The sequence below is a fragment of the Trichomycterus rosablanca genome, chromosome 7 (assembly GCF_030014385.1).
Source record: "Trichomycterus rosablanca isolate fTriRos1 chromosome 7, fTriRos1.hap1, whole genome shotgun sequence".
Classification (NCBI taxonomy): Eukaryota; Metazoa; Chordata; class Actinopteri; order Siluriformes; family Trichomycteridae; genus Trichomycterus; species Trichomycterus rosablanca.
Window position 1 is genome coordinate 2,603,670 of NC_085994.1, and position 71,444 is coordinate 2,675,113.

The 71,444-nt window shown below is 43.0% G+C and overlaps 3 protein-coding genes across 4 annotated transcripts in view; 2 read left to right on the forward strand and 1 right to left on the reverse strand.

The window, feature by feature from the left end:
• Positions 1 to 1,918: 1,918 nt before the first annotated feature.
• On the reverse strand, positions 1,919 to 23,065 carry alkal1 (ALK and LTK ligand 1). 2 transcript variants are annotated; one of them, XM_062998247.1, is made up of 6 exons: positions 22,983 to 23,065; positions 20,657 to 20,875; positions 14,697 to 14,750; positions 13,236 to 13,316; positions 6,252 to 6,325; positions 1,919 to 2,084 (listed from the first exon to the last, which is right to left on the reverse strand). In XM_062998247.1, the coding sequence occupies exons 2-5, from the start codon at positions 20,862 to 20,864 to the stop codon at positions 6,261 to 6,263; spliced, it is 408 nt and encodes a 135-aa protein (XP_062854317.1). In that variant the 5' UTR covers positions 20,865 to 20,875; positions 22,983 to 23,065; the 3' UTR covers positions 1,919 to 2,084; positions 6,252 to 6,260. The 2 variants fall into 2 exon arrangements, with proteins under 2 accessions (XP_062854317.1, XP_062854316.1); XM_062998246.1 differs by having other exon boundaries at positions 13,236 to 13,319.
• A 1,355-nt stretch (positions 23,066 to 24,420) lies between these two features.
• Positions 24,421 to 44,621, forward strand: zgc:153738 (uncharacterized protein LOC558115 homolog). The gene is made up of 19 exons (XM_062998849.1): positions 24,421 to 24,568; positions 25,881 to 26,208; positions 27,361 to 27,480; positions 27,550 to 27,741; positions 29,899 to 29,970; positions 30,159 to 30,364; positions 31,560 to 31,644; positions 32,129 to 32,236; positions 32,496 to 32,571; positions 34,309 to 34,415; positions 35,825 to 35,911; positions 36,979 to 37,040; positions 37,704 to 37,786; positions 38,595 to 38,702; positions 40,085 to 40,284; positions 41,572 to 41,658; positions 41,756 to 41,933; positions 42,955 to 43,193; positions 44,161 to 44,621. The coding sequence occupies exons 1-19, from the start codon at positions 24,558 to 24,560 to the stop codon at positions 44,278 to 44,280; spliced, it is 2,469 nt and encodes an 822-aa protein (XP_062854919.1). The 5' UTR covers positions 24,421 to 24,557; the 3' UTR covers positions 44,281 to 44,621.
• Positions 44,622 to 51,019: 6,398 nt separating this feature from the next.
• The window catches only part of obscna (obscurin, cytoskeletal calmodulin and titin-interacting RhoGEF a), a 91,751-nt gene continuing 71,326 nt past the window's right edge, over positions 51,020 to 71,444 (forward strand). The window contains exons 1-23 of the mRNA XM_062998720.1: positions 51,020 to 51,026; positions 51,938 to 52,204; positions 52,313 to 52,474; positions 52,958 to 53,062; positions 53,835 to 54,101; positions 55,260 to 55,529; positions 55,611 to 55,877; positions 56,017 to 56,280; positions 57,601 to 57,867; positions 57,954 to 58,223; positions 58,305 to 58,571; positions 60,395 to 60,661; positions 61,949 to 62,221; positions 62,308 to 62,571; positions 62,656 to 62,922; positions 63,013 to 63,279; positions 66,652 to 66,918; positions 66,997 to 67,263; positions 68,137 to 68,403; positions 68,478 to 68,744; positions 70,548 to 70,814; positions 70,921 to 71,184; positions 71,268 to 71,444. The exon at positions 71,268 to 71,444 is cut by the window's right edge and continues 90 nt beyond it. Coding sequence (XP_062854790.1) covers positions 51,020 to 51,026; positions 51,938 to 52,204; positions 52,313 to 52,474; positions 52,958 to 53,062; positions 53,835 to 54,101; positions 55,260 to 55,529; positions 55,611 to 55,877; positions 56,017 to 56,280; positions 57,601 to 57,867; positions 57,954 to 58,223; positions 58,305 to 58,571; positions 60,395 to 60,661; positions 61,949 to 62,221; positions 62,308 to 62,571; positions 62,656 to 62,922; positions 63,013 to 63,279; positions 66,652 to 66,918; positions 66,997 to 67,263; positions 68,137 to 68,403; positions 68,478 to 68,744; positions 70,548 to 70,814; positions 70,921 to 71,184; positions 71,268 to 71,444 — 5,527 coding nt within the window. The remainder of the gene's footprint in view (positions 51,027 to 51,937; positions 52,205 to 52,312; positions 52,475 to 52,957; positions 53,063 to 53,834; positions 54,102 to 55,259; positions 55,530 to 55,610; positions 55,878 to 56,016; positions 56,281 to 57,600; positions 57,868 to 57,953; positions 58,224 to 58,304; positions 58,572 to 60,394; positions 60,662 to 61,948; positions 62,222 to 62,307; positions 62,572 to 62,655; positions 62,923 to 63,012; positions 63,280 to 66,651; positions 66,919 to 66,996; positions 67,264 to 68,136; positions 68,404 to 68,477; positions 68,745 to 70,547; positions 70,815 to 70,920; positions 71,185 to 71,267) is intronic.

A 71,444-nucleotide genomic window follows, 5' to 3' on the forward strand; every position in this document is an offset into this window, starting at 1 on the left:
TTAGAATTGATGCAGAGGGCCGCTCAGGTGGCGCAGCGGTAAAAACACGCTGGAACCAGAGCTGGGATCTCGAATACATCGTATCGAATCTCGGCTCTGCCTGCCAGCTGAGGCTGAGCGGCCACATGAACAACGATCGGCCTGTTGTTCAGATATGGGCGGGACTAAGCCGGATGGGGTTTCTCTCTCATGACTGGTGCAATTACGACCTCTGCTGGCTGATTGATGGCGCCTGCACAGAGATGAGAAAAGAGTGCTGTCAGGGTGTGTCTCTCCATACACAACGCTGAGCTGCACTGCACTCGTCAAAGTGTAGGTGATAAGATGCATACGGCTGCTGCCCACGTGTTGGAGGGGGCATGGGTTAGCTTTGTTCTCCTCAGTCAAAGCGGGGATCGGCATTGGTGGAGAGGAAGCGTGATGCAATCGGGAAATTGGATGCACTAAAAGGGAGAAAATGCATAAAGAAGAAAAAGAAAAAGAAAAAAAGAATTGACGCAGAGTTTGGTGGAGATTTTCCATTAAAGTTCTGACATGTTTTTAGATGATTAAAAACCAAAGCGCGCTTATTAAAACCCTGCTGGATTCTGAAGAGGGTGTCTGGTTTGTTTATTTCATAACACTGATGGATTAATGGTTGAGGATGTGAGAGATCTCCAAGCCGGGACAAGATAGATACATTTGTTTAGTTTTTATTATTTAATTGTTTCATTTTTATTGTTTATAAATAATATTTTTTTATTCAAGGTGTAGACTTGAGAGTTGACAGATGTAGAATTTTATATTGAAATTATAACTTATTTGTTAAATACAGATAAAGTTGCACTTTAAATGTTTGTATGGTGCTGTTAAACGAGCCAAAAATGCTGCTAAATGTTCTGTGTGTAAAAGTGAAAATAAAAACAGCAGTTTTGCATAAGTGTGATGTTGTAGGTTCTGTATTTATTCCTTTAGAATATTTGTTTCACAGTCTGAGCGTTGTTATTTAGATAGCTACTTTACCCATGGTGCATTGAGACGTGTATTATTACTGCTTAGTTGTTTGAGAATAGAAAAGACATAAAAAAGTGGTATCGAGCCAGCCCTACTTTTCATGCACTGTGGTGTGCTCAGTGTTCAGTCTATGTGAGTGTTGCATGACTCCATGTGTCCTTCTGGGTTTCTAAAGCTGCAGATGGTGGATTGGCTGCTCTAGTGATTGAGTACACTTGGGTGTGGCTTTATTAATCTTTTTATTAACAGTTGGCCGTGGTTCTTATCTTATCCTACAGTTTGAAACCTGTTTCTTTTTTTCTATTGTAGTCCTTTGTAATACTCAAAGCTGTTCTACTATAAGTTCTACTACAGATTCTACTACAGGTTCTATTACAGGTTCTACTACAAGTTGTGCTACAGGTTTTGCTACAGGTTCTATTACAGGTTGTGCTACAGGTTGTGCTACAGGTTCTACTACAGGTTGTGCTACAGGTTCTGGTGGGTTCCCATGTGAAGAAAATCTCCTTACTTTTAAAAGCAGACAAATCAACAATAGGAAACTGAATTTCTGCTCCTCTGTTCTTTACCGTCACAAACACGCTCGTTACATACATGTGCTCGTATGTTTTTTTTATTGTTATTTTTTTAAACATCAGTGCAATTTTTCCATCATCATCAACATTTCTGGAATGATTAAAATAATTTTTAATTGCCAGGTTGAACAAAATGGAACAGCATCAGAAGCAGCTCAATATTCTGCGACGTCCACGTTCATAAAACAATCCAGACGGAAAAACTCAAGACAACGATGCTCGCAAAGACACATACATGTAAACATTTAAATATATTATCTCATTATCAGGTCTGAATATTTACAAATCACTGAAATAAATAAAAAGCAGCAGCGTTAAAGCCGGTCGACAAAACAATATCGATCCGTAAAGCATTTTAATATAAACACAAATAAACAATATAAAAAAAAAACATAAACGTTTCAGTATTTTATCTGAACATCATTTCATTGCTGGAGCGAATGAAAAAACCTAAAGACCGCCGGGACTGGAAGGCACTTCCTTTGAGAACGGAGCTCCGTCTTCTGTAGATCTCACCTGTTACACAAGAAAATAAGAAAATAAGAATCATTATCTGTACTGTTCAGGGTCGCTAAGCAGCGCCTTGTATTTGCTACATGCTAATCCCGTGATCTCGGCAAAGTGAACTTCAGTTGGTTAAATGCCTTAATTTGGAACGGCCTGCAGTGTCATCATGTAGACTTTAATCGTTCCTTCGCTTTCTAAAGTCATTTTTTGGCTAGACATGTTATTTGTCAACATCTACCTCAGAATAACTAACCTAGCTAACATTTACCTACATCAGGATTACTAACATACATAACATTTACCTCAGGATAACTAACCTAGATTTTATTTACCTCAGGATACCTAACATAGCTAACATTTACCTCAGGATAACTAACATACATAACATTTACCTCAGGATAACTAACATACATAACATTTACCTCAGGATAACTAATACATAACATTTACCTCAGGATAACTAACATACATAACATTTACCTCAGGATAACTAACATAGCTAACATTTACCTCAGGATAACTAACATACATAACATTTACCTCAGGATAACTAATCTACATAACATTTACCTCAGGATAACTAACCTACATAACATTTACCTCAGGATAACTAACATACATAACATTTACCTCAGGATAACTAACATACATAACATTTACCTCAGGATAACTAACATAGCTAACATTTACCTCAGGATAACTAACCTACATAACATTTACCTCAGGATAACTAACCTACATAACATTTACCTCAGGATAACTAACATACATAACATTTACCTCAGGATAACTAACATACATAACATTTATCTCAGGATAACTAACCTACATAACATTTACCTCAGGATAACCAACCTACATAACATTTACCTCAGGATAACTAACATACATAACATTTACCTCAGGATAACTAACATACATAACATTTACCTCAGGATAACTAACCTACATAACATTTACCTCAGGATAACTAACCTACATAACATTTACCTCAGGATAACCAACCTACATAACATTTACCTCAGGATAACTAACATACATAACATTTACCTCAGGATAACTAACCTACATAACATTTACCTCAGGATAACCAACCTACATAACATTTACCTCAGGATAACTAACATACATAACATTTACCTCAGGATAACTAACATAGCTAACATTTACCTCAGGATAACTAACATACATAACATTTACCTCAGGATAACTAACCTACATAACATTTACCTCAGGATAACTAATCTACATAACATTTACCTCAGGATAACTAACCTACAAAACATTTACCTCAGGATAACCAACCTACATAACATTTACCTCAGGATAACTAACATACATAACATTTACCTCAGGATAACTAACATAGCTAACATTTACCTCAGGATAACTAACATACATAACATTTATCTCAAGATAACTAACCTACATAACATTTACCTCAGGATAACTAACCTACATAACATTTCCCTGGTTAAATAAAAAAAAAAATTATTTAATAAATAAAAATAAAATGTATCTCAGGACAACTAATCTAAAATAACTCATCTAACTAACATTCATTCAAGATAACTATTCTAACTAATGTTTACTTCAGGATAACTAACATAGCTAACATTTACCTCAGGATAACTAACCAATCTAACATTTACCTCAGGATAACTAACCAATCTAACATTTACCTCAGGATAACTAACCAATCTAACATTTACCTCAGGATAACTAACCAATCTAACATTTACCTCAGGATAACTAACCAAGCTAACATTTACCTCAGGATAACTAACCTACATAACATTTCCTCAGGATAACTAACCTAGCTAACATTTACCTCAGGATAACTAACCAAGCTAACGTTTCTCATTCCGCACACAAAATCCTACACAGTTCACTTGAAGTAGTAGCCTCGCCATTAGTGAAAATCACATTTTGCACACTTTTTAGTATATATGATGTTTTTGGAACACAACTACTCACACTAGTGACCTTTTTAGAACAATAGTCGCTCTTCTGGAAAGGCCTCCCACAAGACTGTGAAGTATGTCTGTGGGAATTTGTGCCCATTCAGTGAAAAGATAACAGCATTTTAATTGGCTGGGCACTGATGTTTAGGTTCATTCCAAAGCTGTTCAGGGCTCTGTGCAGGCAACTGAAAACAGAAAAGGACCTTCCCTAAACTATTGCTGCAAAGTTTTAATGTGGCTCTGCAACACATGGATTCAAAAATTAAAAGGGGTGTCCGAATACTTTTGTCCCTGTAGTGTAGCTCACAGGAGTGACCACTCAGTCACTTCATTTCTTTTACTTTTAAAAGGAGGCGTGAAAAGAACGAGAAGCGGTTTAAACCATCGATAATTCACTGACCGCTCACATCTAGCACGGCCAACTGAGCACTTTATATGTAGAAGGTTCAGGAACAGAGAGGAATGTGAGGAACAGAGAGGAACGTGAGGAACAGAGAGGAACGTGAGGAACAGAGAGGAACGTGAGGAACAGAGAGGAACGTGAGGAACAGAGAGGAACGTGAGGAACGACGTGAACTTCACGTGAATCTGTTCTCACGTTCAGCCATTCTGACGCTCGGGTCACCGCAAAGATGGAAACAATTTCTAGACTGAAGTGATGTTCTGGGTTTCTGCTCAGGTCTCGTAAACAGGTTCCCATTTCCACCAGGATCTTCCAAACTAGACTTTAAACAGACTGGTAATCAGGAGGTTGCCAGTTCAAGCCCCAATTTGCCACCGTTGGGCCCCTGAGCAAGGCTCTTAAGCCTCAATTTGTTGAATTGTTGCTAAAGGTCAAAATGAGTCCCTCAATTTGGGACAGTAAGGAAAATGCAAAAAAGGGCAGCGGTAGCTTAGTAGTTAAGCTACTAAACTAGTAATCGGAAGGTTGCCAGTTTAAGCCCCAATATGCCATCGTTGGGCCCCTGAGCAAGGCTCTCAAGCCTCAATTTGTTGAATTGTCACTAAAGGTCAAAATGTGTTTCTGGTCCCACAACAATGAAGTTTGGAAAATGCAAAAAAAGCAGCGGTAGCTTAGTGGTTTAACTACTGGACTAGTATTCAGAAGGTTGCCGGTTCAAGCCCCAATCTGCCATCGTTGGGCCCCTGAGCAAGACTCTCGATCCTCATTTGCTTGAATTGTATTTAGTCATACCAAAGTACACTTTGGAACAAAGTTAGGGCAGTGGTCAGGGAAACTGGACTAGTAATCAGGAGGTTGCTGGTTCAAGCCCCAATTTGCCACCAGTGGGCCCCTGAGCAAGACTCCTAAGTCTCAATTTCTTGAATTGTCACTAAAGGTCAAAATGTTTCTGGTCCAACAACAATTAGTAAGTAAGTCCCTTAATTTGGGACAGTATGGAAAATGCAAAAAAGGGCAGCGGTAGCTTAGTGGTTAAGCTACTGGAATAGTAATCACAAGGTTGCCGGTTCAAGCCCCAATTTGCCGCCGTCAGGCCCCTGAGCAAGGCTCTAAATTCTCATTTACCCACAAGAATGAGTGAATTGGTACAGTATGAAAAATGCAAAAACAAAGAAAAAAGGCCAGTGGTGGGCCAGTGTTTAAGGTAATGGACTTAAGGTAAAGGTAAAGTCCCACCACCAGCAATAATCTGCGGTGGTGGGGCAGTTATTAATTACAATAAGTCGCTTTGAACAAAAGTTTTTGTTCAATACCATCAATTTGTGTTTCTGGACCCACAACAATGAGTAAGTGAGCAAGTGAAAATACAACATCAAATCAGGAAAAGTTGGGACAGTAATGGAAATGCAAAAAATGCAGGGTTTCAAAGGGCATGATAGATAGCTCAGCAATTAAGATATTGGACTAAGTGTACCAAGTGGTTTCTATGGCTGAGCACATAGCGGGCTATTGCTAGCCCTGTCAGAAACATCTCTTGATGTAAGATTATAAACAATTTAGGTCTTTTACCATCTACCATACGTAATATTGTCAAAAGATACAGGATCTGCCGAATGTGCACGACTTCAAGCCCTGAGACAGCACTGCATGAGAAACTGTCGTGCTACTGTGGTATGTATAGCCACCTAGCTCAGGAGTAGTTCAGAAAACTGTTGTCACTTAACACAGCCCACCACTGCATCAAGAAATGCAACCTGAAGCTCTAATATGTGAAGGGAAGTCATAAATCTATACATCAATGTTACTTACATGTGGTTTCTATGGCTGAGCACACAGCGGGCTCATGGCTAGCCTCGTCAGCAACCTCGCACATCTTTTATAGTCTGAAAAGAAAAAGAAGTTTCAGTCATTTATTTTGCTTGCATTAGAACCAAGTACCAGCTAATTCTAATTACAGGATGGTTTCCCCTCAGGCACAGCCAACTGAGCCTGTTTGGACACTTGGCAAGGTTGATAGCACCAACTTGTATTCAGACTCCAGAGCCTGAGATCTCAGCTCACGCATTATTAGATCAATGCACCACCCGAGTGCCCCCAAACAATGACTTGACTTTTAATATATAAGTAAATATACACAAATTCATAATGTGATGCCTGATTGGACAGACTGAAGGAAAAAAAAGGGGGAGGAGGGTAAAAGCACCCTATTGTTGGACTTATGAGCAGTGAAAACAGGTTCTCTAAAATAAGTCTGAAAATGTGATGCCACAACAAACGCTATATACCTCAATACATTCACTATATGGCCAAGAGTATGTGGACATCTGACCATCTAATGATACATGGGCCCATGAACTGTATAAAGTAGCAGGAGGTGCATTTTCCCCCGAATTTTTTACTAATCTAATCCCAAAGTATAGCCACCAAGCTATGGAGTAATTCAGAAAACTGTTGTCACTTAAAACAGTCCGCCGCTGCATCAAGAAATGCAACCTAAAGCTCTAATATGGGAAGACAAAGTCATACATCAATGTTACTTACACATAAGACAGAATTAATTAGCAGAATGATGGCAGAATAAATGCTATATACCTCAATACATTCACAATGTGGCCAAAAGTATGTGGACACCTGACCATCTAATAATACATGGGCGTATGGAGTTCATAAAGTAGCAGGAGATCATTTTAATGCATTTTCCTACCAATTTTGATCTATCCAATTACCAATAACCGGTTCCTCTTAATGTTTTAATGTTTTCCCTTAAAATAATTAGTTTAAATTTTTCCACTGTCATTCTTATCTTTTCATCTTAGCTTTTTAGGGTTCTTTACTTGAAATGATGTGAAATTCCTTTAAAACAACAATCACTGTAAATCACTGACTCTCAGATTCCCTGGTGTAGATCCTCAACTCACAATAATGAGTGTAGAAAACTCTGTGTAAGATTGAACAAAGTACTGAATGCAGAGGTGTCGATAACAGTGACGTGATTTTGCAGCAGTAAAGATGACCAGGCCACTATCAGTGTTATTGGCCGGTCAGGCGTTTGTGTCCAGTGGGGGGTCAAAACAGCCTAGCCATTAGGAGGTGCACCTAACAGTGTGCTCTTAGTGCCGGTCCCAAGTACGGCTATAATGAAGGGCATTATAAACCGATCAGCCATAACGTTAAAACCACCTCCTTGTTTCTACACACACTGTCCATGTTATCAGCTCCACTTACCATATAGAAGCACTTTGTGGTTCTACAATTACTGACTGTAGTCCATCTGTTTCTCTACATACCTGTTTAGCCTGCTTTCACCCTGTTCTTCAATGGTCAGGACCCCCACAGGACCACCACAGAGCAGGTGCTGCTCCAGCAGTGCTGCTGTGTCTGATCCACTCATACCAGCACAACACACACTAACACACCACCACCACTCAAGTGTGGGGGTCCTGACCATTGAAGAACAGCATGAAAGGGGGCTAACAAAGCATGTAGAGAAACAGATGGACTACAGTCAGTAATTGTAGAACTACAAAGTGCTTCTATATGGTAAGTGGAGCTGATAAAATGGAAACAAGGAGGTGGTTTTAATGTTATGGTTGATCGGTGTATATATATAAATAAAAGTTTATCCCCATTTTATCTCAAATTATTAGACTTAGTAGCAATAAAACCTGCAGTTATTAAGTTACAGTTAAATGTGCAGCGAAATTTTAAAGGTACAAACATCAGATGGTGGATCGTCTTTCTCATAACATCTGGTCATTAAAGCAAATGAGATGTTTGGGAAATCTCCAACATTTCCAGCTGCCTTAAAGGAATTTCACAAGAGTCCAGATCTTTCTGACCTTAAGTTCAAGATCTCTAATAGATACAAGACATGCAATAATTAACATAGTACATGGATGTAGCAGTTCTGGGATTTTAATGCTTTTAATATGGAATTGTTTCTCTTTCTGGTAGCTGAACGATTTGAACACAGGAACAATGAAAATATAAAAAATGTGCTGGGTCAACAATAAAATGCTCTTGTTATTGACAGCAGGTACAGTGTTGTTGGGTTTAAATGCCTCAGTGGTTAAAAACACACACGCTGGAACCAGAGCTGGAGTCTCAGCTCTGCCTGCTGGCTGGGCTGAGCGGCCACATGAACAACGATTGGCCTGTTGTTCATATAGGGGTGGGATTAAGACGGATAGGGTCTCTCTCTCATAACTAATGCAATTACGACCTCTGCTGGCTGACTGATGGCACCTGCACGGAGATGGGAAAAGAGAGCTGTCAGGGTGTGTCTCTCAGTACACAGTGCTGATCTGCATTGCACTCGTCAAAGTGTAGGTGACAAAATGCATACGGCTGCTGCCCACGTGTCGGGGGGGAATTGGACGCGCTAAAAGGGAGAAAAAGGGGGAGAAAAAATGCATAAACAAAATATATAAATGCCTCACCTGCCTCACATAATTCCATTAGTAATCAGTGGCTACATGTTATCTGGAACCCTAATAAAAGGTGTAATCTTTTTAGGACAGACATGCTGTAGGTTTTCTTTCTGATCTCCTGATCTGTTCCCGGTTCACCCTGTTTTTCATTTTAATTTTAAATGAATTATTTTCCTCGGCTATTTCATAAACTAAATACCTTCATCTGTTTGATTATCTTGGCTTCTGGACAGGTAGGATAGGAAACTCCCTGAGATGGGTGGAGAGGGAGTCTGGGAGTTGCTGCACAATGCCATGTCGAGATGGTTTTAGCAGAAATATGATTATTGATGCCGTCTGGCATTTTCATAAACAAAGCAGAGGTCGTGGAGGTCGCTAAATTACCTAATAATTCCTCCTACTGCATTCCACCTCACTGAGCCACACTCGGTACACGGTTCACCCGAAAAATCAGCAAACCACGATGGGCAAAGAAAAATCCTTTCTAATAAACGGCACGTTGATTCTCAGAGACCACGCGGTAGAATACAGTACAGTTTCATAGCCATGATGCCAAAGATAGCAGTACACTGGGGCGGAACGTAATATCTGTTATTATTTTTACATTACTGTATGATTTGTTAAAACAGATGCAAAAAATTACAAGTATTTATTGAAGTATTAGATTTTATTAGATGTATTTTTTCAATTTTTCCCCAATTTATCTCAGCCTCTGCTGGGGATCCCAATCGTGTCCAAGACTTGACATATTAATAAACTTAATTAATATATGTAACTTTCACTTATTTACAGTAATGAGCTGGAATAAGAAACTGTTTATGGCATTTAGCAGATGCTTTTTATCCAAAGCGACCTACAACCAACCGAGGGTTAAGGGCCTTCTCAGGGGTCAACTGTTAACCTACGTCTAACAGTAAACATGGACATCTACACCGATCAGCCATAACATTAAAACCACCTCCTTGTTTCTACACTCACTGTCCATTTTATCAGCTCCACTTACCATATAGAAGCACTTTGTAGTTCTACAATTACTGACTGTAGTACATCTGTTTCTCAACATGCTTTGTTAGCCTCTTTTCATGCTGTTCTTCAATGGTCAGGACCCCCACAGGACCACCACAGAGCAGGTATTATTTAGGTGGTGGATCATTCTCAGCACTGCAGTGACACTGACATGGTGGTGGTGTGTTGGTGTGTGTTGTGCTGGTATGAGTGGATCAGACACAGCAGCGCTGCTGGAGTTTTTAACACCTTACTGTCACTACTAGACTGAGAATAGTCCACCAGCCAAAAGCGCCCCCTGGGCAGCATCCTGTGACCACTGATGAAGGTCTAGAAGATGACCGACTCAAACAGCAGCAATAGATGAGCGATCGTCTCTGACTTTACATCTACAAGGTGGACCAACTAGGTAGGAGTGTCTAATAGAGTGGACAGTGAGTGGACATGGTATTAAAAACTCCAGCAGCGCTGCTGTGTGCAACACCACCACCATGTCAATGTCACTGCAGTGCTGAGAATCATCACCACCTAAATAATACCTGGAGTGAAATTGAAGAACAGGGTGAAAGCAGGTTAAACAGTATGTAGAGAAACAGATGGTCTACATTTACATTTTCAGCATTTAGCAGACGCTTTTATCCAAAGCGATTTACACAATGAGTGGAACCCGATGAGCAATTGAGGGTTAAGGGCCTTGCTCAGGGACCCAAAAGTGGAAACCTGGTGGTGGCAGGACTACAGTCAGTAATTGTAAAACTACAAAGTGCGTCTTTATGGTAAGTGGAGCTGATAAAATGGACAGTGAGTGTACAAGGAGGTGGTTTTAATGTTGTGGCTGATCGGTGTATAATGAACCATCAAAACATGTCTGTGTTCATGTCAACAAGGCTTTAGATTTTATAGATAGAGCTTGAGAGCGAATGTATAGGACCACGGCATCACATATAAGCATCAATGCCTCTACTAGTTAACACCTTCTGTAAAATATCAATCTCTTCTACCCTCCTGTCCAACAAAAGCAGTGTGTTAGGGCGGGTGAACACATCTCAGACGTGCTCTTTCTCAACACTGGTGCTCCTCAAGGTTGTGTGCTTTCTCCCCTGCTTTTCTCATGATACACCAATGACAACACTTTTAGTGACTCAGTTGGGCTCATTAAGTTTGCTGATGACACCACCCTGGTGGGTCTCATTTCTAAAGATGCTGGAAAGACAACCACGCTTTCAGAACCACTTTCTCCCATGAAATTCCTGGGTACCATCATTCAACAATACCTTAAATGGGACAAGAACATTAACACCACCAACAAGAAGGTCGCAGTGAATCCAGCTCTTGGGCTGTATGAGGCAGCAGAAGAAACGTAAGCAGCCACAGAAGCTGTTTGTCCTATTTTCTATTTGACACAACAACAACAGACTCAACCGTTAGAACCTCCATCTCTGTCTGGTCCAGCGCTGCAACTTCTCACTACAAGTGTTGCTTCAGCGTGTCGTGAGATTCGCTTTCTCACATCTAAATTCTTCCAGATGAAAGATGAGAGCTGGAAACACCACAGCTGATTTCAGCACCAGAGTCACGCTCTGTTCCGATGATTCCAGTTAAGAGCCCTGAACTGCTGCACCCAACACCACCTGAAAAGCTTTCAGATGATGAGAAGTGGCAATACCGCTTCTGTTCCAGCTGTGGAAGCTGTGTTTCCTATGTATTGTGGCGCACCGTGCACTTTTCCCGGAGTGGACTCACGATTTTAGCGCTTGTTATGGTGCTTAAAGTTCAATCTGATTTGCAAAGCGCCTCCAATGAGACGAACTATTTGATATGTTGTAGTGAAAACGAATCAGACAGAATGAAAAATGCCTAACATACCATAATGTACTAAAACAATTTATTTATACACCGACCACCTTCCTAATATTGTGTTGGTCCCCCTTTTGCCGCCCCATACGCAACAAACTGTGATGCTCTGTGTATTCTGACACCTTTCTATCAGAACCAGCATGAACTTCTTCAGCTCGTCTGTTGGATCGGACCACACGGGCCAGCCTTCGCTCCCCACGTGCATCGATGAGTCTTGGCCGCCCATGACCCTGTCGCCGGTTTACCACTGTTCCTTCCTTGGACCACTTTTGATAGATACTATCCACTGCAGTTTTGGAGATGCTCTGACCCAGTCGTCTAGCCATCACAATTTGGCCCTCGTCAAACTTGCTTACACACACTTCTAACATCAACTTTGAGGATAAAATGTTCACTTGCTGCCTAATATATCCCCCCCACTAACAGGTGCCGTGATGAAGAGATAATCAGTGTTATTTACTTCACCTGTCAGTGCTCATAATGTTATACCTGGTCGGTGTATATTCTTAATTATTATTGGTCATAAGTGCTCTGTACTGCAGAAATTACCAACCTGTGGTCCAAGCTAAGCTTTTTTCTTCCCATTTAAACCTCTTATAAGGAAGAGGTCCTTTTGGACCACAGGTTGATTGTTTTAGCAGTAGAGAGAACTTATGACCAGTGATCATTAGGAGAAGCTGATTCTCAGCATTTGTCAGAACCACAAGCTGTAAAAGTAAAACCACTGCACAGTGGGGAAAAATCTGGCTACACCGGACACATGTGGACACTTCCATGGTTATTTCAGACAAATGGACAAGAGCAATGCATTAACACACCCTAGACAGGATGTCAATTCATCACAGAGCACCGGCCGTGAAGACCCTCCTGCCCTCAGGCACAGCCCATCATGTCTGTATGTACATGACCGACTGGCCGATAGCACAGCTGGGGATTGGAACCCTGGATCCCAGCGGTAATGGGCTAGTGTAATGTATCACTGTGCCACCTAAACGCTGTAAGCATAACATAGATGCTAATGCCTCCATGTTTGTGCATACTTTGTATGGTCACACGGTTCGGTTGTGGCAGTGGTAGCTCAGTGGTTACGGTACTAGACCAACAGTCAGAAGGTTGCCAGTTCTAGCCAAGTTGATACTGTTAGGACCCTGAGGAAGGTCCTTAACCCTCAATTGCTTTTACACTGTTGGACTTTATATTATTGAAGAATTATTTTTAGCAGAAAACTCCCTGGACAGATAGCTCCAATTAACCTGCATGTCTTTGGACTTTGGGAGGAAATCGGAGCACCCGGAGGACACCCACACAGACAAGGGGAGAACATGCAAACTCCACACAAAAAGGTCCCGGACTGCTTCAACTGGGAATCAAACCCAGAACCTTCTTCCTGTGAGGCGACAGCGCTACCCACCGAGCCACTGCACCACAGGAAGCCTCATGTGATGGGAAACAAACAACATGAATTAACCAGGGTATGGAGAAAAAACAAACATATACGTACACGCTGGCTGGGCGCAGTCCTTGGTGTTGTGGTAAATCCTGTGGAAATGTGTCCTGCACTCAGACGAGAACTTGACTGGTCCTGCTTAAAAGAAAAGACATTTTTCAGTCAAGACTACGACTCCGAGTTCATTTTTTTATTCCAGATGAAGAGCATTTAAACGGAGATGTGTAAGGTCAGTTCTGCATGCCTGACTACATCATCATACAGTTTAGTGAATTCAAGTCCATGTCGAGATGACAGCTGTGATGTCAGCGGCTTTCAGAGAAACCGAGTCACCCAGCTTCAGTGGTGCAAAGACCCAAAAGAGTAGATTAGCACATGCTACTGCTTCACACGGGGGTTTAATAAAGCACGTCAGGCTCTGTGCATTAGCTGGATAATGGATTTTTACACCCGTTACTGCAGCCACCTCAGAGCTCAGAGCTGAGAACGAATAAACAGCTTAAAAATAACACCTGGTGCACAATGCAAGAGCTCTACAGTCCTCACTGATTTTATATGTACAGTAGATAAAGGGGACTGAGCTGTTGCTGCTCCTGGACACTTCCACCTTAAAGTAACATCAATCAGATTCATACAGGCACAAAACCGATCATCTGATTGGTTGGCATCCTAAAACAGTGCTTCACATAATGGCCAAAAGTATGTGGACACTTGATCGTGACACATTTTCAAGGGGCAACCAATCAACCTTCTGCATTTTTCAGGTAGCAACCAATCAAATTTATGCATTTTCAAAAAGCAACCAATCACACTTATGCATTTTTAAGATGCAAACAATCAAACTTCTGCATTTTTCAGGTAGCAACCAATCAATCTTCTGTCTATTCATTGGCCAACCAATCAAACTTCTGCATTTTCAAAAAGCAGCCAATCAAACTTCTGCATTTTCAAAAAGCAGCCAATCAAACCTCTGCATTTTCCAGGGGCAACCAATCAACCTTCTGGATTTTCAGGGAGCAACCAATCAGCCTTATGCATTTTTCAAGTAGCAATTAATAAAACTTCTGCTTTGTCAAGGGCAATCAATCAAACTTCTTGATTATCAAGGAGCAACCAATCAAACTTTTGCATTTTTCAGGTAGCAACCATTCCGCCTTCTGCATTTTTGGGGGCAACCAATCAGCCTTACGCATTGTCAGGGGCAACCAATTACATTTCTGCATTTTCAGGGGGCAGTCAATTGAATATATGCATTTTCAAGAAGCAACTAATCAAACTTTTGCATTTTCAGGTAGCAACCAATCAGAACTAGAAAACCCAGGACACTCACATGAACATGGGGAGCACATACCAAACTCTTCACAGACAGTAACCACTAATAAAAAACAATAGTACGAACGCTCGCTCCTACTATGCCAGCTGTGCCACAACGCTGCCCACGTTAGAGATTATAAATAAAAACTAGACTTAATAGTGTACTAGTTTATAAATGTTAAAATAATCTGAGCTCTTTACCTGTGAAATGCTTTATGAACTTGTCCTTTATGCTGACGTCTCTCAGGACGATCTCTGAAAGAAAAAACAAACACTGTAAAAACTCTTCACAATTTTAAACCAACATTCTGATCTGAGAATCATTTCCTGTAAAGCAAAACGTTTATTCTGTTCGTGCCATGCAGCTTAGCATGATCGTTAATGCACACCAGGACTCTCCGTATGAATGTGCTAAAGTTTCATGCAAGAGTGACAAGGGTCACCAGAAAGCACAGAAGAATCGGCCAGATCGCCAAACTGGTATTGCGCAACAGGACAAAACTGAGGCAGGAAGCAGTGGTTTGGTTCCCACAACTGTCTGGTTCTCATATATGATAAGTTCTCATATATGTATTACAAGGCCCACGATGGCACTGTATGAGCGGCATCCCCACCCCACCAACATGCACAGCCTGTGCCCATCGTGACTCCGGAAAAGGGCTGCCATGCTGTGCCTGAAGCTGCTTGATTGTCCATGGCGGTTTCATTGTTATGCTGCAGCACTGGATAAGTTCCCAGAAAGAGATAAAGTTGTGCTGGCCTCATATGCCAGCAGATGGACTGGACTGAGCCCAGCATCACACTTTTAATAGAAAAGTAGGTTGCCAACAGAGGAGCTGGCAAATCGGTGAGGAATAAACCTTGATTAATAGAAACACTTCCACCTGGAGCGAATAAACGCTTAACAGGGAGCCAGTGGTTAAGGTACTGGACTAGTAATCAGAAAGTCGCTGGTTCTGGCACCACCACTGTCAGGTTGCTGCTGTTGGGCCCTTGAACAAGGCCCTTAATCCTCAATTGCTCCAACTGTATACTGTAATGTAAGTCGCTTCAGATTAAGGCGTCTGCTAAATGCCGAAAATGTAAATGCAGTGACCGTCACTTAAGAGAAACCAACATGTCAGTCATCTGTGCCTCCATGCCCGCTTTGCCAGCCAACCGAGCTCCACAGCAGGTGAGCTTGTTACACCAAACCTGTCAAAGTATGTTTTATTGTCCTTGCTTTGTGCAAAAGGGCATAGTCATGCAGACACAGTGAAGAACCTTCCACAAAATGTCGCCACATTGATTTTATAAAATTCATAACTTTTATAAACTGTGAAGCTAAAACATCCGAACGATTAGGGAGGGGTGTCCATACACTTTTGAGCAAACAGTGTGTATTTGTGTATCACTCAATATTTTACACTCCTACTTGTCATGAGGTCGAAATGAATAACACAGCAGAAACACGCCATCAGACGTTTGATTTATGGTTCTTCTGCTGAAGACAGAATGTTCTGCATGCACAAAGTTCTTCATTCTGCAGCACGTTTCATACACACATGCTGCTACGCTGACAGAAGCGAACGTTTCGGGATGACCTGTTAGGGTGTGCAGGTGCCTGTTTCATAAACAGATGTAAACCCAGCCCCCCTTTAAATCTGCACATGGCTGGGGCACCTCCCTAATCCCTCACGGTGTCAAGTTAATGCTCGGTGGTCCAGTACAAAGCTGCCCTAACTTATTACACGTTAGCAATACTAAAGCTGCTTTGCACTAAAGCTAGTTTAGCTACAACCATGCTAACAGGTGCCAATCTTCATACAGAGTGCTGTCAGGTCTGCATATTTCTGCCACGCTCGAGCAGCTTGGTAACCTGTAATGGAAACGTTAAGGAGCAACAACTGTTCAGCTGTGAAGCCACACAAGCTTTTAAACTGAACCTTAAAGCTACGGCTAGACACACATACATACTGAGAAGTGTCTTAACAGTGTGGAGAACAACGCAAATATTAATTGGGATCGTTTGTAGGATAGAACATTGACTGTACAGGAGAAAAGCTGCTAAACTTTGTGCTCTCACCCATGAGAATGCATAACCCTGGACCTGCAAGGTTAGGAGATTTAGGACCCAGTTGCAGGATACCAACTCACTCTACACTCACTGTCCATTTTATCAGCTCCACTTACCATATAGAAGCACTTTGTAGTTCTACAATTACTGACTGTAGTCTGTCTATTTCTCTTCATCATGCTGTTCTTCAATGGTCAGGACCCCCACAGGACCACCACAGAGCAGGTATTATTTAGGTGGTGGATCATTCTCAGCACTGCAGTGACACGGACATGGTGGTGGTGTGTTAGTGTGTGTTGTGCTGGTATGAGTGGATCAGACACAGCAGCACTGCTGGAGTTTTTAAATACCGTGTCCACTCACTGTCCACTCTATTAGACACTCCTACCTATTTGGTCCACCTTGTAGATGTAAAGTCAGAGACGATCGCTCATCTATTGCTGCTGTTTGAGTCGCTCATCTTCTAGACTTTTATCAGTGATCACAGGATGCTGCCCACGGGGCGCCGTTGGCTGGATATTTTTGGTTGGTGGACGATTCTCAGTCCAGCAGTGACAGTGAGGTGTTTAAAAAACTCCATCAGCGCTGCTGTGTCTGATCCACTCATACCAGCACAACACACACTAACACACCACCACCATGTCAGTGTCACTGCAGTGCTGAGAATCATCCACCACCTAAATAATACCTGCTCTGTGGTGGTCCTGTGGGGGTCCTGACTATTGAAGAACAGCATGAAAGGGGGTAACAAAGCATGCAGAGAAACAGATGGACTACAGTCAGTAATTGTAGAACTACAAAGTGCTTCTATATGGTAAGTGGAGCTGATAAAATGGACAGTGAGTGTAGAAACAAGGAGGTGGTTTTAATGTTATGGCTGATCGGTGTATATACGACAAATAAAGGGATTCTATCTATTCTTCTACCGTGGGACAGTTTTTTGACTGAATGGGCACAAATGCCACAAAAGACACATTCCAAAAAGTTCAACAAGCACATGGTCAGGTGTCCACTTACTTTGTGGAATACGATGTATTATAGTTCCTGGCCTGCTTGATTTTTGTTTTGAGGACAAATAATGCAGCTTTTTTTTATTATAAAGTCTTTTCTGCTATAAAAAAGGCCAGATGTGACGGTTCCCCTCTAAACACTCATGTTTTTGAACGGTATGCTTGAGCATATGGTTGCGTTTATGTTTTAAATGGTGAGTAATCAGAGCCGGCACACTGTCCTAACACTCGGCACTTCCTGTTATAATCAGATTATCGCTCACAGTGTTGTAATGCCGATCAGCGTCAGTCAGATGCTCAAATCCGTACAGATGCTAATTATAGCTTTCTGCAGACGGAGCCATAATTCACCCTCTATTACCAATTAATCTGAGCAGCCGCTTAATTCACGGCGTATTTCATCAACACAAAGTGCATTAACGCACGCCTGCGTAACTCAGTTCAGCTCTGACAGTAACGAGGAAATAGTGGCCCATTAGCTACATTATGTACTACATTACCTACAGATCGGGCGACGTTATGAACGACTCCATACGTGTTTTCCTCCACCTGAACCTTACATAAGAGGATGGGTGTGTATAGTTTTGGCCTGACCGGAACATGAATCCAGAACATGACGACCTGGCTGGATTATGAAACGTCTCCTCACGTGTGTTTTCCTTTGTTCTTTATTAATTTGACTCAAAAATACCAAAAGCAGATGTTGGCGGGAGCAGTTTTTCTTCTGCAACATGTTTAGGGTTTTAGAGAGCTCTTTATTTACACGTTTTATTTATTACTTGCATAAAAGACTAGAATCTGGGCTTGGTTAATTCCCCCAAACTGACAAATATGCGATAAGAAATGTCATTTAATGTTTTGGTGGACTAATTTGATTGTATTTTATAAAAATCGAAGCATTTGTTGCCTGCAACATTTACATTTTCGGCATTTAGCAGACATTTTTATCCAAAGCGACTTACAGTTATGACTGAACACAATTTTTGAGCAATTGAGGGTTAAGGGCCTTGCTCAGGGGCCCAACAGTGGAAACTTGGCGGTGGTGGGGCTTGAACCGGCAACCTTCTGATTACTGGTCCAGTACCTTAACCACTGAGCTATCACTGCAACACACTCAAAAAAGTTGGGATGGGGCAAAATAATATTAAAAAGTTCATAACACTGTTTTTAGATATACTGTATATACATTTTGTTTATGCTTTTTTCTCTCCTCTTTTTCTCCCTTTTTAGCACGTCAAATCTCATGATTGCGTCACGCTTCCTCTCCACCAATGCCGATCCCCGCTCTGAGGTTCCGGTTCCAGGGTGTGTTTTTACCGCTGTGCCACCTGAGCCGCCCAAGTTCCACAGCTTGTGCCACTTTGTGGTAAACTTAATGGGAGAATCTTTCATCTTTAATCCGTTAAAAAAACACATTTTCCATCTAATGTACATAATATTGTGAAAAGAATTCTCGACAGAGATTAGTGCTGTCTAAGCAGTGCAAGGCCAGGAAACACTGCTGTATGTGTGTGACGGCATTGCATGAGAAACCATCCATCACCAGCTATCGTGACAAACATGAGCTTAAAAGTACTTTAGAAAACCGTCGTCACTCAGCGCAGGCAGCCACAGCATCAAGAAATGCAACCTGAAACTATGTTATGCATAAAGAAAGCCGTACATCAATCTGATGCAGAAACGCAGCAGAGTTTGCCAAGCTAGGTCAGAGCTAATCTCAGATGGACCAAAAAATAGCGAAAACATGTTCTGTGGTCAGATGACTTCACGGTTTATCTTCTTTTTGAGAAAAACAGGTGCTGAGTTCTCCGTGCCAAAGACTAATAATGTTATCAGCAAAAAGTGCAGAAGACGTCTATCATGGTACGGGGTGCATCTCTTCTGGAATGTCTTGGATTGTGGTATAGTATTTTTGTTGAAACTTTAAGGGTTTGGACTCATGCTACTGAACTTAAGCATGGTGTTCAACTAGCTTAACTGGCTAACCAATATATTTGATTGTTTTGTTGACAGAGTACCAGCCAAGCTGATGTTGGACAATGTTATTTCATTAATGAATGTTGTTCTCATAGTGTTTTATGGCTAAATGAAGTTGCACATTAATGTATGGACATGCCAGTAAGTCCTTTAAGACATTTACATTTGAAACCAACTGGAAAAGCCAAAATGCATCACAAACCATTAAAACCAGAAACCCAAGAACCAGACGTGATCTTCTAACCTGTACTGAACTCTGGAGAAAGTCTTTCACAAGTCTAACTGTAAGTTACACCGATCAGCCATAACATTAAAACCACCTCCTTGTTTCTACACTCACTGTCAATTTAATCAGCTCCACTTACCATATAGAAGCACTTTGTAGTTCTACAATTACTGACTGTAGTCCATCTGTTTCTCTGCATGCTTCCCCACAGGACCACCACAGGACCACCACAGAGCAGGTATTATTTACATGGTGGGTCATCCTCAGCACTGCAGTGACACTGACATGGTGGTGGTGTGTTAGTGTGTGTTGTGCTGGTTTGAGTGGATCAGACACAGCAGCGCTGATGGGAGTTTTTAAACACCTTACTGTCACTGCTGGACTGAGAATAGTCCACCAACCAAAAATATCCAGCCAACAGCGTCCCGTGGGCAGCGTCCTGTGACCACTGATGAAGGTCTAGAAGATGACCGACTCAAACAGCAGCAATAGATGAGCGATCGTCTCTGACTTCACATCTACAAGGTGGACCAACTAGGTAGGAGTGTCTAATAGAGTGGACAGTGAGTGGACACGGTATTTAAAAACTCCAGCAGTGCTGCTGTGTCTGATCCACTCATACCAGCACAACACACACTAACACACCACCACCATGTCAGTGTCACTGCAGTGCTGAGAATCATCCACCACCTAAATAATACCTGCTCTGTGGTGGTCCTGTGGGGGTCCTGACCATTGAAGAACAGGAGGACACAAAGTGCTTCTATATGGTAAGTGGAGCTGATAAAATGGACAGTAGAGTGTAGAAGCAAGGAGGTGGTTTTAATGTTATGGCTGATCAGTGTATATCATCATCATCATCATCGTCCTCATCATCATCTCATGAGCTTACCTACAGGCCTGCTGTGATCCAGCCTGGCTAAATGGATGGATTTTTCTTGTGAGTTGATCCTTTCTCTCTCCTCGATGATACGCACTAGAAGGTCCAGCAAATTTCGCTTGCCCTTGTTCGTCCCTTCTCTGCTGTCCAAGCACCGGCTGGAGGTGACGAGCAAAAGAATTACACCCAACAGTATGTGCCATCTCTTCTCAGCCTGCATGGCTTTTCAGCCTGATAAACACACACACACACACAAAAGCAGCCAGTCAGAACACATCTGGATCAGAAAGTTCGACATCCCATAGCGTTACACCTCACCGTATTCCCACATCGCGCTGAGTATTAATCATTGTATTAAGGAACTAGACATCTGACATCGAGGTCACTAGACGTGCCACGACCCAAATCCATCAAACAAGCTAAAGCTTATACACTTGTTGAGCAATGCTGGCAGCAATTTAACCCACACAGTCATTATTTATTCCTTCTTAAATATTTTTTTGTATTATTTGTATACTGATATAGGTGTATGCACAAAGTTTGGAAACCCCAACAAAATTCCATATACAGTAGACCCTTGAGTTACGAACGGTTTACCATACGAACAAATTTCGGATTACGTGACGTCACAAACAGGTTGACTCCGAGCATCTCTCTCTCTCTCTCTTTCTCTCTCCCTCTCTCTCTCTCTCTCTCTCTCTCTCTCTATATATATATATATATACAGGTGTATATATATATATATATATATATATATATATATATATATATATATATATATATATATATATACAGTATATATATATACAGTGAGCAAACATTCGGACAGCGGACAGTGTTTTTTCGGTGTTGTCTTTATATTTTGTAAAATTCAATATTAAAATGGCCCCAAATAAGGTGCAGAGTAAGCGCAGTGGTGAGAAAATGAACAAATCTATTACTGTTCGTTGTTGTATAATTACTCCTGCCAGTAGGTGTCACTGTGTATCAGACAGAGGGGACAGTGAGTGAGAGAGAAGAAGGAATTCGGCTCAGTAAAGTATTCTTTCTTTCGTGCAATTACACCTACAAAATACAACACTACTGAAATAAAGAAGGAAATAATAGAGAAATATGAGAGTTATTGTTGTTTCTGGTAGATACATTTTATATAAAAAGAAGGAAATGTATTATGGTGTATGGTACAGCACACGTACTGTACTGAAATGAAATGTGTGTTTTATGTACAGTACAGTACTACTGTGTATTGTTGTTTATTATTGTTTATTACAGTATTATCTATTCTATAATTTAAGATAGAGAATATACTTGTATTTATAACAAAAAAGACCATTTAAGACATTAGAAAGATTAGGTAAGGGGGGGGGGGGGTTTGGGAGGTCTGGCACGGATTAATTCTGTTTACATTATTTCTTATGGGAAAAATAGGTTTAACTAACAAACATTTTGACTTAAGAACAGCCCTTCAGAACCAATTACATTCGTAACTCAAGGGTCTACTGTACAGGGAAGAGATGTAAATATTTAAGCAAAATATGAACTTTAGCACATGGCACATTTAGTGCTGACATAATATAATCCCAGATAATCACATAACTTTAGTTAAATAGGTTTTTGCGGCATTTAGTAATTAGGCAAAATCCAAAAGAAAAACAACCTTTAATCATGTTAATGAACTCGTAACAGCACTGAATTAACACCTAGTTTGTTCAATTAAGCACTTTTGAATAAACAGATATGCATCACAGGATGTACTTTTACCTTTTAGTGTTTTTAACCTACATCTTTATCCAAATGTAGATAAAGTTTATTTAAAACTCCTATTTATAAACTAAATTTTACTGAACATAATCAAGATAATTACTCCAATATTTCATTATTGATTCATGCCTATACAGTATTTTAATCAATATTCCAACAGTGCTACTGATTGTGCTGCGTTAAAAAGCAATATAATGATATGAATAAACCTAATAACTCATCTAAATATTACGCAAAGTAGTTGCGGAACTTTTAATATAGTGTAATATAAGTAATATAAAGTGTTCAGTATATGCCTTTAATCATCGATTTAACAAGATTTAATTTGTTAAACATAATTGACAATAAAACCTGTCAACAAAATTCAGTTCATATCGACAGTTTTTCTGTAAATCCGAATTGGCGCAAATCAGCGGTTTAGGTGCTGAAACAAAACTGCGCACAATAATTCCACTAAAACAATCCATCACTGTATCTGCTGCTCATCTAAATCTAAATAAAAAAGCTGTAATCTAAAGATAAAAGAAGTTTATCATTGTAACTTTTAAACTCAGAGGATGAGAAAGTGCGCACTTACCCGGTGCGTCTGTGTCGGTGGTGCGGGATTATTTCTGTCTGTGCGTGAACGAATTCGCTGCTCGTTTCTTCCTCCTCACCACGCGTCGTGTTTTATACGTCAAAGTGTCGAGCTTCCCCAAAGTAACACAATCCATCACAGTCCGGGTGGGTGGCACAAGACGCAGACATCCTTCCAGACCCGGTGACTTTTTCCTCCTCTTGCTTCAACTCGGTGACCCTTCACACTCCACCTCGACTGTGTACACTCCAGAAGTGACCACTATAATCCAAATGTGTCAATCACACTCAGGAGGTCATCATATACTCTCCAGAAGTGACCACTGTACTCCAAAGATGACAATCACACTCTAGAGATGACCAGTATACTATAGATGTTATCATATACACACCGGAAGTGAACACTATACTCCAAATGTGACAGTCACACTCCGGAGATGACCAATATACTATAGATGTCACCATATACCCTCCAGAAGTGACCACTCTAATCCAAATGTGTCAATCACACTTTAGAGGTGACCAATATACTATAGACTTTTACCGTACTTAACAGAAGATAATCACACTTTGGAATTGACCATATACATTCAGAGGTGAACACTATGTTACAGAGTTAGAACCTTGGTGGGCAGCACTGTCGTCTCATGGCAAGAGGGTCCTGGGTTCAAAGACAGGTTAATTGGAGATACTAAAAACTGACCTAGTGTAAATGTGTGTGTTTGCCCGGTGATGGACTGTTGGTGACCTGTCCAGGGGTGTTGTATACCTTTTCCCCAGTGAATCAGACCCACTGCCACACTGAGTAGGTTGAAACGGTGATAAAACAGACAATAAATGAATGAACAATCCAAAATTTACCACAACTTCAACCCACTGGCTAGAATTTATATTCAATATATAAAAGAATAATATCTAATAAGAGTAAATGGTTAGCTGTAGTTAAACAGTTAGCCTACTAGCAAAAGTTAGACTACTTTTGTAGGTATTTTGTATGTAGCTATTGTTGCTATTTTTTTAATAACGCAAATTAATAAAAATGATTAAATTACCAACCTAGGGTATTCAAGAAAATATAAATAGATGAATTATAAAACTAATGTCTAACAAACCAGGACAGGAGTACGTCAACAAAAATACTACTGGCTTGGTCTGTATTCAAACACTTCATTCATTTGTTTTTACTTATCTAAATACTATTTATTAATGTAAAAGTGCTTAAAGTAGGATGAAGTCCACCATTAAAAGTTTAAATGTGGGTGTATTTGTGGGAAAATCGTCAAATGTACGATATTTTATTACATAGCGAATAACAGCTCGATCTGCGCATGCGTTTAAAACTGACAGCTGAGCTGTTTCAGACTGCGCATGCGTGGTCCGAGTGCACCGTTGACATGGATACAAAGTTGACTCCTGGTTGAGTGGAAGTTTTCAGGGCGCTTATTGTGTGTTTGTATTTAAAATAAAATAAAAACCAAAACTAAATTTAAATACATAAACTTTTACATGTTTTAGTTTTAATGGACCAGTTTTAATGACACACCTGTGCATGAACCAGTTTTAACCAGTCTGCGCCATGTCTCACAGGTTAGTACTATGTTTATTTATTTTTATATTTAATATATATTATAATATTTTATATGCATTAAATATTGTATTAGTATATTGTATTAAATACTTGTTCTGCAGTGGCATATAGTAAAAATGATTAAAACATTAGTTCCAGGCTGCTTCACATTGATATTTATTATTTATTTTGTGACCTTCAATGTTCTACAATCTATCTGTCAAGAACGAATTAAAAGTACATTTTAGTTGTAAAAGTGCCAATATTTAAACCTATTTTAGTACATTGTATTAAATAAATCAACAAATAGTTTATTAAATGTAAATGAATGTATTTGTAAGTTTGTTTATTAGGATTTTAACGTCATGTTTTACACTTTGGTTACATTCATGACAGGAACGGTAGTTACTCATCACACAAGATTCATCAGTTCACAAGGTTATCAAACACACTCATGGACAATTTTGTATTCCCAATTCACCTCACTTGCATACCTTTGGACTGTGGGAGGAAACCGGAGCACCCGGAGGAAACCCACGCAGACACAGGGAGAACATGCAAACTCCACACAGAAAGGACCTGGACCGCCCCGCCTGGAGACCTTCTTGCTGTGAGGTGACGGTGCTACCCACTTAGCCTTCGTGCCGCCCTGTGTTTGTAAACAAGAACAAATATACCAAACAACCTTGTATGTAAGTTATGAATATGCTGGCACCAACATCACATCACTTTTACAGCCTTGTGAACACAGTGGCTCGGTGGGTAGCACTGTCGCCTCACAGTAAGAAGGTCCTGGGTTCGGTCCCAAGGTGGTGTGGTCCAGGACCTTTCTGTTTCCTCCCACAGTACAAAGACGTGCTGTCAGGTTAATTGGAGACACTAAATTGTCCATGACTTTGATATTAAACTTGTGAACTGATGAATCTTGTGTAATGAGTAACTACAGTTTTCTTATATGAACTAGTGGAGAAAATGTTCAGTTCTGTGTCCTGTGTGTTTGGTGCCAACATAAATTACAATCGTTTGTTACAATCGTTACAATCGTTTGTGATTTTACATTGTACATGATGCTTCAACCTTGTCCACCTGTCTTACATTCTGTTTTCAAAATTGTACAGAAATAGTTTTGAACTTGTCGGTGTTTTACCGCTGCACCATTATGTCGCAATTTAAAATAATACAAATTCTAATAGTAATAGTTTATTCATTTGGAAATATTAATGAAACAGCTTTTTACAGATCAAGCTACCTTGGAACAGTGTTAGATCTACTCAGGATTAATCTATCTACCTATCCATCCATCCATCTAAAATAAGTATGTGTGTTTTGCAGTACCTATAACACACTCTGGACTGAAGCTCAGGAGGAACTGGATGACCTTTTAGGCCAGGAGCTTCCCTCAGCACCCCCGCGCCCGGAGAAAGACCGCATGGTGTTCTTCCAGCGTCTCACCAACCTCTACGTGCGCTACGTCCAGATCTTCAGGAAGCTGGAAGAGGCGTACGATCAGATCGTTCACCCGCAGAAGAGAAGGCTGATCCGGAGCGTGCTGGACGGCGTGATGGGACGAGTCCTTGAGCTCAAAAACGAGATGGTGGAGAAGGATTTCTCCGAGTACCATTACATGGACGACGTCATCCAGGATTTAAAAATGACCCCCGTACGTATGCGGGGTTTTTGGTTCTCAAAGCTCATATTTAATTTTAGAATCACTGAAATACTGTGATATATTAGAAATATCAGAAGGTTGCAGGTTCAGTTCCCACTACTACTACCAAGTTGCCACTTTTGTACCTCTGAGCAAGGCCCTTAACCCTCATTCTTTTGGTTGTATTTGGTCACAATTGTAAGTTGCTTATTGTGGGCAGTGGTAGCTCAGTAATAAGGTACTGGATTAGCAATCAGAAGGTTGCAGGTTCCATTCCTACTACTACCAAGTTGCCACTGTTGGACCCCTAAGCAAGGCCCTTAACTCTCATTGCTTGGATTGTATTTGGTCACAATTTTAAGTTTGCTTATTATTGACAGTGGTTGCTCAGCGATATGGTCCTGGGCAGTTGTAGCCTAGTGGTTAAGGTACTGGACTAGTAATCAAAAGGTTGCTGGTTCAAGCCCCACCACTGCCAGGTTGCTGCTGCTGGGCCCTTGAGCAAGGCCCTTAACCCTCAATTGCTCAGATTGTATACTGTCACACTACTGAAAGTCGCTTTGGATAAAGGCATCTGCTAAATGCCGAAAATGTAAATGTCCTGGACTAGCAATCATAAGGTCGCAAGTTCAAGCCCCACCACTGTGAGGTTGCCACTGTTGGCCCACAACTGCTTGCATTGTATTCAGTCTCAGGTGTAAGTCGCTTTGGGTAAAGTGCCATAAAATGCCATTAATGTAAATGTATTCAGGGTACTAAATAGTGATCAGTTGCCACTGTTGGGCCCCTGATTAAGGCCCTTAACCCTCAATTGCTTGCATTTTATTCAGTCACATGTGTAAGTTGCTTTGGATAAAGGCGTCCACTAAAATGTAATTGATGTAAATGTGTTCAGTGTAGTAATTAGTGACCAGTGGTAGCTCAGCAGTTACAGTACTGGATTTCAGAGCAATCCGAGGGTCACAGGTTTAGGCCCCACTACCACCAAGTTGCCACTTTTGGACCCTTAAGCAAGGGCCCTTATGCATGTTCAAATTATTGAGACTTCAAGACTGCCATGATGTATATCTATGTAAACGTTATTCATAGCAGTGTTGTTACAGATTGCTTTTTTACCATATCACCCCCTAACTGATGGTGCCCACCCACATTTTGTCATTGCAGGAGGACCTGGAGATACCCATCCCACGGTATTTCATCAGCGAGAAGAGCAAAGTCCTGGAGGAGCGAAGACAAATGCTGGAAAATGTGCTCAGCCAGATGGGAATCAGAGACAAACCAAAAGTGTGTATCAGTTCATTTAGGATTTTATAAATCAAACCTCTTGTTTTTAAGCTGTAATTTCTCCCTTAGGCCACTGGGGTGCGCACCTTGAGCCTGGAGGAGGCCGTTAAAACGATTCAGGTGTCTGAGCGGGCGCGGCAGGGTCGCTTGAGGGCGAAGTTCATGCAGGAGATCCAGAAGGACGAAGAGAGGCAACGGAGGCACAAGGAAAAGGACCCCGACGCGATTACGGCTAACGAGGCTGCAATTCGAATTCAGAAGGTATGGTCTACACCATGTGGCCAAAAGTATGTGGACACCTGACAAAGACCCGGTTGGTCATTCTATTACAAAACCATGGACTCTAATATGAAACTGCCCCTCCTTTTGCAGTTATAACAGCCTCATTTTATCAGGAAAGGCATCACACAGGATTTTGTGGGAATTTGTGCCCACTCACATTTACATTTACATTTACATTTTCAGCATTTAGCGGATGCTTTTATCCAAAGCGACTTACAGTTGTGACAGTATACAATGTAAGCAATTAGGGGTTAAGGGCCTTGCTCAAGGGCCCAACAGTGACAACCTGGCAGAGGTGGGGCTTGAACCGTCAACCTTCTGATTACTAGTCCAGTACTTTAACCACTAGGCTCGACTGCCCTATTACATTACATTTGCGGCATTTAGAAGATGCTTTTATCCAATTAAGGGTTAAGGGCCTTGCTCAGGGGCCCAACAGTGGCAACTTGGCGATGGTGGGACTTGAACCGGCAACCTCGTGATCACTAGTCCAGTACCTAATCCGCCGAGCTACCACTGTCCCACTCACCATTAATTCAAAGGGCTTGGATGGCAACTAAAGTCCTAATGCATCCCAAACGTGTGTAATAGGGTTGAGCTCAAGCCTCCATACCAAATATCACAGCATATCATATAGGGACCTGGCTATGAGTAAGAATGGGATCCCCACTGTCCTCAGTTTGGGGAAGGTCCTTTCCTGTTCTAGCATGACTGTTCCCATATGCACAAAGCCAGGTCCATGAAGACATGGTCTAAAAAGTGTTTGGTGTGGAGGAACTCCAGTGGAAGTGGAATGTTTGTGAACCAGGCCGTCTCCTCCAACATCAGCGCATGGCTTTACAAATGATTTTCCCTACAAATGAGCACAAATTCCAACAGACACACCCCAGAATCGTGTGGAAAGAACTCTGTTAGCCCCCTGGTTTTGTAATGGGATGTCCTACAAGTATATGAGAAGGATATAATAAGTATAATATACACTGATCAGCCATAACATTAAAACCACCTCCTTGTTTCTACACTCACTGTCCATTTTATCAGCTCCACTTACCATATAGAAGCTCTTTGTAGTTCTACAATTACTGACTGTACTTTATCTGTTTCTCTACATGCTTTGTTACCCCCTTTCATGCTGTTCTTCAATGGTCAGTACCCCAACAGGACCACCACAGAGCAGGTATTATTTAGGTGGTGGATCATTCTCAGCACTGCAGTGACACTGACATGGTGGTGGTGTGTTAGTGTGTGTTGTGCTGGTATGAGTGGAGTTTTTAAACACCAAAAATATCCAGCCGACAGCGCCCCGTGGGCAGCGTCCTGTGACCACCGATGAAGGTCTAGAAGATGACCGACTCAAACAGCAGCAATAGATGAGCGATCGTCTCTGACTTTACATCTACAAGGTGGATGAACTAGGTAGGAGTGTCTAATAGAGTGGACAGTGAGTGAACAAAGTATTTAAAAACTCCAGCAGCGCTGCTGTGTCTGATCCACTCATACCAGCACAACACACACTAACACACCACCACCATGTCAGTGTCACTGCAGTGCTGAGAATCATCCACCTGGGTTCATTTCCCAGGTCGAGCAGTCCAGGTCCTTTCTGTGTGGAGTTTGCATGTTCTCCCCGTGTCTCTGTGGGTTACAGTACAGCAACATGTAAATGAGGTAAATTGGAGAAACTAAAGTCCCCCTAGGTATGTGTGTGTGTGAATGTGTGTATGCATGTTTGCCCTGTGATGGACTTGCGACCACTCCTGGGTTTGTCCTGCTTTTCGCTCAGTGAATTGCACTTTTCCCAACAAATGGGCACAAATTCCAACAGACACACCAAAGAATTTTGTGGAAAGCTAAAGGACGTGAGGTCGCAACTCTGTTAGTAACCCCTAGGTATGAGTGTGTGAATGTGTGTATGCGTGTTTGCCCTGCGATATATTCGCGACCACGCCAGAGAGTTTCCTGCATTTCTCCCAGTGAATTGCACCCACTGAACCCTGAATAGGATAAAATGATGGTAAAACAGACTAAAACAGAATAAATGAATAAATACAGTATTTGAACACAAACTATGAGTGAATCCACAGACCTGCATAAATAAGGAGTGAAGATAAACTGCTTTTGTCACCATCTCTACAGGTCTGGAAAGGTTTTAATCAGAGGAAGAAAACAAAGCGGGAACGTGAGGAGGAAATGATTTTTCTGGGCATGGTGGGTTTAACACATCACCTGAGACACTTGCATGTGACATAGTTGTACATATACTGTATGTTAATGTAATGGTGTCAAAAAAAGTTAAAATCATTTCAGAAATTCTAACATAAAAATGACCAACAGATGGAGCCACGCCCTTGTGTAATGAGCATTACTTCTCTCCACTGTCTCTGTGCCCTCTGAAGGTCATGGAACCCAGCCTCACCCAGCCTTCAGCTGCCACGGAGCTCACCAGAGCCGGTAAAGCCCTGAGGAGGGTCAGACAAGAGGAACACAAGGAGGAATACCAAAACGCTCAGATCTCCATCACAAAGAGCCTGAGAGAAATGGAGGGTCCTGATATGAAGGAAACCATGAAGGATCAGATCAGACAGTGGTTCATCGAGTGCCAGTGAGTGTAATATAAAAAAAGTACAAAATGTAATAGTTTAATAAATAAATCGACAATGTTTGCATTGTTTTTCAAAGGTATCACACTAATCACATTGTAAAATGTATTGATCACATTAGTGTAGTGCAATGATCACATTATTGCCCTGTATGCTGGAGCAGGTTCACTTTATAGAAGTGCAGATATAAGACCAGATAATTATTGTGATGGTGATTGGTTCAGATCAGAGATGTTCACAAGTCACAAAATACGAGTCCGAGTCGAGTCACGAGTCTTTAAACTAGAGTCCGAGTCAATATAATAAACACAAAACATATATTGGAAATGTAGCGTAGAAATAAACTAATAATCTGTACGTTCAGATAAAAACAACAACAGATTAGCGAGTGTATTTAGCCGTTTTACTTCGTGCCTTTACTTTCCTCCTCATTGTGTAAATGAATGTAATTTCTGTAACAAGAAGGTTCCAGTTAAAAGCTTCAACTGATACGTTTTGTTTTCCTTTACGGCACAGCGGCCAAAATCCCAAACACAGCAAAAACATCATAACCGCTGCTTACCTTAGCTTCTGTTCTTCCAGATGCTATTACATTTATAAGCGTGCGTCCCATTAGGAACAGAATCCGTTATTTTGTAAATGTGCTTATAATTAAAAACCTCCAAACTTTTCCCGGTCGTGAAGTAAAACAGGAAGTGGTTAGAAAGCCGATCGAGCGTTTCATTACCACGTCATCTGTGTGACGCAAACTGAATAAATGCAAATAACAGCATTTCTTACTAACAATTACAATCAGAAGCTCTGATTGGTTCAGAAAGCGGTTCTTACAATTATTAGCGCCGATTCTGTAGGAGCGTTCCATTCACATTAGTTGTTACTGTGAAGTGCACTACGTAGGGTATTCCACCATTTTAAGTGAGATTCATATTTAAAGGAGGGAGTACGGAGCGCCGCTTCATCACTACGCCGGAAGCTGGCTAGAACATTTACCCATTGCGTGCACTGCGGGTTAAGTCCACAAGTCATTTATTGCGAGTCTGAGTCGAGTTTGAAGTCGCTGTGTGTGCGACTTATGTGCGACTCGGACTCGAGTCCCCATCTCTGGTTCAAAGTAAAAAAAATACAGGGCATGAGTCTGTGAACTCGTATTATCTGTGTTCAGTACTCTTGGTTTTTGTGTGTCGTCTTTTTGTACAGTGATGCAACTGGTTCCTTTCCTGACTATCCCGATGAGGAAGACGGTGGTTCTGCCCTCATATTTGCTGAGAAAACACCAGAGCAGGTAGAATCACCCAGAGATATAAAAGCTGGGCATGCCTGATTTCTATAAATAATGAATAATTATTGTGTGGCACGGTGGCTAAGTGGGACACCTCGCAGCGAGAAGGTCCTGGGTTTCTATCCCCAGGCGGGGCGGTCCGGGTCCTTTCTGTGTGGAGTTTGCATGTTCTCACCGTGTGTCTGCGTGTGTTTCCTCCGGTTTCCTCCCACAGTCTAAAAACATGCAGTCAGGTTAATTAAAGACACTAAATTGCCCTGTAGGTGAATGGGTGTGTGTATGAGTGTGTCCAGGGTGTTACTGTGTGCCTTGCGCCCATTGAAAACCTGGGATAGGCTCCAGCACCCCCTCACAACCCTGATTGGATAAGCGGTTAAGATAGTGAGTGAGTGAATTCATAATTATTTTCTACGGTATTGTTGATCAGCTCTCGGTTAAAAGCGTGTTTTGCTTCAGGTGAATCTGTAATCTGTGCGTCTGACTGCAGATGATGAAAGAGTTGGCGGCTCAAGAAGAGGAGGAAGCCAACAAAAAGCCAAAAGGAAAAGAAGAACCAAGTAAAAAAGGGAAGGAAAAAGGGAAGGAAGGAGAGGAGGTGAGCACATCTTAATCTCTGGTGCATAATCCAGATTTCTGTTCCACGTACAGGCTGAAGAATCGAGATCTCTAGTTAACACACCAGTACAGAGGATTTGTTTGCATTTATTTGCACTTTTTGCTGCTAGATGTGATGCAACTGGTTATTAGGTGAAAGGAAACATGCAATAACAGAGACAGTCAGAAGGGGGCAATAACCTTTCATTTGTTTAGCATAGTTAGTGGTTTCTAACTAACGGTTACTGGTTTTCTTCCAGGAAGAAGAACCCGGATTAAAGCTGCTGCCGTCTGCGTTTCTATCAGAGCTTCAGAACGACCACAAAACATTTACAGGCAAGTTTAAATGAAAGAATGGAAGCATTTCATGTCATAATGATGCCTGCATGTCCACAACAGTCCTAATTCACTATTTATAGTTTCTTGTTTCGCAAAGCCAGAAGGTCCTGGGTTTGATTCCCAGGCGGGGCGGTCCGGCTCCCTTCTGTGTGGAGTTTGCATGTTCTCCCCGTGTCTGTGTGGGTTTCCTCCGGGAGCTCCGGTTTCCTCCCACAGTCCAAAAACATGCAGTCAGGTTAATTGGAGACACTGAATTGCCGTTTAGGTGAATGTGTGTGTGTGTGTTTTGTCCATGAATGGTCCAGGTGAATCGTTGTTACACACAGACACACACACACACACACACACACAACAACAACAATTATTTTAGGAATAAATACTCTTATTCATTACGACTGCTTCATCAGGGTCGCGGTGTGTGTGATTCACTTGGCAGAACACTCATACACTGATCAGCCATAACATTAAAACCACCTCCTTGTTTCTACACTCACTGTCCATTTTATCAGCTCCACTTACCATATAGAAGCACTTTGTAGTTCTACAATTACTGACTGTAGTCCATCTATTTCTCTACATGCTTTGTTACCCCCCTTTCATGCTGTTCTTCAATGGTCAGGACCCCCACAGGACCACTACAGAGCAGGTATTATTTAGGTGGTGGATGATTCTCAGCACTGCAGTGACACTGACATGGTGCTGGTGTGTTAGTGTGTGTTGTGCTGGTATGAGTGGATCAGACACAGCAGCGCTGCTGGAGTTTTTAAATACTGTGTCCACTCACTGTCCACTCTATTAGACACTCCTACCTAGTCGGTCCACCTTGTAGATGTAAAGTCAGAGACGATCGCTCATCTACTGCTGCTGTTTGAGTCGGTCATCTTCTAGACCTTCATCAGTGGTAACAGGACGCTGCCCACGGGGCGCTGTCGGCTGGATATATTTGGTTGGTGGACTATTCTCAGTCCAGCAGTGACAGTGAGGTGTTTAAAAACTCCAGCAGCGCTGCTGTGTCTAATCCACTCATACCAGCACAACACACACTAACACACCACCACCATGTCAGTGTCACTGCAGTGCTGAGAATGATCCACCACCTAAATAATACCTGCTATGTGGTGGTCCTGTGGGGGTCCTGAGCATTGAAGAACAGGGTGAAAGGGGGTAACAAAGTATGTAGAGAAACAGATGGACTACAGTCAGTAATTGTAGAACTACAAAGTGCTTCTATATGGTAAGTGGAGCTGATAAAAATGGAAAGTGAGTGTAGAAACAAGGAGGTGGTTTTAATGTTATGGCTGATCTGTGTACCTAGGGGCAATTTTAGTAGTTTCAATTAACCTGACTGCATGTTTTTGGACTGTGAAAGGAAATCGGAGCACCAGGAGGAAACCCCTACACAGACAGGGAAAATATGCCAGACTGTTCCACCTGGGAATCGAACCCAGGGCCTTTTGGCTTTGAGGTGACAGTGCTACCCACCAAGCCACCTGAGAACATACTTGGTGACTTGTATGTTCTCAGAAATGACTTTAAGTTGTATAAGGATTGGGTGAAATTCATGAACCTGTAAGCAAACGAGGCTTAAAGACGATTAAAAACCATTGGCAATGTGAGCAGCTCATTTACCTGCCTGTGTTTTACCATAGAGAACATGTACACACAGTCTAAGTATCACAATGTAGACAGTAAAATGAAACGTTTAATCCACCGTGGGCTCTGTCTCATTCACAGACGTCTGGCAGAATCGAGACGAGTCCAAGAACTTCAACCAAAGACATGAAACAGAACTCATCAAAGAGGAGAAGAGGAAGGAGATCGAGGCAGAAATACGACTGCAGGTGATTGGTGGATCACTGACTTCCTACTGCTTTATTAATATCACAGCGCAAGGTTAGCGGCTCTCAGTGTCACTGCAGTGCTGAGAATGATCCACCACCTAAATAATACCTGCTCTGTGGGGGTCCTGACCATTGAAGAACAGCATGAAAGGGGGTAACAAAGCATGCAGAGAAACAGATGGACTACAGTCAGTAATTGTAGAACTACAAAGAGCTTCTATATGGTAAGTGGAGCTGATAAAATGGACAGTGAGTGTAGAAACAAGGAGGTGGTTTTATGTTATGGCTGATCAGTGTAGGTCAGTACAGGTGTTTAAACAGGTTTGAGCAGAGCTGCTCTTTGCTGCGATATTTATTTATTAGGATTTTAACATCATGTTTTACACTTTGGTTACATTCGTGACAGAAACGGTAGTTACTCATTACACAAGATTCCACAAGATGGAAAACATCGGCCTAAAAAGGGGGCTGGGTCTTCGCCGCTGCGTAAGGACCATGGTTGGTAGCCCGAAGTGCCTTTGGAGAAATTGAAGAAACGAGGAGATCAGTGTGTGACTCATACGCAAGACCGGCCTCGAGCGTGAATCCACCGAAGTACGGGCGAATAAGAAGGGGTCGGTGGACTGCACATGCGTCATATCACTGTGTAATGGTCCATCCTAGATGCCTCCGAGCCCAGAGAAGTCGACGCCGCTTCTGGACATGTTTAACACGAGGCTTCTTTTTTGCACAGTAAAGTGTTAAGTATGATTTGTGCAGTAACTCTGTATTGTAGAGCTTGATAAAGGTTTGATAAACGAATCCCTCACCCATGTGGTTATATCAGCTAGTGTTGAGTGGAGGTTCTTGTTGCGACGCCGTCTGAGGGATGGAAGATCGCGAGCGTTCAGATTAATCTTGCACCCTCGACCTTTACACACTGAAATTCCTCCTGATTCCTTAAGTGGTTTAATGATATTCTGCACTGTAGAGGGAGAAATACAGTAATCGGCCTTTCCTGGATGCTGCTTTTGTACCAAACCATGATCACAATCACCTGTTTAAAATCACATAATTATTTAGTTTTTTCACCTCATTACTAGCCCTAAATTGCCCCCATCCCAACTTTTTTTGGAATGTGTTGCAGGTCTAAAATGCAGGAATGGATGTTTATTAATAAATTAAATGAAGTTGAGCAGATAAAAGATGAAATATCTCAGCTTCATCCTGTCTGACATCAAATAAATGTCAAAGTAAATGTAAGAAACTCTGTGTTTTTATTTTATTAGCACTTTCCATATTGTCCCAACTTTTTCTGATTCAGGGTTGTAATAAAAAATACAAAAATGCTTTCATTTTCTGCTTGACTTTCTAAATCTCTGAGCTGGTTGTTTTTTATAGACGTCGTTGCCTTTATGCTGTCTGTGCAGGTGGACGAGCTGATGAGGCAGGAACTCGCTAACTGGAAGTTGGCGATGGATGGAGATAAAGGTGGCAAAGGCAAGGCTTCAGGAAAGGTCTGCTGAATTAAAGTCATGATTACTTTAGAACCAAAAAACAATGAAATAAAAGCACATAAACACAAAATGAACTTGTACAAGAACGCCCCCTTGTGGAGGATTTATATTACATCTGTTAAACCACAGTGGGACCAGATTGAGAGTCGATTAAGTATCAGTGAGGAGAATTTCTGTTTTGTCAGCGTTTCGTTTGAGAAAATTGTGTGAAAACCAGGCTCGTAGTTTAGTCAAACAGTCAGAGAGAGAGAGAGAGAGAGAGGAGGAAGAATATCATCAGGTGAGGTGGACAGGTAAAGCTGGGTGTCATCCGCATAACAATGGAATTTAATATTGTATTTTCTAAGGATCTGACCAATTGGATGGAGTGTTGTGTTAGTTTGTGTTTAATTTCTCCTGTTGTAGGATTGGCCGCCAGGTCCTAGTGGGTAAGGGTTGAAGCCGATGGGGTTACTAGGTCAACCAGCTGGGGTTTTTAACCTTCACCGCGTGTGTAAATATTTCTTGTGTGTGCAAATAAAGCAAAAGTACTGGAACTTGGACTCTTGAGCTTCTGTCCTCCTTGCAGGTCTCCCAGTCTTGGCACAACCTACCTTACTCCTTTTTACGTGGAGGTAGATAATAAATAAAAGAGGCCTCAGAACAGAGCCTTGGGGAATGCCATGAGTAATAGGAGACAATATCATGAGAGAACGCTATACTGAAAAAAAGTAAACTCTGATGTTTATATACTTGTTCACTGGTTGACTAACTTGAGTAAATTGTTAAAGTAAATGTTATCCAGCACCTTAGTACAAAAAAAAAAAGCTTTTTTTTCTTTGACCCTGCGCGGACGACTGAGGGGAGGTTTATTATGAGAGAACGCTGTACTGGAAGTGTGCGAGCTGTAATAAAGTTGTGGAATAACTTTGATTGTTGGTCTTGTGTCGAGTAACAGATCGGACTGCTAATATGTGCTTTGTATTTTTATGTTAGCAATCATATTAGCAGTTAAGCTAATCGTGTTCCAGAAGAGGAAATAATTGTGGTTTTCCAAATGAATAACTTTTATTTTTGTATCTTCACAGAAAAAGAAAACATCCAAGAGTGCAAAGAAGAAAAAGAAAGACAAAGACCTCACAGCCGATAGGTGATCGTTACAATCCGTGTCTTTCTTTTGAGTCATGTTTTGGTAAAGCTTTGTATGTATTGTAGGGGTGTGTCTGAAAATCTAGTGAGCTGCCTTGCTGCCTAATGTCTACCTGACCAGCTGCCTCAGTAGAGAGGGTTCTAATAACACATGGAACTCGTAATCAGATTATTTAGATGCTCTACTTATACAGAGATTACAGTGATTACACCTTACTAAGCTAACACAGTTAGCCTCAGGCATTTCAAACCAACAGGCTGAGGAGGCACAACCCGCTAGCACGCCAGCTAACGCTAACGTCTCCTGAATTTACAAATAAACGACACTCGTATAATTACACCTTTATACAGATTAAACATCAACGAGAATTTATGAACATGTGAAAAGAACTCTGTTGGTTGCTTCACTTTTCATTCGTCCGACATGTTTGTCATTTTTTGTGAGAAAAGTCGTGCCGCACTGAATGCTGGGATTGCCCTCAGCGCTTATTAAGTGTCGGACGCTCCCTCGTTATTCAGTCAGATCATCACTCAGAATTAAGGCGCCTCAGTAGGAGCATTTTAAGGAATCTAAGAGTTTAGACACGCCCTCTTCTCGGGGGTGTAGGATGTAGAGAGATCAACAGGTTTTCACACAGACACAAAATGTATTTTTTCTGATCAGGAGTGTTGAGACTCTGTATGAGGAGCTGGTGGAGAAGGGACTGTTAAAACCAGCAGACGACGTTAAACTACAGGATTATCTCGGTAAGAACATCATTTCAGACCACGTGTGTCATTGTGTTCAACTTCCTCTCCGATTTGACTGATAATTAAAATTTCTTCTGTCGTTCCTGTCATGAATGTAACCAAAGTTTGTAAAACATGACGTTATAGTTCTAATAAATAAATAAATGATTCATCTGGGTCTGATTTTGTTTTGATCACAAAAACCAGCCACTGTAACAAGGGTGTGTGGATTTTTATATCCGCTGTAAATAGTTTACAAAATAATTTTTTCTTCAGGTTAGATTAGTGTAAAATCATGTTTTGTTTAGTGATCTGAAATCATTCAGTGTGATATTATGTAATAACAGAACAAGTCTGTTACAAGTCTGTTACTTTTTCACATTACTGTACACTGATCAGCCATAACATTAAAACCACCTCCTTGTTTCTACACTCACTGTCCATTTTATCAGCTCCACTTACCATATAAAAGCACCTTGTAGTTCTACAATTACTGACTGTAGTCCATCTGTTTCTTTCATGCTGGTCTTCAATGGTCAGAACTCTCCCAGGACCACCACCTAAATAATACCTGCTCTGACTATTGACGAACAGGGTGAAAGGGGGCTAACAAAGCATGCAGAGAAACAGATGGACTACAGTCAGTAATTGTAGAACTACAAAGTGCTTCTATATAGTAAGTGAAGCTGATAAAATGGACAGTGAGTGTAGAAACAAAGAGGTGGTTTTAATGTTATACCTTATCAGTGTATATTCACTGTGTTTTAAATGTAAATGTTAAGTGAGTGATGCCTGATTGATGAACGGAGCTCTGTGATGGTTTTAGGTGATTACAGCTACCTCGGAACTACTTTGCGGCAGACAGACATCGAGCCCATGCCCTCATTATCAGATGTACGCCAGGTTCTGGCTCTGTACGCTGTTTTACCACTGGGTAAGAAATTCTGTGAAATATATACAGTTAAAAATAAACATGTTTGTGTTTAGTGAATATGTTCACTTTACATTTACATGGAATGTTTTGGACTCCTGATTCCCTTTAAATTAACCCCACTGGACACTTTTGTGATGAACTGCCCAATAATACTGTCTGAGCCCAACATTTGGAGGGGGAAGGGGCTCCTTATTAATACTCATGCTTCTAAAGCAGGAAGCTTTAGAACAAGCTCAATTAAAAATAATAACAATAATATTAATAATAATAATAAGTACAACCCCAAATCAGAAAAAGTTGGGACAGAAAGAAAATGTAAATAATAAAATAAAACACAGAGTTTCTTACATTTACTTTGACTTTTATTTGATGTCAGACAGGATGAACCTGAGATATTTCATGTTTTATCTGCTCAACTTCATTTCATTTATTAATAAACATCCGTTCCTGCATTTCAGGCCTGCGACACATTCCAAAAACAGTTGGGACGGGGGGAATTTAGGGCTAGTAACGAGGTTAAACACTAAATAATGATGTGATTCTAAACAGGTGATTGTGATCATGGTTTGGTACAAAAGCAGCATCCAGGAAAGGCTGAGAGTCTCTGATGAGTAAAGATGATCAGAGGATCCAGTTTGTCCACAAATGTCCACAAATTTGCATGTTCTCCCTCTACAGTGCAGAATATCATTAAATCATTCAAGGAAACAGGAGGAATTTTAGTACGTAAATGCAGAGAGTGCAAGATTAACCCGAACGCCCGTCCCTTAGACGGCGCTGCATCAAGAACCTCCACTCAACACTAGCTTATATAACCATATGGGTGAGGGATTACTTAAGCAAACTCTTTTTGGAATGTGTTGCAGGCCTGAAATGCAGGAATGGATGTTTATTAATAAATGAAATGAAGTTGAGCAGATTAAAGATGAAATATCTCAGGTTCATCCTGTCTGACATCAAATAAATGTCAAAGTAAATGTAAGAAACTCTGTAAGTTGTAATATGTGGTGTCCTTTTCCAAATCCAGTTTAGTTTTTGTAATATCTGTGTTTATGCTTATAAATACTTATTTTAGATTATATTCAAATACAGTATGTGTGTACATGTAAACAGATAGAAAGATTGTTATTGATATACCTGTATATCAACAACAACAACAGACAACAGACACAGAACAACAGACAAAAATTAGAGTAAAATATGAGGGAAAGAATATTCATGCACTGAAAGAATGGGAAAGAAAAAGAAACATTTGAATACTAGTCTCCTCTCACTGCTTGTAATGTTATCAAATCTTTACAAGTAATTGATTTTAAATTACCCAACAGGTAGTCTATTCCAAAGCTCCTAAAGATTTCTTACTGTTCCTTGTGTTTTTGGAGGTTCCCAGGTGCTCCATGAGAAGACCCCTCTGGTGAAGGCCATCCTGCTGGTGGGACCCTCAGGCGTAGGGAAGAAGATGCTGGTTCACGCGATCTGTCAGGAAACGGGAGCAAACTTGTTTGATCTGTCTCCTTTAAACCTGGCTGGGAAATATCCAGGCAAGAGCGGCCTCCAGATGATGCTGCACATGGTGTTTAAGGTAAAGCCGTCCAACAGCATGTGCAAGTAATGCCTTCCCTATAAACATCAGTACTCAAGCTTATCTTGTACTTATCAGTACTCATCCTGGGCGTACTTAATGTTGAGGAGCATCTAGGCAAAGTCTTTTTTGGGGACGTCCCCACTTGTTTTAGCAAGTCAAAACCAAGTCTCATTCTGCAAGTCTAAGTAAGAGAGTGTAGGTGCTAGACTGGCCTGCCTGCAGTCCAGCTCAGTCTCTTGTTGAAATTGTGCGGATCATTAGTGCAGTATATGAAATTCAGGTCAAATTAAATTCAGAGGACTTTATGGACTGGTGTCTGCAGAACCACCTCCAGATAAACGTGGGAAGACCAAAGAGCTGGTGGTGGATTTCCGTAGGTGCAGACACCCCCTGCCACCAGTGACCAGTGAACATCCAGGGAATGGACATTGAGAGAGTGGATAGTACCTGGGTGTTCACTTCAACAACAAACTGGACTGGTCAGTTAACACTACTGCACTTTATAATAAAGGTCAGAGCAGACTCTACCTACTTAGGAGACTGCGGTCATTTGGAGTGTGGGGGCCACTCCTGAGGACTTTCTTTGACACAGTGGTGGCATCAGCCATCTTTTATGGAGTGGTATGCTGGGGCAGCAGCATCTCTACGGCAGACAGGAAGAGACTAGACAAACTCATTAAGAGGGCCGGCTCTGTCCTGGGGAGCCCCTTAGACCCAGTGCAGGCGGTGGGAGACAGGAGGATGTTAGCCAAGCTGGCATCCATGCTGGAGAACGACTCCCACCCCATGCATGAGACTCTGGCAGCACTGGGCAGCTCCTTCAGCGACAGGCTGCTTTACCCCAAATGTGTGAAGGAGCGGCATCACAGGTCCTTCCTTCCTGCTGCTGTTAGATTACAACCAGCACTGCTCCAGACAGATCACGTACACACACACTCTAAACCATACATAACAATGTGCAACATTCTTCATTTTTAACATGTGCAATTATTTGTAAATATTTTTTCCAGAGTTTGACTTTTCTTATTGATATTTGTCTATATTGTTATACATTTAACTGTCTATTTTTTGTACTGAGTGCCCTGCTATCCCTTTGCTGCTGCAACACTGCGAATTTCCCCACTGTGGGACTAATAAAGGATAATCTTATCTTATCTTGTCCTGTCCTGTCCTGTCCTGTCCTGTCCTGTCCTGTCCTGTCCTGTCCTGTCCATCATCTTATCTTAAAAGGATCTGCAAATAGTTGACATGGCTTTTGGAGCTGCTGTTCTGTGTTTTGTGCAGGTTGCCAGATTGCTGCAGCCCTCCGTGGTGTGGATCGGAGATGCCGAAAAAATGTTCTACAAGAAAGTACCGAAAGAGGAAAAAGAGGTGACCGCTAGCTACATCTAAAAATATTTTCCACAATAAATATATATAGAGATAGAAATGATTTCAGAAGTAAACGTTCCAAACGTCTCCTCCACAGTTAGATCCGAAGCGGCTGAAAAAAGATTTGCCCAAAATCCTTAAATCTATTAAAAGTGAAGATCGAGTTCTAATCGTGGGAACGACGGACAATCCACTGAGCGCCGACCTGAAAGCACTGAGCAAGATTTACACCAAGATCGTCCTCATACCTCGTCCAGACTACGCCTCCAGATACGGTACGGCATCCAAACACCAGGCTGTCACATGATGAGCGACTTGTGCTTCTTTTACCACAGCTTTAACCGTACGTTCTCTTTTTTGGACGTAAAAGTGCGTCCGGCCCGGATTTCTAGATCACCAAAAATGTCCGGGATTCAGCTTTTGTACAACCCCAAATCAGAAAAAGTTGGGACAGTATGAAAAATGCAAATAAAATAACCTGAGATATTTCATGTTTTATCTGCTCAATTTCATTTCATTTATTAATAAACATCCATTCCTGCATTTCAGGCCTGCAACACATTCCAAAAACAGTTGGGACAGTAAAGCATTTACCACTTAAGTAATCCCTTACCCATGTGGTTATATCAGCTAGTGTTGAGTGGAGGTTCTTGATGCGGCGCCGTCTGAGGGATGGAAGATCACGAGCGTTTGGGTTAATCTTGCACCCTCGACCTTTACACACTGAAATTCCTCCTGATTCCTTGAATGGTTTAATGATGTTCTGCACTGTAGAGGGAGAACATGCAAATCCCTTCCCATCTTTCTTTGAGCTTCATTGTTTTTAAACATTTCAATCATTTCAAACTGGATCCTCTGATCATCTTTACTCATCAGAGACGAGATGATTACAATCACCTGTTTAGAATCACATCATTATTTAGTTTTTTTTACCTTATTACGAGCCCTAAATTGCCCCCGTCCCAAGTGTTTTGGAATGTGTTGCAGGTCTGAAATGCAGGAATGGATGTTTATTAATAAATGAAATGAAGTATCTCAGGTTCATCCTGTCTGACATCAAATAAAAGTCAAAGTCAATGTAAGAAACTGTTTTTATTTTATTTGCATTTTCCATAGTGTCCCAACATTTTCCGATTTGGGGTTGTATATGATTCATGGGAAAAAATGCAGAAATGCTTTCTGCTGGCTGTACCACCAAGCGCAGAGCTTAAAATAATAAACACAGACAGTATTGATGGTTTATTTACATTTATTTAGTATGATGATGTATCATGGTTGCCGTGTGTGTTCCCGTAGTGATGTGGAAGGAGCTGATCAGGCGTAACGACGGCGACGTCTCCAGCGCTTTGGACCTCAGCTCCCTGGCTAAGATCACAGACGGGTACACGCAGGGTCACATGGTGCGCGTGGTGAGGGGGATCCTGACCGAGCGGCGGGTTCAACTGCTTCTGAAACAGCCTCTGATCGCGGCCGAGTTCGTCTCGCATCTCGCCAGGATCGAGCCGGTGTTCCAGGATGAAGAGGAGAATCTTAAAGTAAACAGGATTCCAGATTTATCTGTACAGTGTAGATGCATTAGAAACAAAAGTATTGGGACGCTCCTTCTAATTATTGAATTCATGAGTTTCGGTTGCCAACAGGTGTAATAAATCAATTATGTAAAGGTAACTATGTGCGTCCATCTTTGCAGGAACAGTTTAGGGAAGGCCAGGTCGCCAGTCCATCACAGGGTAGAAACCGGAACACCCGGAGGAAACCCACGCAAACACATAATGTTTAATTCAAAAAATCGAATAAACATTCAGTGTAATAAATATGTAATAACAAACACAATCAAAAGAGGCGATTACGTGTCGCTCAGGTGGAGCAGCTGTAAAATACGCTAGCACACCAGAGCTGGGATTTCGAATACCCTGTATCGAATCTCAGCTCTGCCATCCGGCTGGGCTGGGAGGCCACATGAACAACGATTGGCTGTTATTTACAGGGTGGGTAAGCCGGACCAAAATTCCTCATACCGGTGCAATTACGACCTCTGCTGGCTGATTGATGGCGTCTGCACAGAGACAAGGAATAATGCTGATCAGGGTGTGGCTCTCTTTACACAAGGCTGATCGGCATATGGACTCGCCTCGTGCAGGTGAAAAGAGGCAGTCGGTACTGCACACGTGTCGGAGGGGGCGTGTGTCAGTTGCGAAGCTCCTCAGTGAGCAGTGGAGGGTTGTATCGGTAGAGGTGAAGCGTAACGCAATCAGGGTAATTGGATACGACTAAATTAGGGGAGGAAACTGGGGGGAGAACAAGAGGGAAAAAAGGCGGTGATTACTTTTTCACAGATAGCAATTAAAACTAGTCCTGATTTGCTACAATCCTGAATAAAGGCAACCAGTTTGCGTCTCTGGCCGAATGTGTTTAGAAGGTTCGAATATTAAAATCCACACACACTTTATTAAATCAATGCCTTTGATCTTTACTGTGTTTGGTTGATTCGTGTTTCTGCAGAGCTGGTATTCTAAGACCCCTCTGGGTAAGAAGAGGGCGAGAGCTGCATTAGGGATGGACGGAGAGTCCGAGGTCCCGACGAAAGAAGCCAAAGACAAAAAGAAGAAAGGAAAGAAGTAACTCGGACACTCGGACGGAGACGCATCACATTCCTCGGTGCTCGGTGGTCAAAAATAAATGTGATTGTTTTGGCTGTGCATCATCCGGAGGTGCGAGGTCGTTCCTCTCGGGAGGGATTCTAGATTTATGTCGATATTTATTACACAGACACCCTGGAGCTATCAGATGAACACAGTGGGTACATTTTAGGTCTCCTGCACTGATCTGGGAATAATAATAATCACATTATTACTCTGTAAAGTCCTGGTCACTCTAAATGTTCGGATTCTCTGCCTAGAAGTGTGTTCGTTTTATTTGGTTTTGCAGCGACGAGTGCAAATAAAAGTTCCTCACAAATGTTATTTTGACTGAATGGTCACATTATTCAGTTTTCCCAGATTAGTGGATTCTGTTACAGTCACAAAAGGAGACAGCTTCATATTATCAGTCTGTCTGTCTGTCTGTCTGTCTATCTGTCTATCTATCTGTCTGTCTATCTGTCTGTATCTATCTATCTATCTGTCTATCTGTCTGTGTATATCTATCTATCTATCTATCTGTCTATCTATCTGTCTATCTGTCTGTGTCTATCTAATCTATCTGTCTGTCTGTGTAGTCTGTCTGTCTCTCTACCTATCTATATATCTGTTTATCAATCTATCTATCTATCTATCTATCTATCTATCTATCTATCTATCTATCTATCTATCTATCTATCTATCTATCTATCCACCCACATAGTCTGGTCATCCCACCCTAGCAGACACGGTGGCCAATTAGGGTCTGCTGCAGGCACGGCCAATAAATCTTGGCACTGGTGTGCTAGCGGAATATCCTGGGTGCCTTAGCCTACACTTTTATCCAAAATGATACAGTTGTGACCCAATACTGAGGGGTGAGGGCCTTGCTCAGTAGCCCAACAGTGACAGCTTGGCGGACGTGGGGTTTGAACCAGCAACCTACTGATCGCTTCCCTCAACAGTTTTTTTTTTCTGGCATGACCGTGCTACCTCAAATTCTGTAGTTTGATTTACTGGTCACAAATTCCACCAGACAGTCCAAAATCTCATGAAAATCCCTCCCAGAAGGGGTCCCCATGATTTTGGAACAGGACGTCCAGTAAGCTCGTGGTCAGCACAGTTTTGAAGACACAGCGTTCTCCACTGTCCAGGTTCAAGGTCAAATAATCAGAGGGGGATTTCACAGCCTCGTTTAAAGCCACCGTGCTGTGATTGGTCCTGGCTGAAACTGAGACGCGACGTCCCCCCCTTCCTCCCCAGACTGGGATTTAAGAGATTATCTCAGAGCAACAAACGGACAGCGACTCTATCAGAGCTCAGGCCTCTTAAACAGGAGGGTTTCTCTCAGGTTTAAAGAGTGATGGACTCTAAATCGCCCAAATTTTGTGATCCAAGCACCTTCTGATGTTCCACCTCACGTTTTATTGGTATCGGTGTGAAGTACCGAGCTGCGAGCGTGTAACAGTGGATGTAATGATGTGAAGGTCAGGTTCTCCTCTTTCCCTCGGCATGCCTGTGGCGTGATGGGAGTTGGATCGGAACAACCTGCGATTATATTTAGAGCGATTGTGCAACAGCGGCATGATAATTCATCAGTTTGACCAATGATGGGTGGACGTGGCGTTCGATATTGATTCGGGAGCTGCGTGGAGACTCCTTAAGACGGATATCAGTATGAAACGCAAAACTGACCTCAGAGTTGACCTCAGCCGCCGTGTTCAGCTGTTTTGTCGACGTACAAGTTCCACATAGCACCGACCGCCCGTCCTCATCTTATGGCTATTTTTAAGGTGGCGGGGGACTATGAGGGACTGTGGTTGGCATCCCGTATTTGCCTTGTAACCCAATCGAGACGTTGTTGATGTTAAAACGAGGTGTTAAGAATCCACTCGTACCTTGTGTACCCGGACGCATTCTGTAGCTGGTCAGCGGAACCATTTATCAGCCAAGTAAACACCGAATTTGTGTCAGTGCTCCATATTAAAGTATAAAATATGGTCAAAAGTATGCGGACACGCTTTCTAAATTATTATTAGTTTTTATTTATTTAATGTACTATTTTATTCATGCATTTTCTTCTCCTTTTTAGCACGTCCAATTGCCCAATTGCATCATGCTTCCTCTCCACCAATGCCGATCCCCGCTCTGATTGAGGAGAACGAAGCTAACCCACGCCCCCTCCAACACGTGGGCAGCAGCCGTATGCATCTTATCACCTACACTTTGACGAGTGCAGTGCAGCTCAGCACTGTGTACGGAGAGACACACCCTGACAGCACTCTTTTCTCATCTCTGTGCGGGTGCCATCAATCAGCCAGCAGAGGTCGTAATTGCACCAGTCATTCTAAATCGTTGTTCATGTGGCCACTCAGCCCAGCCGGTAGGCAGAGCTGAGATTTGATACGATGTATTCCAGATCCCAGCTCTGGTTCCAGCGTGTGTTTTTACCGCTGCGCCACCTGAGCGGACCATTTTCTCTCAATTTCGGCATTGCCAATCAGTCATTCACCCCCGTCGATCGGGACATGTTCTCTCCAACGTGTATGCAGTCCACCGACCCCATCTTATTCCCACGTGAGGTCGGTCTTGTGCAGGGAGAGTCTCACACTGATCCTCGCATTTCTCTACTTCTATACAGGCGCCTCGGGCTACTAACCAGGGTCCTTACGCAGCGTCAAAGACCCGGGCCTTTTTTAGTCCAGTTTTTGTCCACAAAGCAGACTCGTGGCCAATTTTGTCCTAGCAGGCACAATCGGGCGCCCAGCAGACCGGTAGCAGAGCTGACATTCGAACTGGGAGGGTTCAGAATCCCAGCGCTGGTGCGCCAGTGAAATATCCCACTGTGCCACCTGGAGTTCACAATTGGTTGTTTCAATGACTCTCATTGCTAACAGGTTTATAAAATCAATTATAAAGCATAAATAATTGGACGTTTCCATTCCAGCTTGATTCAAGGACTATTACGACAAGAATTGATAAGTTCCAAGTTTCGCACAGATCCCTGACGCCAACCCTACAGAACACCAAATGATTTTTAGCTGAATGGGCTCAAAGTCTTTGCATTAAAGTCTCTGCATTTGAAGCCAAAAAAGAGGACAGCCTAATATGAATATGCAAGATTTGGGAATGAGATGTCCATATACTTTTGGCTGTTTATCTTATATCAGTACTAATAATCAGAGTTTTTTATATAGATTACGGTTCACTGTGATGACCTGCTGTTTTTGTTTTGATGAGCTGAACAGAATATCTGATGAGTGATCTGATAACATGGGAGGTAAAATTAGTTTTTAAAAAGAGGATGCCGGGGGGCAGGAGGGCAGCACGAGGCAGATGGGGAACCACAATGGGTGGGTGAGAGTGTTGCCTTGTGGGTGGTGGTGGGTAGAATATTGACGCCTTCAAGATCATCCAGCAATGTTATTAAGTCTAAATACAGTCACAGTAGTTTAACTTTGTTTCCTACAAGTCCTGATAGTTTTATTAATTCCTGTTTAACCTTGGGTGGCACAGCAGCCCATTATGCCACCCACCACCGCTGAGATCCAGGTTCGAAATCAGAGGTGCTATCGGCCTGCGGGGCTTCTGTGCAAACATGATTAGCTATGTCTGAAGGGACGAGGTGGTCGAAGCTCTGCGGTGGATTAGTGCCCTGTCCGGGGTGCTCCTGTATTGTGCCCAGTGCCCACCGGTGGAATCGGACCCACCGCAACCCTGACCAGAGACAAGCGATTCAATTCCTTTTGTCCATCGGTGCTGCGTTAGTAAGTGTGTGTGAGGGGCAGGACATTCAGAGAAGAAGCAAAGCAATGCAAGAACACACACACGCACACGCTGCAACTGTACTAAACTACTCAATAAGTCAACATGGTCTGACTGCTTGTCTTAATTCTATTTAGTTCAATTCAAGCATTTAATTCAAGTATTCAGTTTAAAGTATTGACCTAGCAGTTAAGATACTGAACTAGTAATCAAATGGTTGCTGGTTCAAGCCCCACCACTGCCAGGCTGTCACTGTTGGGTCCATGAGCAAGGCTCCTAACCCTCAATTGCTTAGACTGTATACTGTCACGGTGCTGGGGTAGACGACTGGGTCAGAGCATCTCCAGAACTGCATCCCTTTGGGGTGTTCCTGGTGTGCAGTGGTCAGTATCTATCAAAACTGCTCCAAGGAAGGAACAGTGGTAAACCGGCGACAGGGTCATGGGCGGCCAAGGCTCATCGATGCACGTGGGGAGCGAAGGCTGGCCCGTGTGGTCCGATCCAACAGACGAGCTACTGTAGCTCAAACTGCTGAAGAAGTTCATGCTGGTTCTGATAGAAAGGTGTCAGAATACACAGAGCATCACGGTTTGTTGCGTATGGGGCGGCATAGCTGCAGACCAGTCAGGGTGCCCATGCTGACCCCTGTCCCTAGCCAACAATGGGCACGTGAGCATCGGAACTGGATCACGGAGCAATGGAAGAAGGTGGCCTGGTCTAGTGGAGTCCATGCCTCGATGGGTCAGGGCTGTTTTGGCAGCAAAAGGGGGACCAACACAATATGATAAACATGGTCATAATGTTATGTCTGATCGGTGTAAATAATTAAGAATAATAGACTTCTAAGAGTCCATACTGCAGGCCGCGGTGTGTTTACTCTGACAGTGAGATGTTGCTATGTTTATGATAATGACACACTTCTATTTTGGAGAGGTGTTCATGAGGAGGGACGCGTCAGCTGTTCAGCATTAAGCTTCAGTATAGCCCAGAAAAAAAAGAGAACCCCCGTCCCGCTCTCTGGAAGCTCGGGGAACGTGGGAGTGCACGACGGAAACCCGCGCCCGACTTTCACTGCTAATCTGTAGGGGATTTGTACAAAACGAAGGAAAGGTGGGATATCTCGTCCCCGCCCTGCGGATCATGACGTCCGGGGTGAGTAAGAAACCAGAGGATCGATTTATTGTTCGTTATCTGTTCCGAATTCTGGTCTGAGCTGCTTCGGGGGTTTGGTGACCCTTCCACAGGAGAACGAACGAGGATTGTATGGGCGCCAGTACCAAAAAAAAACCCCTTTGATGAATGATTTTGGAAATGATTAAATGTGTGTAATGTACCTGCGCTGACGTGAGTGGTGGACACTTTTAAAGCATTTATTTTAAATACACCACTTTGAATTCCTGATGAATGCTTTGAGAAGGAGGGGCTGATACCAGCGACGGGCTGTTATTGCAGGTGCCAACCTCTGCACTGCCAGCAGCCATGCCACTGATCTGTGCGTCTCTTTTTCCATTATTATTATCACACAGAATAAAAACGACACCTTTAGAAATAGAAGTAGTAATTCGTAGCCGGGCGGCACGGTGGGTAGCACTGTCACCTGACAGCAAGGAGGTCCTGGGTCCGATCCCCAGGCAGGGTGGGGCGGTCTGGGTCCTTTCTGTGCGGCGTTTGCGTGTTCTCCCCGTGTCTGCGTGAATTTCCTCCGGGAGCTCCGGTTTCCTCCCACAATCCAAAAACATGCAGTCAGGTTCATTGGAGACACTGAATTGCCCGATAGGTGTATGTGTGTGAGTATGTGTGTGTGCCCTGCGATGGACTGGTGCCCTGTCCAGGGTGTTACTGTGTGCCTTGCGCCCATTGAAAAGCTGGGATAGGCTCCAGCACCCCCTCACGACCCTGTTTGGATAAGCGGTTAAGAAATGAGTGAGAGTAAATCGTACCCTCAAGGGTTTCTCTTCATACACTATAAAGACAAAAGTATTGGGACGCCCCTTCTAATTACTGAATTCATGTGTTTCAGGTGTGATAAATCTTACAGGAAACTATATATATCAACTGAGGCTTTCTTGAACAACATCAGTGGCCAGCCATGCCAATGCTCATTTGACTAAAAGGGCACAAATTCTCACAGACATACTTACATTTAAATTTTCGTCATTTAGCAGGCGCCTTTATCCAAAGCGACTTACAGTACAGTTACAGTACACAGCCTGAGCAATTGAGGGTTAAGGGCCTTGCTGCTTAAGGACCCAACAGCAGCAACCTGGCAGGAGTGGGGCTTGAACCAGCAACCTTTTGATTACTAGTTCACTACCTTAACCACTAGGCTACTGCTTGCCACATACTTCAAAGTATTGTGAGAAGCCTTCTCAGAAGAGTGGCTGACGTCACTCACCTAGACGTTTCTTTTGAAAAAAGGATGTCCTAACAAGCTCATGGTCTGGTGTCCAAATACTTTTGTATGGCTGAAAGTATGTGGACACCTGACCAGAAGCTTTAAAGTCATGGTCATTAATATGAAATTGCCAGCGTGACGGCTTTATCTGTAGTGTCCACATACTTTTTGCCATATAGCCATACAGGGTACACAGTGTGAGGTGAGGTGTGAGGTTTGGGGGTGGCGTGGAGCTGGGAACTGTAGGTGAAAGGCAGGACACACTTCACGTACTTATTTATTCACCACACCTGGAACAATTTAGTGCAGCTAATCCACCTTCTGCATGCTTTTAGAGAATGGTAGCTGACCTCACTTTAAGCAGGCCACACACTTTACACTTTGCACATTGCGGCGGGTGCAAATAGCTTGGGGTACATCAAACCCTGTGTGTGTGTGTGTGTGTGTGTGTGTGTGTGTGTGTGTGTGTGTGTGTGAGTAGATAATTATTTGTAAAAATGAATTACAGGTCTTTTAATAGGAAAGCCGACGCTGACCCAAGTGGAAACTGACCAGAGCTTGTGAGAGACACGGAGACTCAGTCATGGCATGTAAGGCTTTATTATTGTTTATATACACTGATCAGCCATAACATTAAAACCACCTCCTTGTTTCTGCACTGTCCATTTTATCAGCTCCACTTACCATATAGAAGCACTTTGTAGTCCTACAATTACTGACTGTAGTCCATCTATTTCTCTGCATGCTTTGTTACCCCCCTTTCACCCTGTTCTTCAATGGTCAGGACCCCCACAGGACCACCACAGAGCAGGTATTATTTAGGTGGTGGATGATTCTCAGCACTGCAGTGACACTGACATGGTGGTGGTGTGTTAGTGTGTGTTGTGCTGGTATGAGTGGATCAGACACAGCAGCGCTGATGGAGTTTTTAAACACCTCACTGTCACTGCTGGACTGAGAATCGTCCACCAACCAAATATATCCAGCCAACAGCGCCCGATGGGCAGCGTCCTGTTACCACTGGTGAAGGTCTAGAAGATGACCGACTCAAACAGCAACAATAGATGAGCGATCGTCTCTGACTTTACATCTACAAGGTGGACCGACTAGGTAGGAGGGTCTAATAGAGTGGACAGTGAGTGGACACGGTGTTTAAAAACTCCAGCAGCGCTGCTGTGTCAGATCCACTCATACCAGCACAACACACACTAACACACCACCACCATGTCAGTGTCACTGCAGTGCTGAGAATCATCCACCACCTAAATAATACCTGCTCTGTGGTGGTCCTGTGGGGGTCCTGACCATTGAAGAACATGGTGAAAGCAGGTTAAAAAAGTATGTAGAGCTTCTATATATGGTAAGTGGAGCTAATTAAATGGACAGTGAGTGTAGAAACAAGGACCGGACAGTCATCACAGTATTTCAGTGCTAGTTGTACAGAGTATGATTATTTATATGATTTTTATTAGATTAGATTTTATTTGATCCTCTGTTTCAGTAAATAAAATCCAGGTGATTAAAGGACTGGAGGACGTGACGCTGTGTGAGAGGGAAACCTGCACCTTCGAGGTGACTCTGAGCCACGCCTACATTCGGGGCGTGTGGACCAGAAACGGACGGCCTTTCAAATCGAAGCCCACGTGCCGTATAGCAGCTCACGGGAAGAGACACGCCCTGACTCTGACCAAGGTCTCGCTGTCCGACATGGGATTGATCAGCTTTCAGGCCGACGGAGTGGAAACGTCGGCCTCTCTGACCGTCTTAGGTACTGTCACGCTGTCAGAGATAGATGGTGACTTAAATTTACATGCAATGTTAAATTTGGAAACGATATCTTTGATTGACAATCCTCTCACATTTTTTGGTCTTCTAGCCCGAGAGATCAAGGTTGTAAAACATCTGGAGGACGCCAGCGTGACTGAGAAGAGCAGCATAACGTTTGTGTGTGAGCTGAACCTGGAGGACGTCGACGGGAAGTGGTTCAAGAACAACAGCAGGATAAAGGCTGGAGACAACGTCAAAATCAGACACGAAGGTGTGTAGGAGTCACATGATACCAGAGCCTATCCCAGCTTTTCAATGGCTCAAGGCACACAGTAACACCGTGGATGGGGCGCCAGTCCATTGCAGGGCAGACACACACCCATTTACTTTCTCAGTGTCTCCAATTAACCTGACTGCATGTTATTGGACTGTGGGAGGAAACCGGGACATCTGGAGGAAACCCACACAGACACGGGGAGAACATGCAAACTCCACACAGAAAGGACCCGGACCGCCCAGCCTGGGGATCAAACTCAGGACCTTCTTACTGTGAGGCGACTAAGCCACCATGCCGCCCCCATGATGAATTTCTTAATGAAAATATATATTTAATATTTTGATAGATAGATCACTTTATTAATCCCAGAGGGAAAGTCAAGTTTTTTTTTAATTTTTTTTTTTTATAGTAAATACAGTAAAATACAGACTGGATCATTTGAGCGCTTGTTCAGGTGTGTATAATTTCCACACGCAGGTAAAAGTCATTTCCTGACCTTCAAATCCATCAAGCCTGAAGATGCTGGTGAGATCACGTTCACGGCAGAGAGAGTTTCATCAACAGCCACACTGAGCGTGAGAGGTAAAATTCATTCATTTTTCTTTTCCAAAACTAGTTTAGATGTAGATTTTGCCTCACTGTCCTGTTAAAACACCTAACTGCCCTCAAGAATGCCTGGGACTCTGAACTCCCCAAGTTCAAATTGGCTGGGCGCCCCGTAGCAGGCAGAATTGGCAACTAATACCAAGTTCACACTACATGACTTCCAAGTGGTCAGGTCGCTGTACCATTCACACTACACGACTGGATCTCTTGTAACCGGGAGTCTTTCAAGTGGGTGTGTATTTCACACTACACGACTGATCGGTGATAGGGGGTCACACACTACACCATCTATCACCAACTGGAATCACAGGCGAGCTTCTCTGGTCTCTCAAACTACGTTCTGTCACGAAAACAAACGTGAGAAGTGACGAGGGGTTTAATGATACCACGTCCAAAAATACACGTCAACAAGTAGAGAGCGATCAAAGTTTGTGCGCTGATGTGCAGCGTAAAATCAAATAGGAAAAATAGGAACGGCAGGGATTGTTCTATAGTGAGTTGGAGGTTAATAAATATTTTTTGCAACGCAGCGTGGGTGTTTTGTAGAGAACGATCAGGTCAGAAATACTGTAAAACTTGTGTGTGCCGATGTATTCTGATATAAATTATGTTACGCCCCTGTCCCACCTTTTTACACTCCTCCCCTGCGTTTCCCCTCACACCGTATCTAACGTTCTCATCGGCTGTTCGACACCGCACTCATTGCCAGTCGACAAACACGTTTCATTTTCATTTCATTTTATTTCAGAGCTTCCGGTTGAGATCGTGAAGCCCCTGCGGGTGAAGATTGCCATGTACAGACACCGGGCCCTGCTGGAGTGCCAGGTTTCCCGTGCCAATGCTGAGGTCACGTGGTACAAACGAAACAGAGAGATTGTGCCCAATGGGAAGTACCAGATGATCAGCGAAGGCATTTACAGGCAGCTCACCATTGACGAAGTGGGCTCGTCAGACGAGGACACCTTCACCTGCGATGCTGGCGATGATAAGACCTCGTGCCAGCTTTTTGTAGAGGGTGAGACAATCGGATTCTTATAGTGTCGGCATCTAGAATAGAATCCAGAGAGTCTATTTCAGAGAGTGTATTCCAGGAGAGTGTATTCCACAGAGTGTATTCCAGGAGAGTGTATTCCAGAGAGTGTATTCCAGGAGAGTGTATTCCAGAGAGTGTATTCCAGAGAGTGTATTCCAGGAGAGTGTATTCCAGAGAGTGTATTCCAGAGAGTGTATTCCAGGAGAGTGTATTCCAGAGAGTGTATTCCAGAGAGTGTATTCCAGAGAGTGTATTCCAGGAGAGTGTATTCCAGAGAGTGTATTCCAGAGAGTGTATTCCAGGAGAGTGTATTCCAGAGAGTGTATTCCAGGAGAGTGTATTCCAGAGAGTCTATTTCAGAGAGTCTATTTCAGAGAGTGTATTCCAGAGAGTGCATTCCAGAGAGTGTATTCCAGAGAGTGTATTCCAGAAGGTATTTCCCAGGAGATTGTATTCCAAAAAGTGTATTCCAGCAGAGTGTATTCCAGGAGCTGTAACACAGACTTTGCCATGCCCTGCAAAGACTTGCACTTGCAAGTATTCCAGAGAGTATATTCCAAAGAGTGTGTTTCAGGAGAGCATGTTCCAGGAGAGAGTATTCCAGAGATAATATTCCAAAGAGAGTATTCTAAAAGAGTGTATTCCAGGAGAGTCTAATTCAGGAGAGTCTGTTGTATTCCAGAGAGTGTATTCCAGAGATTATATTCCATGAGTGTGTATTCCAGGAGAGTCTATTCTAAAGAGTCTATTCCAGAAGAGTCTATTGTACACCAGAGATTATATTCCAGGAGAGTGTATTTTAGAGAATGTATTCAAGAGAGTGTATTCCAGTCTTTGCTATGCACCCAGTCCAGAGTGTATAATTCAGGAGAGTCTATTGTATTCCAGCAGTTTGTATTCCAGAGAGTGTATTTCAGAAGAATTTATTCCAGGAGATGGTATTTCAGAGATAGTATTCTAGAAGTGTATTTAGAAGAGAGTAATCTAGAAGAGTGTATTCCAGAGTGTATTCTAGGGGAGTGTATTCCAAAGAGAGTACTCTAGAAGAGTGTATTCCAGGAGAGTATATTCTAGAGAGTGTATTCCAGTGGAAACCTGATGAGAATGAAGCAGATGCTGAGGTTCTGCCTTTATTTTCAGAGCAGGCCATCTGCATCGTCCGTGGACTGAGCTCGGCTGAAGTGACGGAACCTAAGGAGGCTCGTTTCCGAGTAGAGACCAGCATCAAAGCAGAACGAGCACCTAAATGGACCCTGAACGGGGAGCTTCTGAGTTCCGGCTCGGAAGTGAGAATTGAGAGGGAAGGAAAGTCCCACCGGCTCTCTTTCACCAACACCGACAGCAGCATGTGCGGCAGCGTCCAGTTCAGCGCGGGGAAAAGCAAGTCCGTGGCACAGCTCACGGTCACAGGTAAAGATAAAGCATCAGGATCAGCAGGATCTGTGCGACTCTTTATACGAATGCTTACCTCCATGTCTGCACACCAAACAGAGCGCCCCCTGGTGGTCACCCAGCCCATTTCGGACGTGTCGGTTAAAGAAAACGGCTCAGTGACTCTCAGGTGTGAGTTCTGCCCCTCTCCCAGAGTGGTGCGCTGGTTCAAAGGTAGAACCCCTTTGCTGGTCAACGGCAAGTACAGCATGAAGCGGGAGAAGAACCACGCTGAGTTGACCATCGTGGGTGTAAAGGCTGCCGATTCGGGAGAGTACCGATGTCTGGCTGGTGGAGCCGCGAGCCATGGTCGAGTCCACGTGGAAGGTAAGAATCCAGGCAAGACCTTGCAAGAGGTTTGGCTTCAGAGTGTGAGTTTAAATAAGGGGACCTGCCAATGGTCAGTGAGGTCCAAGGTAACCCTAACAACCTAAACATCAGAGTTTTTTGTTTTCGTTTGATGTAGTGAAGAGGTTGAAGATCACGCAGCATCTGGAACACGTGGAAGTGGAAGAGGACGAAACCGCCGTGTTCTCCTGTGAGCTGAATTACGAAGCCCCTGACGTCCAGTGGTTCCTCAATGACCATCTGATTCACACAAGTCACACCAACAAGGTCCAGAACTCGGGGAAAGTGTACACGCTCGTTCTGAAGAAACTCACACCACAGGAGAGCAAGGTGACCTTCAGAACCGTCGGCATCGGCGAGTCCACCACGCTCCGGGTCAAGGGTGAGAACACCGCTAATTCTACTCCATTCATTTATGCATAAACAGCTTTTCTACAGCAACAGTCGATTCTTATAAGGTAAAGTACGTCTATGGTCAAATGTATTGGGAAAACCTTTCTAATTCTTTAATTCATGTAATTCAACCACATTAGTTGCTAATGTGTAATAAATCAATTATTTAAAGGAAATTATGTGCATCCGAATTTGCAGTAACACTTTAGGGAAGACCCCTTCCTGTTTCAACATGACTGTGTCCCTGTGCACAAAGCAAGCTCATGGTCAAAAAGCAACATTTGTTATTGAATTGGGGTGTCCAGCAAGCTCATGGTCAGGTGTCCAAATACTTTTGGACATAAAGGGTGTGTTCGAAAACCTAGTGATCTCTCTACATAGATGCGTTTTACGTCATCCTACGCTCGCTCCCGAGAAGGAGGCTGTTCGAAATCGTGGATCCCTTAATATGCTCACTAGTAGCGTACCTTAAAATTTCAACAGTATTTTGAGTGGAGAACGAGTGAGCATCCGATGCTGCCTTAGCACTGAAGGCAATCCCAGCATCCATTGCGGCACAACTTTTCTTACAGAAAAATAAAAAAAACATGGCTGGCGGTGCGGAGACACGAACTGACTTATTTTCAATTGTAAATAAATTATTATTGATGTTTAATTTGTATAAACTTGTACAAGTGTGTTTATTTGCAAGTTCGGGCTCGTCAGTGAATTTAACCATTTTCGGTACACGGAGGGAGATGTTAGTTGACGTGCTAGCACGTTGTGCCACCCCATCCCATTGGTTTGAATGGCATGAGGCTAACTGTGTTAGCTTAGTAAGCAAAAACTGATGCAATCGCTGTCTAAATAGCACGTTCGAATAACCTGCCTTATAAATCGATGACTTCTTAGACTTCTCTCGACTGAGGCGGCTGCCTATGTAGGCAGTAAGACAGCAAGGCAGCTCACTAGGTTTTCAAACACACCCAATGTGTATCAATCTAGCTGGGCAGCATCAGAACCTTAAGGAAGTTTTGCCAGGTAATTCCTGGAAGCTTAACCAAACGCAGCACCAGCGTGGGTCCAAGCGTGGGATCCACTCCAGAATAGGGCCATCATGCCACCTTTGGTGCAGCTCGCTTGTCCAGGGTGTTTCCCTTGTGATGCCTAATAAGCTAACAGATTGGACTGGGCCAAATCGGATACGACTAGATTGGGGGGTAAATTCATAAATAATAAAAAATAAAAAGGGAAGAAAAGCATTAAAATCCCAAAACTGTTGCTAAATTGTTGGACTGTGTCTCTTCTCGGCTGTGTTTGTATCCCTCAGAAAGGCCAGCGGTGTTCCTTCGAGCTCTGGAGGACGTCGTGGCTGAAGAACGCAGCGATGCGTGTTTACACTGCGAGGTCTCCAAGCAGGCAGTGACCCCTGTTTGGAGGAAAAATGGTGCGGTCCTGACCACCAGTGAAAAGCATGAAATCCTCCAAAGCGGAAAGTCGTTATCGCTGACCATTCACGAGCTCCAAAAGGACGACGCGGGAGAATATACCTGCGACGTCGGGACCAGCCAAACGAAGGCCAAGCTCGTCGTTCGGGGTAAGTCCTAGCATGAGCTCCGAGTGCGCCGGTGACCGAACCATCTGACTCCACGGTCCATGTCATTCGGTTTTATCTGTTCTCAGATCTGCACGTCACTATCGTCAAGCGCTTGAGGACGATCGCGGTTCTGGAGGGCGAGGCCTGCACTTTCGAGTGTGCTCTATCGCACGACGTTATCGACGAGCCCTCCTGGACGCTGAACGATCAGTTGATAGTCAGTAACGGTCGAATCCAGGTTTTACATCAAGGCCGCAAGTACACCATGACCATCCAGGAGGTCGTGATCTCCGACGCGGGGGACGTCGTCTTTACAGTTAAAGATCTCACCTGCAGGACCATGCTGTTTGTAAAAGGTACCATCCTCGTCCTCGTTACCTTGATTTCGTAAACGGGATCGGTCTCTTTATTAATCCGCTTGCGTGTTCCGTCCTCAGAGAAGCCGGTCCGAGTTTTCAGGGACATGCTGGACGTTAAGGCAGTTCCTGGAGAAGATCCAGAGCTCAGCTGTGAGATCACCAAGCCTGAGGTGACCATAAAGTGGTTGAAAAACGGCCGGCTGATTAGACCCAGCGCAAAGTATCAGATGAAGCAGAACGGCTATTTGGTGAGCCTGACCGTCCGTAACGCGACCGTAAGAGATTCTGGAGAGTACTGCTGCGAGGCGGATGGAATCGCCACTAGGGCGAGGCTGGAGGTCCGAGGTAGGTGTCTCGATTGTTTAAAAGTTATTTTTCTGGATGTTGTCCCCCTTTATGTCCCAATCAAGTCATTTCCGATTCCCTGTAGTGAATCCGCTGATGTTTGTACTTTGGGTTCCCCACACAGAGCTGTATTGCGTACGGAGAGACACGCTAAGCACCAGTCACACTGCCCCCCCAAGCAGGCGCAAGTTGCAGAGACCCTAATTATTATTATAAGCTTAATTATAATACATTTGCTCATCAGGTAGTGTTTGTAACCCACAGCTGCAGGGTACAGGGTTTGTTCCTTGGCTCCAGTAAAGGTCTGTCCCAGTATTTTTTTACTTCTGTGCACTTCTCAAACAATGCCGCTAAATTGGCGGCCAAATATATCTAGTATGAATGACTGTATGACGCCTTGCAATTAAATAGAACCCTTGATTGCGCCACACTGGGCACCACACTCTTACACAGTCACACATACCTAGTGGCAGTTAACAGTAGCCAATCTACCTTCTACATGCTGTTGTGGAAGAATAAGGTCAGATAATCAAAAAAAAAAACAAAGATTACAGTTGACTGGGTTCTTACAGCAGTATATTAGCTGAAGAACCAAGAACAGAACTGTGGGCCTCCCTTTATACTGCTCTAGTCCAGAGATAGGGACTCAAGTCTGTGACTTGTTTCAAATGACTCGGACTCGACTCATGACTTGCAAGAAATGACTCGTAAACAACAAGAGTCTCTAGCGTCAGCATGTGTTAACATTAGTTACGTGTGACAATTAACCCGTTTTGGCCGCCTTAACCCACAACGCACACAATGTGTAAATGTTCCAGCCAGCTTCCGGTGTAGTGATGAAGCGTCGCTCCCTACTCCCTACACAGTCTGAAGTTCACTTCATTTGAACATTTTCGTAACCTTTGGATTGGAATCTCACTTAAAAGGGTGGAATACCCTACGTAGTGCACTACACAGGAACAACTGGGGTGAATGGAACGCTCCTACAGAATCGGCGCTAATGGTTGTAAGAGTCGCTTTCTGAACCAATCAGAGCTTCTGATTGTAATTGTTAGTAAGAAATGCTGTTATTTGCATTTATTCAGTTTGCGTCACACAGATGACGTGGTAATGAAACGCTCGATCGGCTTTCTAACGACTTCCTGTTTTACTTCACAACCGGGAAAAGTTTGGACGTTTTTAATTATAAGCACATTTACAAAATAACGGATTCTATTCCTAATGGGACGCACGCTTATAAATGTAATAGCATCTGGAAGAACAGAAGCTAAGGTAAGCAGCGGTTATGATGTTTTTGTTGTGTTTGGGATTTTGGCCGCTGTGCCGTGATTTATCGAGCACTTTTGTTCTGTAATGAAAACAAAACGTATCAGTTGAAGCTTTTAACTGGAACCTTCTTGTTACAGAAATTACATTCATTTACACAATGAGGAGGAAAGTAAAGGCACGAAGTAAAACGGCTAAATACACTCGCTAATCTGTTGTTGTTTTTATCTGAACTTACAGATTATTTCTTTATTTCTACGCTACATTTCCAATATACTGTATGTTTTGTGTTTATTATATTGACTCGTGACTTGACTCCGACTCTAGACTAAAGACTCGTGACTTGACTCCGACTCTAGCCTAAAGACTCGTGACTTGATTCATATTTTGTGACTTGTGAACGTCTCTGCTCTAGTCATGTTACAGTTTCAGCACTTCCTCTATAGCTTGGGTGTAAGCCTCTGGAACCAACCATTCTGTCCCTAAAGAGCTTTGTTGCTGTGCTGCCCATGTTATATATATTACATAAGTCGTTTACATCATGCCCTCTCTTGTAGACCTGCTGCACATGTTTGCTAAGGAGCTGAAGGACTTGAAAGCAGAAGAGAAGAACATGGTGGTGCTGGAGTGCGAGACCAAGAGACCGGCCACTAAGGTGACCTGGCTGAAGGGCATGATGGTGCTCAGTTCTGGACATAAGTACATGATGAAGAAGAAAGATGTGCTTCTGTCGCTCACCATCTTCAACCTGGAGAAGAGCGACAGTGACCTGTACACCTGTGACGTCGGGACAATGCAGACCAGGGCGCTACTGACTGTAGTGGGTAAGACCACAATGCACCTTGTGTTACACAATATATGTAAACATTCAAATGAAGAAGAAGAACACATGTTCAGTATGACTAATTTTTTTTTTCCGCATGGGTGGGTGGCAGGAAACACCCTTAACAGGTCACCAGTCTATCACTGGGCACTTACACACATCACTGGGTAGTTTCTAGTAGCTTCTATTAACCTGACTGCAAGTCTTTGGACTTGTGGGAGAAAGTGGAGCTCTGGAGGACACAGGGAGAACGTGCAAACTCTAAACAGAAAGAACCCTGGTTACTGGTCGAGTGCTCTTTCACTGTGTCACAGATTCAATATTAAAGAAAATACTTTTATTTTTCACCGCTTTATTACACCAGCCCAAAAACAACAAGATCCGCCTACATGGGGCATCTACACAGACATGATTGGTTGTGTCTGGGTAGGGAGGGTGGTTGAAGGAGGATCCTGTCCAGTATTCTTTTCTCTTGGTGCATTATGCATCATGAGGGAACGGCTTTGGACGAGCGAGTTGCCCCAGAGGTGGCGTGACAAACCTTTTTTTGGACCAGGTTCTACGTTTGCTAGTTAATGGGCTGCACTGTTAATTCATTAATATAGCTCAGTAAAGGCAGACACGGTGGATCGGCGGGTAGCGCTGTCGCCCCACAGCAAGAAGGTCCAGGGTTTAATTTCCAGGTGGGGCGGTCCGGGTCCTTTCTGTGTGGAGTTTGCATGTTCTCCCTGTGTCTGCGTGGGTTTCCTCCGGGTGCTCCGGTTTCCTCCCACAGTCCAAAAACATGCAGTCAGGTTAATCAGAGACACTGAATTGCCCTATAAGTGTGTATATGTGTGTCTGCAATACCCCCCAGCGAGTGAGTGAGTGAGTGAGTGAGTGAGTAAATCAGTAAAGGCTGGCATCGTGGCTCGGTGGGTAGTACTGTTGCCTCACAGCAAGAGGGTCCTGGGTTCGATTCCCAGGAGAGTTGTTTGGGTCATTTTTGTGTGGACTTTGCATGTTCTTCCCGTGTCCACAGTGCAAAGACATGCAGTCCCCTTAGGTATTAGTGTGTGTGTGTGTGTGTGTGTGTGTGTGTGTGTTTGCCCTGTGATGGACTGTCATCCCAGGTTGTTCTGGGTTTCTTTTCAGACGGTTAATCAATGAGTGTTAGCACTAGGTGACTGGAAAACCTGAGTTTGATGATTAGAAGGCTTGTCCACATACTTTTGGCCATACAGTGTAGTTTACAAACCCCCTCTGAAGCCTTTTAATTCCTTTTTTTTGTTTGTTTTTGCCGTTCCAGGTCCGAAAGTGCTTATTCTGGAAGAACTGGAGGACGTCGAATGTCTGGAAGGAGACACGGCGATTTTGAAGTGCCGCATCAGTCCGAGCGACTACACCGAGGTCAGGTGGTACCTCGACGAGACCCTGATTTACACCAACGACCTAAACGAGATTAAAATGACGGCGGGCGGCTACCACACGCTCACCATCAAAAAGCTGGAGCACAAAGACACCGGGACCATCACTTTTAAAGCCGGGGACAAAAGATCTTACGCTTCACTTCTAGTCAGAGGTAACGACCGGACGTCGCTGACCGATGAAGTGACCGAATATATTGAACGATTAACCCTGACGCGCTCGCTTTGTCCTCGCCTGCAGAGCGACGCCCGACCATTCTCAAGGCGCTGGAGGACACCGAAGCGATCGAAGGAGGAAGTCTGCTGCTGCTGTGCAGGACCTCGAAGCCGTGCCACGTCGTGTGGTATAGGGACGGCTGCTTGATGTGGAACTCCTCCAGCTACCTGATGACTCGAGCTGGAAACGAGGCCAGGCTGGTCATCCACGAGGTCAAAGAAGCTGATGCTGGGGTGTACGAGTGTAACGCGGGGTGGGTCAGCACCAGGGCTACAGTGACCGTCAAAGGTACGGTTCTGTTCTTCTGCGTTTGAGTCCATCGTCTCTATCTACAGTGAATAATTATATATTTTTGGATTTATTTTAAATTAGCTGTTCCTGCTGAGTTTACAAGACAGCTTGAGAATCAAGAAGCCGAGGAGGGAAGCGCCGTGACCCTGACCTGTGAGTTCTCCGTCCCCGGCGCTCAGTACATGTGGCGTAAAGGAGCACAGACCCTCAGGAGTGGAGAGAGGTACCTGATGAGGCAAAGGAACAACCACATTTCTCTTACCATCTACAACCTCAAGCCTGAGGATTCTGGGATGTACACCTGCCTGTGTCGCAACCAAAGAACCATGGCTACCATCGTAGTCCATGGTAAGATGACCGATGACCGCATGCACTCACTCCTGCTTGATTTTGAATTTAATTAAATGAATTCTGACCGTTTCTCGATCTGGTTGGCAGCCATACCCATCACGTTCATCAAAGAACTGAAAAATCAGGAGTCTGAGGAGGGTACGAGCGTGACCCTGCGCTGCGAGCTCTCCAAGGCCGGAGTGACCGTGGAGTGGCTGAGGAACGGGCGAGCGCTGAGCCACGGCGGGACGTTTCAGATACGACAAATATTATCGATACAGGAGCTGGTGATCAGGAATCCGGTGCTGGAGGACAGTGGAACCTACAGCTGTGTGTGTACTGACCAGAGGACTGACGCCACAGTCACCGTCAAAGGTTAGCGCTGTCGCTAATGATTAAAACATTGTGTTAAATGATCTGTTGGGTCAAAAATAAATACACAGTCCACCTTAAGTACATGCTTTCGTAGCCATTATCAAGCTTTCGGAATACTACTGCTCAGATCTTTCACCTCTGCCTTTTTTCTCATGTTAGTCTGATGTATTAAAAGAAACATTACAGCCGAGGGGTATTTTCTACGTTTTCTATTAATGAGACTGTTTAATATTTTAGGAACTGATGATGCTAATCGTTGCAGTTTTGTGAGTGGAATTTTTCTCCATTCTGATCTTATCCGAGATTTCTGCTGCTCAGCAGTCTGTAGCAGTGTTATTATCGTTAACGAAAACGAACGAAATAACGAAAACTGAAATTGAAAGAACATTTTTATTAACTGAAATAAATAAAAACGGTCATTAAAAGAAAAAACGATAACTAACTGGAACTGTATTAGGCGTTTACAAAACTAACTAAAACGTACTGAAATTATAGATAAAATACCCTTCGTTTTCCTGTTTGTCAATTTATTTATGAGCCTTGTGAACTGATATGAAATAGATTTTTTTCCACTCGAGCAGTTTTACGTCAGCTGCCGGCACTGTACGGTACCTCATGCTCCCTGATGGCACTGTGTCATTTTTTATATCTTCCCTACACACTTCCTCCCCTATAGTACACTTAACATTCTTAAAGGGCCAGACAATATATTTGTATTTCATGACAGGTGGGACGTTAGAAAACAACATTCTTTTTCTTAGAATAGCCCCTTTTTTAAGGAAAAATAGTTCTTGTGTGAATTACAAGGGCAGGAAAAACTACGGCAGATACAAAAGGTGCACCGGGGCCCATGGCATGGGGGCCTCCACGACATGAACTCAACCACTCACCTCACTGCCCCCACATTGGCTGCACTCGCCAGGTCGTCATTATTATATTACAATATTTTCGTTAAGTAAAATTAAAATAATTTTAATAAAATAAAACTGTGCAGTAAAAATACCAGAGGCAGGAATCTGAACTTGAAGTCTAACTTCATACAGCTATCAGCAGATGCAATTTGTTGAGGGAGCCCAACATTTTTTATCACGTGACAGCCCTAATTATTATGTTCATGTGTGTCCTTAGTAGGGCTGGGCGATATGGATCAAAAATAATATCTCGATATTTTTTGCTGAACGGCGATATACGATATATATCTCGATATTTTTTATCCCATAAGGTAATAACAAAAAGACACTTCTGAGACAAAGCTACATGTTCCAATTTTTTTACAGGCACTTTTATTAATATTCATGCTGGGGAAGCTTCACACAAGAACAATTTTTCCTTAAAAAAAAAAAAAAAAGAGCTATTCTAAGAAAAAAAAAAGTTGTTTTCACAGGCATCTCCTGTCGTGTAATGTGAATTACAAATATATTGTCTGGCCCTTTAAAAATGTTAAGTGTACTATAGGGCGCAGGGAGCGAGTGTTTAGGGAAGATGTCGGAATGACGGTTTCTGGCTGAGCTTGTGTGACATTAAAAGTAAAACCCCGTTAAAGTAAACCCCTCGTTAACCCCCCCACCGCCCCATGTTTATATTTATATATATATCGATATTTTATAAAATCTCGATATATCGCCCAGCCCTAGTCCTTAGTCTATTGACTATTTTCAGCAGCAGTATTATACACATTTTGCACTTAAGGCTGCTATCTTGTGGATTGTTACAGTGTTTGTGGACAGTTGGTTGTTCAACAGTAATTGAATAAATTTTTTAAATGGTATCTTTTATTGAGTTTTTATTACACAATACTTACTCTGACCTTTTTGGATCCTGCACATGAAAAATAACGCACAATATGAAAAAACTAAAACTAATACTAGAACTAATGAAAACTAAACTAAAACTAATCATTAAAAAACTAATAAAAACTAATAAAAACTAGCAAACCCACTCTAAAAACTAATTAACTGAATTAGAGAAAAAAAAAGTCACAACGAAAAAAAACTAAACTATAATGAAAAATCCAAAACTATTATAACCTTGGTCCGTGGTTGCTGTGGTCTGATTCTGTACATTGTCAATAGGACACAGATCTGGACTGCAGGCAGGCCAGACAAACATATGCACTCTGTAACAGTTATACTCCAAAACGAACTGCAAATCCCAGGAGCTGCAGCAGTGCCGATCTACACTAATCGTCAGAGGATCTCTTAAATAGAGCGCGATCAGTGCTGAGACATACTCAGTCGCTAAGGTAGTTGGCCGGTGTGCGTTCCTCCTTACTTTCCCTAACTTCTTACAGAAGCGAGCGGCTTCTTAGCGCTCGAAAGATGCAAACGCCTTGCCGCTCAGGTGGCGCAGTGGTAAAACACACGCTGGAACCAGAACTGGGATCTCAAATACATCATATCGAGTCTCAGCTCTGCCTGCCGGCTGGGCTGAGCAGCCACATGATCCGCATTGCACTCGTCAAAGTGTAGGTGATAAGATGCATACAGCTGCTGCCCACGTGTCGGAGGGGGCGTGGGTTAGCTTCGTTCTCCTCAATCAGAGCGGGGATCGGCATTGGTGGAGAGGAAGCATGACGCAATCGAGCAATTGGATGCGCTAAAAAGGAGAAAATGCATAAATAAATAAATAAAAAATAAAAAAACGCCTTTAGCATTCCAAAAGCCCTTTTTTTCCTACGCCAGCGATTCCGCTGCTGAGTCGACTCTGAGTTGAGAGTCGTTTACCCAATTGATTCAGAGTCGATACCATAATTGACTCCCCTGCGTTTTTTTCCTTCTTTTCTCAGTTTAGAGTAGAAGAGAAGCATTGGACCTACAGCTGTGTGTCGGGAGTCTGGTGGACCGAGTAGCTGGGTGACTGACCATGGTCGTGGTTCCACCTGGTGCTCTCTTCTAATTACCCTTAGTACGTTTTTTGTTTATAATGGTGAGAGGTTCCTGGGGTTACCTTCTCATCCGCCTTATAGTTTTACTTTTGTTTTCCCAAGCACTTTCCTTCCACTGCTCCTGTAATTGGGTCCAGCCCCCTTACTGGTGAGATTCTTCCCGATCAGGCTCACCAGTGCACCGTTACACACTCTGTGTCTCTCTAAAATCCAAACCTACGCATCCGCATCAACGATACCTGCAAGTCACCGGTGCCGTGGCTACTGATGCACCCGTATACCAAGGGTCTGTCTGACAACCCAGTGAGCTGCCTTGCTGCCTACTGCCTACCTGATCAGCTGCCTCAGTAGAGAGGATTCTAATAACACTTCAGTAGGACCATTTGAGGGAATCTAAGGATGTAGAGAGCAGAAAGCACCAAAAATCATAATAAACACGTCCCTTATAATGGTATGTAAACTTTTGACTTTTACTGTATTTTTTTTAGCTCAAGCCGTCACATTTAAGCAGAAGCTGAAAGCTCAGACAGTGGACGAAGGGAGCAGCGTCACCCTGCACTGTGAGCTCTCCAAACCTGGACTTCAGGCTGAATGGAGGAAAGGAAACGAGTTGCTCAAGTCCGGAGAGAAATACCAAATTCGGCAAAGAGGGTCAGCCCTGGAGCTCAAGATTTTCGATCTGAGATGCGAGGACACCGACTTCTACAGCTGCTCCTGCGTCGACGTCCAGACATCAGCTCGAGTTTCTGTTTGCAGTACGTGTCATTATATTTCACTACGTTTACGGACACGCTCACCATCGTTTATTGATCATTGTGGATTTCCTTCTGCAGAACAAGCGGTCAGTTTCACAGAGAAGCTGAAGAACCAGGTTTCAGAGGAGGGCAGGAACGTGACTTTGAGCTGTGAACTTTCCAGAGCTGGTGTTCCTGTGGAATGGTGGAACGGTGATGAGCTTCTCCAGCCCGGAGAAAAATACCAGATGAGAGAAAGAGAAGCAACACGTGAGCTTACCATCTGCGACACTGTGCCTGAAGACACCGGAGTCTACAGATGTGTGTTTGGAGATCAAAAGACCAAAGCACTCGTCAAAATAGTTGGTATGAGAATATTTATTTTATATTTGGTATAAACAGTTTTAGAACTTTATGCAGCTATTATATGAGATATGCAGGGAGGCAAAAGTCACAGAATCATGCCTTTCTGCACTGCCATTTATCGCGATAACAATAAAAAAAATAACTCCATTCGTTTCTCCGCACCGTCCGCCATGTTTGTTTATTTTTCTGTGAGAAAAGATATGCTGCAATGGATGCTGGGATTGCCTCCACCGTTAAGGCAGCTTCGGATGCTCACTCGTTCTTGAGTCAAAATAGCGTTGAAATGTTAAGACACGTTACTAGTGAGGATATTAAGGCATCTAGGATTTCGAACAGCCTACTTCTCGGGAGCACATAGGATGACGTAAAATGCCATCTATGTAGAGAGCTCACTTTTTTGAGAGGTTTTTGAACACACCCTATATGATCCTTGGCCTAGCTTCATCAGTTTGTAGTTACTTTAGAAAGCAAAGGAACGCTCAAAGAGTAAGGAATGCAGGGCGTTCCGAATGAAGGGTCAGTGGGTAGGGAACTTTGGTGCACCCTGATGCATCACAGTTTGTACAGTTGCTGGGTTTTCTGTTTCCAAAACATCAGACTTTTGTCTCGGCTGTTTACAAATCGCTGTATGAGAAGCTTTGCGAGACATTCAGGTGGCCTTTTAAACACCTCTGAAGGTTTTTTTTTTCATTCTTTCTCATCCTCTTCAGTTGCGTTTCTCAAATTCCTCCTTAGATCCATTAAATGTGAACCTTTAGATGTTCAGACCACTTTTAATTAGCATTTCATGTACAAATCAACATAGTTCAGGAGGGTTTACAAATATTTCCCTAAAACTAACATTGACGTCTGTCTTAATCTGTGATGCCTCAGCTGTGGCTGCCACCTTCAAACAAAACCTGAAGAACCAAGAAGCTTCAGAAGGCAGCGACGTGATTCTGCGGTGCAAGCTCACTAAAGCCGGGGTGCCCGTGGAATGGTGGAGGGGTGAGGAGCGCCTGACGCCGTGCGGAAGGCACCGCATGAGCCAGGAGGGCAAGATCCACGAGATGGAGGTCGCGAACGTCCTTCCCAACGATGCCGGAGTGTACAGCTGTGTGACGGGCAACCAGAGAAGTTCTGCAGAGGTGAAAGTCAAAGGTAAGCGTCAGTCACAGTGAGGATTAAAATGACGGATTAATAATAATGATAATCGTCGCTTTGTGTTCTCCCAGCTCTTCCCATCGCTTTCATACGGGAGCTCCAGGACCAGGTTTCTAAAGAAGGGGACACGGCCGTGTTCACCTGTGAACTGTCCAAACCTGGAGCTCCGGTGGAGTGGAGAAAAGGAAGAGCCGTTCTGAAACCTGGAGGAAAGTACAAAATGAAACTGGACGGGAGATTAACCAAACTGGAGATCTATAACCTTGAAGAAGGGGACACTGGGAAGTATACCTGTAAAGCCAGAGAGGCTCAGTCGACAGCTGAACTCACAGTGGAAGGTAAGATGACGTGCTCAATGCATGTTGGGCGACGGATTCCAATATGTTTTGACCTGTTCTGTTGACGTTTCCTCGATTCATCAGAAGATTTGGGGCATCACGACATCATGCTGTTCTGTATTTCATTAAAGACTTCTGCATAAGATCACGTCCAACACCTTTCCTCACAGGTTTATCTTCATCTTCCCAATTCCCATTCTCTGCTAGCATGGTTGTGCACTGTATATGTGTTCCAGCTGCCAACCTACGTTTGATCAGGCATAGCATTAATCCACTCTCAACCATCAATCAATCAATCCATTCATCCATCCATCCATTGTATTTCTACATTAGAAAGAAGACAATAAAGTCTCATGGTAGACACGTCAAGTCAAGTCAACTTTATTTATATAGCACTTTTACAATAGACATTGTCTCAAAGGTAGGACCAGGTAGGACCCACCAGGTAGGACCCACAGTCACTTGACCCCTGCAGGGTTTTTACCATGGCAAAATGTGAGGATTTAAAGGTTTTTTTAAATTGTGGTGGCTGGAAACTTCTGGCAGTTTTGTTCAAACACGTTTGCTGTTAACCTGCTTTAGCTTAATCGTAGGATGGCATCTGAGTAATCGAGTCCCTTGGACCCCTGGAGGTTTTGTTTAGGCACACTTGTTAATCTAGTGGCCAAAAAAACAGAGGAGATAGGCGGAGTGGCTTGATTATGGAATCATTCGCATAACTAGGGTATTAAGATGTCTGTAAACTAGAGTAAACTAGGGTATTAAGAGGTCAGTTTCTAGGGTATTAAGAGGTCAGTTTCTAAGGTATTAATATGTCCGTAAACTAGAGTAAACTAGTTTCTAGGGTATTAAGAGATCAGTTTCTAGGGTATTAAGAGGTCCGTAACTAGGGTAAACTAGGGTATTAGGAGGTCAGTTTTTAGGGTATTAAGAGGTCAATTTCTGGTAAACTAGAGTATTAAGAGGTTTGTAGACTAGGGTAAACTAGGGTATTAAGAGGTCTGTTTATAGGATATCAAGGGGTCCGTAAACTAGGGTAAACTAGGGTATTAAAAGGTCTGTTTCTATGGTATAAAGAGGTCTATTTCTGATAAACTAGGGTATTAAGAGGTCTGTAAACTAGGGTAAACTAGGGTATTAAGAGGTGTGTAAACTAGGGTAAACTAGGGTATTAAGAGGTCTGTTTCTATGGTATAAAGAGGTCCATTTCTGATAAACTAGGGTATTAAGAGGTCTGTAAACTAGGGTATTATAAAGTCTGTAAACTAGGGTAAACTAGGGTATTAAGAGGTCGGTAAACTAGGGTATTATAAGGTCTGTAAACTAGGGTAAACAAGGGTATTATAACATCTGTAAACTAGGGTAAACTAGGGTATTAAGAGGTCTGTTTCTATGGTATAAAGAGGTCAGTTTCTAGTAAACTAGGGTATTAAGAGGTCTGTAAACTAGGGTAAACTAGGGTATTATAAGGTCTGTAAACTAGGGTATTAAGAGGTCTGTTAACTAGGGTAAACTAGGGTATTAAGAGGTCTGTAAACTAGGTATTATAAGGTCTGTAAACTAGGGTATTAAGAGGTCTGTAAACTAGGGTATTATAAGGTCTGTAAACTAGGGTATTAAGAGGTCTGTTAACTAGGGTAAAATAGGGTATTAAGAGGTCTGTAAACTAGGGTATTAGAGGTCATAGATTTGGCCTCCCTTGCTTCTAGCAGGAGGGGAATCTTGGTACTGTAAGTTGCTTTAAGGTAAATTGGCTAAGTGACTTGTGAACAGTTCACAACGATTTCCCAACGCTTTTTCTAGCCCTTCCTGCTACCTTTAAAAGAGGTCTGAGGGACCTGGAGGCTCAGGAGGGAAGCAGCATCAGTTTGCAGTGTGAACTCTCTAAATCCGGAGCGCATGTCGAGTGGCGGAAGGGGGAAGAAATTTTAAGGACAGGAGAAAAGTATCAATTGAGACAAAAGGAAACGACGGCAGAGATGCTAATAAGAAAAGCACAACCTGAGGACAGCGGAGTGTACCACTGTGTCTGCGGATTGCAAAGTACAGAGGCCAACGTCAAGGTCAACGGTAGGAGAACCTGGCTTTTTTTACACTGTGCGTCCTCACACGGGGCACCGATAACTAAGCCAGCACATCTATGCTATGTTTGTCATCTATACTGTCTTCTGTATAGCCAATCCCATCACTTTCAAACAAGAACTGAAGAACCAAGATGCCGAGGAAGGGAACAACGTCACTTTGCGCTGTGAACTTTCAAAAAAGGTTCAGGTAGAGTGGTGGAAAGGAGACGAACTCCTCGAGCCCGGGGATAAATACCAGATGAGGTATATGGGCGCAAAAATGGAGCTCGTCATCAGGAAAGCCGTACCGGAAGACAGTGGTGTCTACGTTTGTGCATGTCCAGACCAGAAATCACAAGCTACGATCAAAATCAATGGTAGGGATGAGTACTAAATATGATACTGGATATCTGATCGAATTCTCACCAACGCTTCTTACGTATGACTTCCACTTTCTCAGCTCTGCCAGTCACGTTCAAACAAAACCTGAGAAACCAGGAAACAGTCGAAGGCAACAGCGTCACCTTACGCTGCGAGCTTTCCAAACCTGGAGCATCAGTCACGTGGTGGAAGGGTGAACAGGCGCTGACTTTGGGTCACAAATACCACATGAAGGCTGAAGGAAAGACCGTCGAGA

Bases quoted from the DNA above. Each gene is read 5' to 3' on its own strand.
- alkal1 (XM_062998246.1), bottom strand. From the start codon at position 20,864: ATGCAGGCTGAGAAGAGATGGCACATACTGTTGGGTGTAATTCTTTTG. The intron at 14,751-20,656 runs GTAAGCTCATGA...TTTTTCTTTCAG, and splicing joins GGATCACAGCAGGCCTGTAG to AGATCGTCCTGAGAGACGTC. The intron at 13,320-14,696 runs GTAAAGAGCTCA...TTTTCTTTTAAG, and splicing joins GTTCATAAAGCATTTCACAG to CAGGACCAGTCAAGTTCTCG.
- zgc:153738 (XM_062998849.1), top strand. The intron at 30,365-31,559 runs GTGAGTGTAATA...CTTTTTGTACAG, and splicing joins CAGTGGTTCATCGAGTGCCA to TGATGCAACTGGTTCCTTTC. The intron at 34,416-35,824 runs GTGATTGGTGGA...CTGTCTGTGCAG, and splicing joins AGGCAGAAATACGACTGCAG to GTGGACGAGCTGATGAGGCA.